At 42.3% G+C, this 72,089-nt stretch overlaps 4 protein-coding genes across 4 annotated transcripts in view; all 4 read right to left on the reverse strand.

Moving 5' to 3' along the window:
• LOC137258225 (cell adhesion molecule 4-like) overlaps positions 1 to 4,759 on the reverse strand; it is an 8,884-nt gene extending 4,125 nt beyond the window's left edge. Inside the window, exons 1-4 of the mRNA XM_067795857.1 lie at positions 4,412 to 4,759; positions 2,790 to 3,089; positions 1,785 to 2,051; positions 676 to 798 (exon numbers count right to left, since the gene is read on the reverse strand). Coding sequence (XP_067651958.1) covers positions 676 to 798; positions 1,785 to 2,051; positions 2,790 to 3,089; positions 4,412 to 4,754 — 1,033 coding nt within the window. The 5' untranslated portion in view covers positions 4,755 to 4,759. The remainder of the gene's footprint in view (positions 1 to 675; positions 799 to 1,784; positions 2,052 to 2,789; positions 3,090 to 4,411) is intronic.
• Positions 4,760 to 40,411: 35,652 nt separating this feature from the next.
• LOC137258680 (cell adhesion molecule 4-like) lies at positions 40,412 to 42,886 on the reverse strand. Its single transcript, XM_067796406.1, has 4 exons — positions 42,586 to 42,886; positions 41,635 to 41,901; positions 40,989 to 41,111; positions 40,412 to 40,458 (listed from the first exon to the last, which is right to left on the reverse strand). The coding sequence occupies exons 1-4, from the start codon at positions 42,884 to 42,886 to the stop codon at positions 40,412 to 40,414; spliced, it is 738 nt and encodes a 245-aa protein (XP_067652507.1).
• A 6,558-nt stretch (positions 42,887 to 49,444) lies between these two features.
• Positions 49,445 to 54,251, reverse strand: LOC137258783 (uncharacterized). Its single transcript, XM_067796508.1, has 7 exons — positions 54,152 to 54,251; positions 53,251 to 53,287; positions 52,790 to 52,845; positions 52,393 to 52,414; positions 51,972 to 52,027; positions 51,111 to 51,227; positions 49,445 to 50,161 (listed from the first exon to the last, which is right to left on the reverse strand). The coding sequence occupies exons 1-7, from the start codon at positions 54,249 to 54,251 to the stop codon at positions 50,154 to 50,156; spliced, it is 396 nt and encodes a 131-aa protein (XP_067652609.1). The 3' UTR covers positions 49,445 to 50,153.
• An 804-nt stretch (positions 54,252 to 55,055) lies between these two features.
• Positions 55,056 to 58,840, reverse strand: LOC137258880 (neural cell adhesion molecule 2-like). The gene is made up of 4 exons (XM_067796608.1): positions 58,492 to 58,840; positions 57,105 to 57,407; positions 56,293 to 56,553; positions 55,056 to 55,192 (listed from the first exon to the last, which is right to left on the reverse strand). Exons 1-4 carry the CDS (start codon positions 58,832 to 58,834, stop codon positions 55,056 to 55,058), a joined length of 1,044 nt encoding a protein of 347 aa, XP_067652709.1. The 5' UTR covers positions 58,835 to 58,840.
• Between the last annotated feature and the right edge of the window lie 13,249 nt (positions 58,841 to 72,089).

A 72,089-nucleotide genomic window follows, 5' to 3' on the forward strand; every position in this document is an offset into this window, starting at 1 on the left:
ATGCGTAGACGTACTGAGAAGAAGAGCCGTTTCTGTGCCCGGCGGCAGATCAACGCCTGCAAATTTTGCAGCAGTATTATGCAAATGATGGACATTTCCGTTACTGACATTGACTGTGTGAAACTTTTGAGCGCGTTTGGAAAAAAGTTTGACCCCCTTCAACGTTATCGTTAATTCATTTTTGCACTAAGTTAAGAATGACTACACTGGCCTTTTTGTGTGTTTCAATCCTGATTGACAGTTTCAGTGTCAAGAGGGACAAGTTGTTTTCTTCGTTTATCACGGAGATTAAATGTTTTATTCCAGTGATGCGTTTCTAAAGTAGTTCAGCAGAATTTCATCGCTTCCTCATACACTCTGTTTACACTCAAATTCTCCCTTAAAGGGCGGTCTCAGATTCCATTTCCTCACAAGAGACTTTGTCTTATGTATTGATGAATTGTCACCATCAAGGACACTTTTACATTTACTCAAGATACACCACAGACACGTCACAAATTACTCGTAGGGAGAATATGTTAAAATAGACACGACAAAACGAGCATTTCGTTGAAAATGTAAGTTAGATGAGTATTATTATTACAGAACCAACGTGGTAAAGAAGTGTTTGTGACAGAGGCCTCTTTACGCCACTCTCGAGTTCTAGTCACTCACTATCACATCACACCGTATTACCTCCACGTCTCTTTTTTCTACAAACAACAACTATGACGACAACGGCGATGGCCAAGATCAGGGCGGAGCAGACAACAGCCTCGGGAACGATGGAAACGACACCAGATACAGGAATCTCACGTGCTGAAACATTTAATATGGACAATATTCAGTTCAGTATAGTGTAATCATGTTTACCTCTCAGAAAAAATCACATCCAAGAAATGTTGTTTTATATAAGGTACATGATCTGATTACAAAATACCAGAGATGTGATTTATACCAGGATTAAAAATATATCCAGGGCTACCCCGTATCTGGGAATTTGAGTGGGTGCGTGGGTATGGGTGAGTGAGTAGATGAGTGACGTTTGATGCCATTTATACCCCAGTAACATCACCCCTCTTCAGAAGATTTTAATTAGGTTCATGACATGTCAGGTGGGCAATACAACATGTTGCGTTCTCGATACAGCACCCATCGATCTATTTTCACAGAGGGAGCCAATAATAATGGTCAAGCCGCCAGTGCTACAGTCACTGGATCCAAGACACTCGCCTCTAGAGTTCCCGACAATAGTTCCATATTTACTGCTGATCCAAAACCATCTTCAGAGGTTTGAATTATATTGAACAGAAGAGCCATTTCCCCATTCTAAGTACTTCATCGTCTTTTCGAACCACCCAGTGAGCCAGTGAGTCGGTCGGTCGGTCGGTCGGTTATGCGACTTTAGGAACAATACTCCAGTAACATCACGCCTCTTCAGGACACTTTAATCTGATTCCAGACATATTAAATGGGTTGACATATGACATATTCATCTGAAATAATCTGTCCGTGGTGCCCTGCACATCCACAACAACAATGTCACTGGCTACGTCAGGAGGTCAAGAAATGTCGGAAACACCTGCCTTCTCATTCGTGAATAATTGCCTGATATTGACATTGGATTCACGTTCTTATCAATATTTATTACAGGTTGGTATAATAATAATTGCAAATGGTTTTAAATAGTTGGGTGCCACTACCGTTCTCGCAGGTGTTTATTAGGTTAAGGAGAATTTAAAGGCAGATGTCATCCAAAAGACAGGTTGTATGTTATAGATTCTATTATAGAAGTGTTGACTTACAGAAGACCTCCAGTGTCAGGTTCCGTGATGCACTCCCATGTCTGTTGTTGACGCGACACGTGTACTGTCCTGACATAGAAACATCTACAGCCGGTATAGACAACACAGCCTTCCTGTGTCCTGTCATCACCACCTGTCTGGATGTGCTCCACCAGGTTACAGTGCAGGAAGGGTTACAGTCAGAAGAACATGTCACTGTTACAGGTTTGCCATCTTCTACCTCCAGCCTGTCCCTTGTGCCTTCAAAGTGTATCTGGTCAGGTCCATCTGGAATGCATGTGATATGCTCAGAAATAATAATTTGAAATTTTTTTCTATCATACTTCTCAAATATAAGTTTGCGTCTGTGACGTAAATGTAAACAATAAAGACAAGCTGCTTGGTTTGCTCTGTGGGATTCACACTAATGACAAACCTCCATGTCTCGTATCAAGTTGTGTTTTCCTCACACAATAAGTACAGGCTGCAACTGGGACACCGTTGTAACTCACTCACCCACTCTGTTGCTATGTGCAACTCTTGACAACATATCCGGGAGACCTTACAGTGACGTCATACCAGGGCCCCGTTCCTCAAAGCGATCTTAGCGCTAAGACGATTGTAACTCATACTTTACCATAGACGACTAATGCTCCCATTGTTTACCATAGACGATTGTTACTCCCATACTTTACCATAGACGATTGTAACCCATACTTTACCATAGACGATTGTTACTCCCATACTTTACCATAGACGATTGTAACTCATACTTTACCATAGACGATTGTAACTCCCATACTTTAACATACACGATTGGAACACCCATACTTTACCACAGACGATTGTTACTCCCATACTTTACCATAGACGATTGTTACTCCCATACTTTAACATGGACTTACGACAGTTTTACAGAGAACTTCAGCAAAAGAAGGTTGTCACATAACTGTCACTCAGAAGCAGAATTTCAAGGATAAGTAACACGAGGTTCTGTTACCTAAGACAAGGTAGGTTCCTACTCACAGAGAACATCCAGTACATGTCCGTGGCTCCAATCAGACTCCAGCCCCTCCTCCACAGCCTGGCAGCTGTAAGTGTCTCCCTGGTTCTCTCTGCTGACGTGGGTTATTGTCAGGTCATCTCCACCTGTAGGAGACTCATCACCAGATTCTAGCAGGGTCCTGTCCCTCCTCCAGATGTAGGTCATGGTCAGTGGGGGGTGGTCCGGGGGTAGACTCCGGGAGGAGGAGGAGCATGTGAGGGCGACATTCTCACCTGGTACAGGTGAGGCAGGTCCGGTGATGGTAGGTGTGGTTGGCTTCTCTGTGAAAAATATAACAGCTTAACATTAACGCTTGTGTCAATGTGCAAGATTCTACTAAATCCTGTACTTGTATTTATATACCGTTCATTATTATTCATTTATCACTCACTCGTAACGCCAAAGACCCTCCCTCACCCTCCTCCCTACCTCCTTCACTCACTCACTCAGTGTCCCACAGTTACAAACGGGAATACGTGTTGATTGGATCTTAATACTTCAAACCGTTTTGTCGATTAAATATGATAGTTACCATACGACTACTGGCTGAATCGACGTAAACGTATTTTCCAGAGAGAGTCGTTAAAAGATGCAAGACTGATCGACTCGTCTACACTTATCCCTGTTAACCTGCGATAAAGCTTCTTTGTCAGCAAATATAGGTTATCGCGAGAGTATATTTTGGGATGGTTAGTATCCTGCAATGGAAATAAACATTGGATTTAGCGAGCCTTGGCGAGCTAAATGCATAGTGTCTATTGTTAATGCAGGATGTTAACCATCCCAAATCACAAGAGTGTGATAACCTATTTATCATGCAATGTCAGATCATGAGATCATGAAAGTAAACTTCCTGAGATATGACGCATATCTATGACATCACAATCTCGGTGACGCAGTTGTCAACTGATCACTCATTTGAGTGCTTTACGTCATGTAGTTCACAGTCAGATTTTATGTTAAAGTGCGTATTGTTGTTAACAAATATTAATTTAGTTTGAAAAATGACTCAAAACACGTGTGGAATTGGTTAAAATTTCAGTTAAACTTTTGGTAAACAAATATAATTTTCATCCCATCGAATCAATACCCCCTCATGAACTCTCCACATGAGGTCATATCTATCATTATGAGACAACAATTGACTCTTATCAAGGCACTCACAGTGCACGGCCGTCGATCTGGACACAATCGCCGATACATGGGCGTAACGCCATGTTTGTTTACAGAGTGAAAGTAGTCCCTAAAATTTGCATATGACCTCTCTAATTTGCATCGGTATTCGTATATGACCCCAACGGATACCGAAAATATCCATTGGCTTTATCCTGCCGAGAACACTACCCTGTGTATGATAAATACAGAAGAACCAGCATTTCTCTGGAACAGTTGACATAAATACCACACACAATACACACATGCATGCTCACACAATACATACATGCACACACGCACACTAACACACACATGTCGCTATAGACCAGTATACTCCCATTTCACCTCACCTAAGCTTTCACTATTGGCAATACAAGGTTGAACAGCTGTTCATTCATGTTGGAGATGCATTAAGACAGTCAAATTGTATTCTTCATGTACTACTCACGTGCTACAACGAGGACCTGTCTACATCCAGTAACATTCTCTCCATTGGTTCCCTGACAGTAGTAAGTACCAGCGTCCTGTACAGTAACATTGTAGATGGTAAATCTCATCTGTCCGGTCTGTGATGGTGAGTCCTCCTCGGTGTATCTGATCCTGGTCGTGTAGCCGGTGTGACTACTGTTGAGTACCACTACACGGTGTGACTTGGGCTGGACCAGTAACAGTATCTTAGATACCGAACCATTCACCCATATGTAATATAGGAAGCTGACATTGTCTGGGTTCATGGTCATGTTAACATCTTCACCGACTCGTGTAACAGTGTATGGGTATTCAGTTGTCATGGAGGCAAGACCTGCACTCAAAACAAGTATTACTCATTAAAACAAGGCTAACAGTTGACATGAATATTCAAGCACATTATTTAGGAACGCTCAATATAATACAAGTTGACAGATACATTCCACGTATACAGGCACGCAAACGAAATGTAAGTCACATTAAAGCGTCAAAATATGAAGCTTCGTTCAATAATATTTTCATAGAAAAAATACCTGGTCGTGTAAAGCTCAGTATAATTCAAATGCTCTTTTCAGCTAGCAGAAACATACCACACACATGTAAGCCCAAAAACAGAATGTGAGTCACAGACATGTCTACTAGCGTGGTACATTCATACTGACACATCACGCACTTTGGCAATTGGTTTTAAGCGTTGAAATATTTAGTTTCGCTGGATAATATTTCCCTAAACAAAACTGGTAACTTCCCGTTGAAATTTAACCTATGTTTGCGTGCGCTTAACGTTTAATTGTCACTAATTAGTTGTTTACATTTATATCAATAGACAAATAACGTTGGTGACAGATTACTCACAAAACTGCTTTTGGTAGGTAATATTGCAGCTATATGGCGGTGGTCTGTATATAATCGAGTCTGGAAAAGAGAATCCAGTGATCAATAGCATGAGCATCAATCTGCTCAACCAAGTCAGCGAGTCACCCGATCCCGTTAGTCAGACAGATTCGTCAGTTTTATTCGTTATGGGGGCATGTTAGCCTGTACTGTTTACAAAGCATCTAAGAATGGTCAAAATATGGGTACACAAAGGTTGATCTAAGTTGAAAGATATTGTGAGGGAATAAAGTGGTTATATTGAACATTCGGCTGGAACAGTTAGTTGTCCATAATAAACATTATGTAACAGTGGAAACTATATCTCGTATATGCTGTTTTGAGTTTGAGCCGACCATCACAATGTGAACAAAATGTTATTGGTGTATCATCGTTATTCCTATATATGCTGACTTTGAAATGGTTGTGGGGTGCTCTATATTTATAAAATGTCTGGATCAAATGATGATATTTCATTTTGTTATGTGTAATTCTAGGTATCACTTTCGGGCGTAATAATGTTCTTTCGTTAACAACAACTTGAAACAGAACTTAATCACTTTTATTTGGGTACGTGAGTTCCTTGGTCTTATAGTCTAAATATAGAGAAGCAGGTTTCATACGCTTGATGAGCCAGTCTCGATGAAAATATAATACCCAGATATTTATAATGTGTCACTAACAGTCACTCAGAGTGATGACGTTATGGAACACAACTATAGCTGATGTGTCGAGATTCAGCTCCAAACCCCTCTGGGGCAAAACGATTCCAGAAAATTCAGTTGTCTTAGGAGAACCTAGACGCAGTTACATGGACTTTCAACTAGTCTCTGAAATCAACATATTTTACTGAAAAAAGTTTCATAGTTGAAAAACAGCATGAAATATAATGAAAAGGCGCCGTGAGACTTCCATCACCTCACAGAAATTAGGTAAACAGCACTTCAGTATACTCTGCTTTTCTCTCCTGCCTCTGTTGTATTTTCTGAAACCGGCCTGGATTGTCTCAATAAAGTCCCCAGTGCTAAAACTGCTACATGCTCAGACATTAACTCGCAAGGTTAACCCGAAGAAGGAAAGAGTTCACTGAGAAATTAAAGGGATTCCACAAGAGGACATAGGGAGACTACAGGGAGAGCCTAGAGGTCAGAGGATGAAAGTAAAGTTTTAGTTGCTCTGTCGCCACAAATGCCGTGGTCCAGGGATGTGATGTCGGGTCTCTGGACGACGCCGTAAAAAATGACAAGTCTGACAAACATTCTACAGTTTATTTCAATGGTGATGAGGTGTTGTGGGGAACTTTTATAAAAGAGAAGGTCTCTGAAAGGAGCAGGCACCCACTGAGCAAACTATTATATTTAAAACAAGAAAGACATATGGGTAATATGGACAAAATATATATAATACAGTCTCGTGGATAAATATCACATGACATTATGTCAATATCACAGACATTTAATTCACCAATTCATTGACTGTCTGTCACTGAAACAAGTAACGGGATTACTGTCATGGCCGACAAAATACGCCCATGGCCATGGTCAGATTCACAACTCAAACAGCCTGTATTTAGAACAAATACCCAGACAGTTGTATTAAGTTAATGTTTTTATATGTTGTAATTAATAATTAATACATTTGAATGTTTAATGTTTACTCTATGTTGCTATTTAATAAATTGAACTGAGGCCTAATCTAATTTAGGATAAATTATTGAAGAAAATTGACTCACCTGTATAAAAGATAAGGTCTCTCAAAGGAGCAGGCACCCACTGAGAGGCAACATACAGGTGAGCAATTATAAAGGACCACCAGGGCCAATGAAAACCAAGAAAACAGCTGTGGGCATAAGGAGTCAGTCAAGGACAAGGTAAATAACAAAAAGGAAGTAAGGCTATGGATAGAAAAGAAGAATTGAAGTGAATTGCGATGATTCCCAATTCAGAGAAAGCTGGTGGGTTGTTTAGAAAATTCAAGATGGAGGCCAGTGTTAGTAAACATAGAAACGACACCACCATGAAATGGATGACATGGGTGTTATTACAGCACGCAACTGATACTTAAGGTAATTTTAACGTTCGTTTTGTTTTGATTTTAATTATATATAACATATGTATGACCAAACATGCCAACTTTATGCCAAATTTATTTACAAAATATGCCACACTGCTACATTAAGACCCTCCGATACGTCGAAAAACTTTGCCGTCGTTTCTGAACAGACTGATTACAGACCGGATTTCGTGAGAGATACTCCACACTGACATGTATTTATTCCCGTGATTTAACGGTTTTTATAAAAAGAAAAGGGACAGTTTATGCTCTATTGGTAGATTTTTCTAAACGCTTGATCAACCTTGAACGGATTTGAGAAGGAGAGGAGTGTCTTCAAAACAATTTAATGGCGTACAAGCTATATTCAATCGAGAACTTTCATGTGTTAAGCCTTGAGTCGACGATAGGGTTATATATCCCTAGTCAATATCTATTGTCTATCTAACTAGCACATGAACGGAATCAACATGTAAACCTAATATCTACTTTCATCCAGAGATGATTGAACTTCTAACGTTATGGTTTGCTGAAAGGGATACGTATTTTAACTGGGATAAGACTAAAGTGGTTGTTTTAAAAAGTGGTGGTATTCTCTCGAGAAGTGAAAATTGGTATAATTGGAGGGGGAAATGTCTCGAGTCCGTTCCATTGGGTATTAATTGCTTGTAATTTATTATCATCGCATATTATTATCAAGCAGATTTGATATGTGTTATTGAAAACTGGAGGTATTAAATTTAACTGACCTTGCTTCTCAACCTTAAACATGTCAATGTTCACTCTGGTAACGACTATCAGGGCCCAGTATCTCCACAGTTAATGGAACCAAGGAGTTGTACGTTTATCTGTATTGAATGTATATGGTCCAGGGTCAAATCCCCTACCACATATGCCTTCGTAGAATAATTGCGACTGGCCATCGATGCTTCGTCTAAACTATATGACATAATCTCCAGTTCACATCAAAACAACGATATCGTAAGTTTTATCTGTAAAAATCACTGATTATCTGCGATAGCTAAAACAGAATAGAATACGGATAACAGTCATAAATCAAGGTGCTAGAAATTTCAGTCAGGTATGTAACGTTGCTTTCTTCTAGTCCGAGAAGTCTTTACTACTACCATTCTATGTTGAGTTTAATCTAATGGACATCTCTTTACTATTTGTTTCCTTGGCACTACCTCCATGATAACACTGCATGACTCAATCATGGGGTTACTCCTGTTCAGGATCAACTACCAGAAGAATGAATAAAGTGAAGCAGCTATTTCCGGTCCATTAACTAGATAAGGATCACTGATGTTACCTAATAATTTTCAACAAAATCTCCCAATAAATTCATGTCGATAATTAAAACTTTCCGATATCCCCTCGTACTGAGGTGTTGTTCTATGGGTTGGTATGGTCAGACATCTTGCCAAGCGAGCTGATTCCCTAACTCTCTCGCCTTATACTAGGACATATATTACATAGAATTATGCCAATTCCGTTTTAACCATTCTTCAATATATCTGACACTAAAATTATTCATATCTTACTGCTTAACAAATATGGGAACCATTCAAATGTTTACATGCAGAAGCTTGGAGTGCAGGCATCGACACCAACCTACACAATGCCAGGAATCCCTTTTATAATTTTACATTTAAATGTTCTATCAAGTTTTGAATTAGAGTATTATATATGCCTAATGAAAGATAGAATACTGAACGCAGGGCATGTGGCAAGGTTAAACTGTTCTCATGGACAGGACTGGCACTCCACTCCCTTCAGCAGTTCTAAAACTAGAAGTTATACTTTCTGAAAGGTCACTTTTGGAATCATACCTCTAGCGATTAGGAAGAGAAGTGTCTGACACTGAATTAAAGACAGGAAATAGTGAGCAGGGGTGGTGCTAGAAGAGCATGTCTTTGATGACTGGACATGTTAATGACAGACTGGTAAATAAGTGGAAACTTGAAGTAGTTGGAATACATATGTTAAGAACCAGTATGTAATGACGTGTTTCACCATGGTCATTAACGATCTATTACGCCCAGATCCACTGAAAACTGTCTCTTGGCTTTGTCCGATCTGAAACCATGTATAGTTAAGATCGTTTTCTGTACCACAGTACAGAAATACACGGCTGTATCATTTGGACAGGTGTTATTTCACATTCCATCTGTAAGTTCAGCATTTCTTTACACGAGAAAGAATAGTTCACTGAAATCAGCTGGAAACGGGTAGTTTAACAGTTGTTCAAATGTCAGCGGGTGTAAGCAGCTACAAATCACGATACGTCAGTCCTAAGACAAATACTTCTTGAGGGATAAATTCTTGGTAGAGTGATACCAACACAGAAGTAGGATAGCAGTACTGTGAATTCTGCGAATTCCTGTACAATATAGGACACGCCTGTCATGGCCGGGTATCTGTATATAGTAAACTGTTTGACCAAGCTTAGAGCATTTGAAACTAAAATGAAGCTTTTAAATAATTTATAGAAGACATAAAAGCAATTCTTTAACTGCATATTGAATCGTAGTGAGCGTGTGCGTCCGTGCGCGTGTGTGTATGTATGTTGATATTAGGTATTATATTTATGGAGAGTTTTTATTTGAGGTGCTGACAATGAAAAGATCACAATCGGAATCTGTTACTGATGGGTTATTGAAACTAGAAGTTGTGGAGCCTTAGCTGACAAGCCCATTCATTCATCTCATGAGCCAATTATCACCCACAATCCTAACATGTGTGTAGAGGTTTCATTTAAGGATTGACTGTGTAGCGGATTGTAGTTTCATGCTTCAATGCAACGAAAGAAATACAAAGTCAATCCTTATAATTAAATTCAGCAACAAATACTATACCCTGTTAACAATATTTTCTTTAAACATAATCAAATTCATCGAAACAGATATCTTTGCTACCACCGATTAACATTTTCGGTGTAAGAATTCGGTAATGGCGTGACATGACTCAGGTGACTCATTTACATAAAATGCCACGCCTACCAAACCAGTAGCCGATCAGCATAGAGCACCCCCAAACAGCTGTCAATCAACCAAGCTAACATCAGTCGGCGAATCAGAGTGGAACAACTCAACGTGACGCGTCCCGGTATCGGCAAAGTTTCAAGTTCAAACGTTTGAATTACTACCTGCGAACTGAAAGAGACAGTTTCAAAAGTGAGAAATGGAAATGAAGCCCGATGATATGAAGTTAGTGGAACTGAGATTGTAGTATTTGCTTAAGTAGAAAGAGGCTGTGATGTGACTGGGATTGCGATGCCATGAACTGATGTTCCAACGTTCGCATGCTCTTGTCGAGGCGTTGCGACGTTATTAACGTTCACGATTAATCTTGAGTTGTTTGTCTATGTTAACCACAATGTATCACTTCAATGTTTATTCAAAGTTCATGGGAATTCCCTCGCTGTGTAAAGGTATTCCCCGACATTCCTCAGGTCCGAAAGTAGTCCGGTTCGGTGGGCGTGGCTTATTTTTTCAGATTCATTGGGAAATGAAATCAAAAGAAATGTTCCCAGTTAACCAATCAAATTGCCAGAATTTTAATGAACACAATAAAAAAATAATTATATAATATTGATCAGTGCGCTGAGAAAGGATAAGAGTTAAATATTTTTGATAAAACAGGTTAAAGCTGCTATATTGATTGAAAAATTGTGTTTTCAAATCATCGCTGTTGGTGAAATAAAACATAAATTTTATGAAAATAGAAGGATACAGATTTATTGATTGAACAAAACTGTTTTTGTTAAATCATTGTTGATAATATACTATGATATACTTCAGTAAAGCTCAAAGCGTTTGGTTACTGAAAGTACTGTTCAGTAACTGCATACATCATGGCGTTGTGAAAACATCAACGTTCGCCGGGTATGTAGAGGACAAGCAGGAACATATCTCATAACTGTCGATATCAGTACAGGTCTCTGTGGAAGAGGCCATCGTGGAAACTATTTCTGTTGTTGGGTGATTAGAGGATGGAGTACTCTTAGTTTGCCAGCTGAAACGGTCGCTAGCTGAGATGATAAACTGTTTAGAATCTGTTGAAGGAAGATGAACCGTGGAGAGACGTGTAGATGTGGATCTGTACCCTCAGTTTAGGCTTCACCTGTACTGTGGTCCTCTGTTGAGGAAGATGAGGGGTGGAGAGACGTGTAGATGTGGAACTGTTCCCCCAGGAGTCTCTCGTAATCATGTAGGGGTAAGACATCGTTGTTGGAAGCACGAGGTACATCGCTGAAGTCATGGGATAATCTCTCTGCCATCACAGTAATGTAGTCACCACATCTGTAATAACAACATTACACGTACATTATACATTGTAGATGAACGTGTTTGTGCTGTGTGGTTGTTTGCTATTTAAGGCCATATTCAGCAATATTCCAGCTATATGGAGGTGGTCTAGACCAGGCATTCCAAAGATCAACAGCATAAAGGTTGATCTTCTCAATTGGCTTTCTTATTTAGATATGACCTTAGTCTTCTGGTGTAAGTCGGGTAAATAGTGTTTAACACAGACATGAGACAGCAACTGGGCAAGTATATACAGGTTTACTCTGATGAGAGGAAGTGAACCAGTATTTTATACCTAGCACACTACTCCAGCATTTAGGAAACAAAAGTAAACATATGTACCTTCTGACCTGGTCTTCTGAAAACGAAACAAAGGGAACACTAATAATCTTCTGCATTACCAACGACTAAGTGAGTGAGTATGGTTTTGCTCTGCGTTTGACAATATTCATGAAATATCACGGATTGAAACACCAGAGTGAGTGAGTGAGTTTTAAGCCGCCTTTAGCAATATTTCTTAGCACGATTACACAATGCCACTTAGAAAGTGGTCAAATGCAGCATATGTCATATTTCATTTTCTTAGTAATTCTAAAAAATTCTATTACTTTTTTTATTGAGTCCCATCAGGATTCGAGCCCACACCCTCAGAGTCAGTACACAAAGTAAGCCGCCTAGCACGCTCAGTCACCAGGACTTCCACAAAATGGAAGTCGGACAACTGGTAGTCTAGACTGCGTACTTTGTGTACCCTCTGATAAGTGTAAGTGACACGGCTTCCACGGCTCCCCAAGCTATGATTACATAATGTCATTTAGAAAGTGTGAGCCGTACCAGTTTACACTTTTCAGAGGGGTACACAAAGTACACAGTCTAGACTACCAGTTTTCCGACTTCCATTTTGTGGAAGTCGCGGTGGCTGAGCGGGCTAGTCGGCTGACTTTATGTGCTGGCGATTATGTGTCTGACTCTGAGGGTGCGGGTTCCAATCCCAGATGGGACTCAACCTAAAAAGTACTAAAATTTGTACTTTACTAAGAAATCCCAAATATGACATATGTTGCATTTCGTAGTGAGTGAGTGAGTATAGTTTTACGTCAAACTCAGCAATATTACAGCTATGAGGCGGCAGTCTGTAAATAATGTGTCAACCAAGTCAGCGAGCCTGACCACCAGGTCCCGTTAGTCGCCTCTTACGACAAGCATAGTAGCCTATATGGCAAGCATGGGTTGCTGAAGACCTATTCTACCCCTGGAACGTCACGGGTATGCATTCCTTAGCACGACCGGGTACACCAGAAATAGACTGCACATATTTTGCCTATGTGGGAATCTAACCCTGGTCTTCAGCGTATGGTGCTTTAACCATAAGGCTACTGCACTGACCTTTACTGAATCCAAACAACGACTAAAAGAGACATTTGCATTTGTACTCATTCAAATAGGTGAGGTTTTGATTTGGGAAGATTTTAGCAAATCGCTGCATATCACAATATTATGATGGTTAGACATAATGGAGACTTGACAGGACAATAAGTTATTGAAATCCTGTGCATCGATCTACGCAAATGGCATACGGAGATATGTGTCAATCAGGCCAGAGATCTTGACCAACCGATCCTGTTGATCTCCTCTTGCGACAAGCATGGGTTCCTGAGGATCAGTTCTAATCCCATCTTGTACCCTTCACTGATTCGTAATTTATACTGATATCGCTGAAGGAATCGGCTAGCGTTACTCGCCTGTGAACATACCAGTGGGTTGTTGAAGACCAGTTCACCTTCGGGTAAGGGCGTGCTGCCTGTGGTGTGTTGGAGTGTTCAGGGGAGTGAACTGATGATTCAGTGCTTTTGATTCATTTGAGGGAAAGGGATTCACTGTACCTTTCACGTCCTTGCAGACAAGAACAGTGACTGCCACCACAACAACTGCCACAGCAGTGAGCATAACGGAGTAGACAGCTACGATGGGGACGATGTCGTCTACGTTGACACCACCTCCTGATATAACACAATGTTAAGACATATGAATTTACCATTTGAAACATAAGTTAATATTTCTTATTATTTTCAACGCACAGCATTCGTTTTAGGGAATCAGGAAGAAATACTATTTATGTCTATGTAACTACAATCGGTTTATAAGTCAAGAGTGCCCTGGACATCAATAGTGGCCAACTATCTTTCTCGGACAACCTTTCAGAGAACATACAATTCAATACGCTAGCAGAATACCGCCTAGATGGCAAAAACGCACTAAAGGAAGCAAGCAATGAAGAAGAAAGAATACAGCTACCCAGAACAGTAGATCTGTTTCTCCAACATGGCGTATTACTGAACCCTGGTCCTGTTTTATGAACATTGGAAAGCGTCAAAAGTATTGTGATGTTTTGACGTCTAGGATGTAAAGACTTTGAAATAGACATAGGAATGACATTTCTTTCTACTTATATCCAAAGTGTCTGGGTTTGAGACCCGACTGTTGTACCAGGGTTCTGTGCTTCAGACGGGAGTAAGTGAGTGAATTTAGGTTTACGCAGTACTCAGCAATATTCCAGCTATATGGCGATTGTCTGTAAATAATCGAGATTGGACTAGACAATCCTGTGATCAACAGCATGACCATAGATCTGTGCAAATGGGAACCGATGACATGTGTCAACCAAGTCAGCGATCACCACCACCCGATCCCGTTAGTCGCCTCTTACGACAAGCATAGTCGCCTTTTTATGGCAAGTTTTGTCGGCTTTACACCTTTACGCCTTTATGTGTGCTCGACATATGAATACCCTATCCGTCAGTTCGAGTTTCACAGTGGTTACACATCATGCTACTTGTTAACCTTTAGACACCAACCTTCTATTTCCTGGTAGCTCCCATCATTTTCGTCTTCCCTGTGATACGATAATGTGAACATTGAACGGCAGTAAACTGAGAGAAAATTATAAAGCTTTGACACAGTCTCAATTTACATCGCGCTCCGAATCGAGCAATATTTTTAGTTAACAAATATGTTGGGTGGTTTGGTGTTTAACGACGCTCTCAGCAATATCCCAGCTATATGACAGTGGTCTGTAAATAAATGGTTCGGAACCAGACAATCAGCTGCTCAACAACTTAAGCGTCGATCCCGTTCGTCACCTTTTACGACAAGCATGGGTTGCCGAAGATTCAATTCACGGTTACTTACAACTGTGTGGTGATTGATGAACATACTCACCAATGACGTGCGCATCCTCTCTCTGAAAGCTTAAAGTGTGTGTAGTTAATTATGCATACAAACTTAATGTTTAATCAAGGATAACTGTTTCATTGTGCGCATGTGGATATACCACAACCGTAGATATTTACATCTTGCACACTGATGTCCAAGGCTGCTTTTCAGATATTGTACATAACACTAACCCTTTAGCAATTCGTATGATCTGTTATTTAATGTCATCTGATTGTACTGACGTTGCGTGCTAGAATGATGTCCAGCACCAACCTACTATCTCCTCGTAGTCTCCGTCTGTGTCTGCGTCACGGGTGTATGTGACAACGCTGGGGGAAGGAAATGTAGAAAGTGGTTGGAATCAAGGGTATTTACAAAAACAATCCGCTTTCCTCAGACACAGAATGATGCAAAGGACAAACTAGCTGTTACAGTTATATATATGCATGGAGGCGTTAACAGAAAGAGTAAGCACGTTCTGCCTTATCGATAGTTCACGCTCTTCTAACATTTGTTTTAAAGAACAAGAACTCATTAGCGATGTGCCATTAATTCAGACTAGGCTTAATATTCCATATATACTGCTGCTGTCTAGTGAAGTATAGCCAATCAAATCACTGTGTTTGCCATTAAGTGTTTCCACAATATCTTTGAAAAATAGCAGATACTACAAAGTTTTAAGTCAGCCGTTTACGCATTTTGCCTTACTCATTCGATACAGCTACTCACCGATTATCAGGGTATCCTCTGTCTGAAATAAATAATTCTGAGTAAATAGTTACATATGCACAATGTCAGATGAAAGAAATGTAAGATAAACGAATTTCTCGTATAATTATGAATCTTTGAAGTGGAAATAAATATCTTGCTATTTGTAAAACGACATGTTTGTAGAACAAATGTCAGCTGAGGAACACCACTGTCCTGAAGCCAGTGCAAATATAAACTTGGAAACTGAAGGCCATTAAAGATGTAAATTTGTGCACACTGTTGGTGTATATCCTCTTCAAGATTTATATTCTTCTGATCTTGACGGTTAATGAAATGATTCCATACTGAACTATTTCTGAAAACCCAGAATCTCCGTATTAATCATGTAAGATCCAAAGGAAATTTTGAACAGAAACTGTGCTTGAGGTAATCTGACTTTGACATATAAACCTGATGCACACCAAGAAATACGTGCATTCCTGTATGGTCACGTGACCCATCATTTGCTGATAATCACCTTTGTACCTGCAAATCGCGTGAAAACGCATAAAGGATGGCGTTTCCACAACACATTGTCAGATCAACCAGCTGTGTACTAAAATTACACCGAAATTTTGAACTACACCAAATTGTTCACTTTGGCACAACACGTGATCGAGCACACCCTTGACAACTATATGTGTCTAGCTCGAGATCGCCACATTGTCTTCACTCATTTAAGGAACAGGTTCAAGTCAGTCTCCAGAAGAGACATTACCATTTATGGAAGAAGAGAAATCGTCAGCCCATAGACGGTACGATAGCGATTACGTCAGCTAGTTTTGCGTGCGCATAGGTATTCTCTTTACTGACGAGTCCTGATTTCATCTCAGTCATGCGTATACAAGGATCAGAGTGACGTGGACAGCGTAACGCTGATTGTTGAGTTCAGCAGGCTTGAAGGAAGCCTAATGATTTGTAGTGAGATTGGTAGTGATGGCAGGACACATATACACGTTTGTCGTGGTCGAGTTACAGCCCAGGTGTACACGTACTGAGAATAGCAGTCGCTCCTGTTCCCGGCGGCAGATCAACGCCATCACATTGTGCAACAGGACGGCCCCATACTGCTAGACGGAGCATGAACTATCTACAGGAAAACATCATTCCTGTCCTGTCGTGGCGTAACGCAAATGATGGCCCTACCCATTACTGCCATTGACTCTGTGAAACTTTTGAACGCGTTTGGAAATACGTTTGACCCCCTTGAACGTTACCGTTAATTCATTTGTGCACTAAATTGAGACTGACTACTTTTGCTTTTACTTGTGTTTCAATCCTGATTGACAATTTCAGTGTCAACATGGACAAGTTCTTTTCTTCGTTTACCACGGAAATTAAACATTTATCACAGTGATGCTTTTCCAAAGTAGTTCAGTATACTTTCACCGCCTACTCTCACACTCCATACTATCTCAAACTCTTCCTTAAAGGCCGCTTTCAGCTGTAGATGTCTCCCTGGCTCACAGACACGTTACAAATCAGACCTAGGGAGAATCAGTTAATAGAGATAGGACAAAATCAACACTTCCTCGACAATGCATCACACGTCAATATGAAGTGAAATACTTACCAAGTAGCTTTCTACTAAGTATGGGTTGAAATTGGCATCAGAAGCTACGTGCGAAAGTGCAGAGGGGTAATTTAGTGACGATGCACTGAACACATGCACACACGCACGTACACTCGCACACACACGTACACGCTCACTCAACACGCTATTAAGTGACATGAGTATGTGGTAAAGAATTGTTTGTGAGAGAGGCCACTTTACGCCACTCTCGAGTTCTAGTCATTCACTGTCACGTCACACCGTATTACCTCCACGTCTCTGTTTTCTACAAACGACAACTATGACGACAGCGACGATGACCACAATCAGGACCGAACAGACAGCAGCCACGAGGACGATGGAAACGACTCCAGATTCACTAAGCGTACGTGCTGAAACATTTAATATGGACAACATTCAGTTTAGCATTGTATAATCCTGTTTACTTTTCAGAAACAAACAACATCCAAGATATGTTGCTTTATTTAAGGTACATGATGTGATTACAAAATACCAGAGATATAATGTATACCAGGATTACAAATATAACCAGGGCTGCCCCGTGTGGGTGGGTGGGTGAGCGGGCAAGTTGGTGGATAGGTACGGGTAAGTGAGTAAATTAGTGGCGTTTTCTGCCACTTGTACCCCAGTAACATTACGCGTGTCAGTCATTCAGTCAGCCATTCAGTCAGTCAGTCAGTCAGTCAGTCAGCCAATCAGTCAGCCGGCCAGTCAGTCGGTCAGTCAGTCAGAGAGTCAGCCAGACAGCCAGTCCGTCAGTTATGCAACTTTAGCAACAATACTCCAGTGACATCACGCCTCTTCAGGACACTTTAATCTGATTCCAGACATATTAAATGGGTTGACACATGACATATTCACTGCACATCCACAACAACAATGTCACTGACTACGTCAGGAGGTCATGAAACGTCGGAAACACCAGTGTTTCATTCGTGAATTTGTAAAACACGGACAAACGTGTCGAATGTTATGTCACATATAAAGGGAAGATTATGAGTCATCTGTGTCGTTTGTTGTCTTTTTGACTTTTCGAATTAGCAGAAACCTTTGGAGAAACTTGTTTGGAGGATCTGAACTCACAAAACATCTGCGTGATATTGACCTTGGAATCACATTCTTTCAATATTACGGGTTGATATTGCAAATGGTTTTATATCGTTGGGTGCCACTAGCGTTGGTGCTCGCAGCTGTTCCATCAGGTTAAGGTGAATGGAAAGGCACATGTCATCCAAAAGACAGACTGTATCTTATAGATTCTATTATCCTCCAGATGTAGGTCATGGTCAGTGGGGGTGGGTGGTCCGGGGGTAGACTCCGGGAGGGGGAGGAGCATGTGAGGGTGACATTCTCACCTGATACAGGTGAGGCATGCCCGATGATGGTAGGTGTGGTTGGCCTCTATGAAAAATATAACAGCTGCGTCGTGACCTTAACATTAACGCTTGTGTCAATGTGCAAGATTTGACTAAACCCTGTATACTTGTATGTATATACAGTTTATTATTTTTCATTTATCAAATGTTAAAAACTTGAGTGTTCACTCGTCACGCCAAAGACCCTCCCTCCCCTTCTCCCTCCCTCCTTCACTCTCTCACTCGGTGCTCCACAGTTACAACCGGGAATATGTGCTGACTCGATCTTAATACTTCAAACCGTTTTGCTGATTAAATATGATAGTTAGCACATGACTACTGGCTGAATCGAGTTGAACGTATTTTCCAGAGAAAGTCGTTAAAAGATGCAAGACTGATCGACTCGGATACACTTATCCCTGTTCACCTGCGATAAAGCTTCTTTGTCGGCAAATATAGGTTATCACGCGAGTGTGTTTGGGGATGGTTAAAATCCTTCAATGGGAATAAGCCTTGTATTTAATAGTGGGTCTTGAGGAGCTAAATACATAGTGTATGACCTCTCTAATTTGCATCGCTATCCGCATATGACCCCAAGGGATACCGAAAATATCTTGCCGAGAACACTACCCAGTGTATGATAAATACAGAAGAAACAGCATTTCTCTGGATTAGTTGACATAAACACCATACACACAATACACACATGCACACATACAATACACACATGCACACACACAATACGCACATGCATACACGCACGTACACACGCACACACGCACACTAACACACACACATTCGGTTCCATGTCGCCATATACCAGTAATTTCACCTCACCTAAGCTGTCACTGTTGGCAATACAAGGTTGAACAGCTGTTCATTCCTGCTGAGATGCATAAAGACAGTCAAGCTTTATTCTTCATGTACGACTTACGTGCTACAACGAGGACTTGTCTACACCCAGTAACTTCCTGTCCATTGTTTCTTTGACAGTAGTAAGTACCAACGTCCTGTACAGTAACATTGTAGATGGTAAACGTCAGCTGTCCGGTCTGCGATGGTGAGTCCTCCCCGATGTATTTGATCCTAGTCCTGTAGCCTGTGTGACTGCTGTTGAGTACCACTACACGGTGTGACAGGGGTACGACCACAAGCAGTTTCTTAAATACCGAGCCATTCAACCACACGGAGTATAAGAATTCGACATTCTCTGGGTTCATGGTCATGGTAACATCTTCACCAACACGTGTAACAGTGTGTGGGTATCCAGTTGTCATGGAGGCAAGACCTGCACTCAAAACAAATATTACTCATTAAAACAAGGCTAACAGTTGACATGAATATTCAAGCACATTATTTAGGAACGCTCAATATAATATAAGTTGACAGATACATGCCACATATACAGGCAAGCAAACGAAATGTAAGTCACAAATTAAAGCGACAAAATATGAAGCTTCGTTCAATAATATTTTCATAGAAAAGAAACCTGGTCATGTAAAGATCAGTATAATTCAAATGCTATTTTCAGCTAGCAGAAACATGCCACACACGTGTAAGCCCCAAAACAGAATGTGAGTCACAGACATGTCTACTAGCGTGGTAAATTCATACTGACACATCACGCACTTTGACACTTGTTTTTATGCGTGGAAATATTTAGTTTCGCTGGATATTATTCCCTAAAAAAGCGGGAAACTTCCCGTAGAATTTTAACCTCTGTTTACGAGTTTGTAATTTTTAATAGTCAGTAATGAGTTGTTTACATTCATATCCACAGACAAATAATGTTGATGACAAATTACTCACAAAACGGCTTTTGGTAGGTAATGTTGAAGGTATATGGCGCCGGTCTGTATATAATCGAGTCTGGAATAGAGAATCCAGTGATCAATAGCATGAACATCAACTGCTCAACCAAGTCAACTAGTCACCCGATCCCGTTAGTCAGACAGATTGTTGTATTGGTTATGGGGGCATGTTTGCCTGGACAGTTTACAAATCATCTGAAAATGGTCAAAATATCGGTATACAAAGGTTGATCTAAGTTTGAAAGATATTGTGAGGGAATAAAGCGGTTATATTGAACATTCGGCTTTAACAGTTAGTTGTCTATCTAATTAGCACATGAACTGAATCCACATGTAAACCTAATATCTACTTTCTTCCAGAGATGATTCAACCGTTTTCATTATGGTTTGCCTAAAGGGACACGCATTTTAAGTGAAATGTCTCGAGTGCGTGCCATTGTATACGTATTTGGATATTATTTGCTTCTCCGACCAATGAAGGTTCCGGGGTAGAATAGACCTTCAGCAACCCATGCTTGCCATAAAAGGCGACTATGCTTGTAGTAAGGCTAATGGGATCGGATGGTCAGGCTTGCTGACTTGGTTGACATATGTCATCGGTTCCTAACTGCGCAGATCGATGCTCATGTTCTTGGTCACTGGATTGTCTGATCCAGACTCGACTATTTACAGACCGCCACCATATAGCTGGAATATTGCTGAGTGCGACGTAAAACTAAACTCACTCACTCGCTTGCTTCTCCTAATATGTTTTCGTTGTATAAGCATATTTGATATGTGTTATTGAAAACTGGAAAACTGATATTAAAACTAACTAACCATGCTTCTCAATCTTAAACATGTCAAAGTTCACACTGGTAACGAGTATCAGGGCCCAGTATCTCCAAAGTTAATAGAACCAAGGCGCTGTGCGTTTATCTGTATTGAATGTATATGACCCAGGGTCAAATCCCATACCACATATGCCTTCGTGGAATAATTGCGACTGGCCATCGATGCTTCGTCTAAACTATATCACGTAATCTCCAATCAAAACAATGTTATCATAAGTTTTATCTGTTAAAATCACTGATTATCTGCGATCGATAGAACAGATTAGAATACGGAAAATTCAGTCAGGTATGTAACGTTACTTTCTTCTAGTCCGAGAAGTCTTTACTACTACAATTCTATGTTGAGTTTAGTCTAATGGATATCTCTCTACTATTTGTTTCCTTGGCACTACCTCCACGATAACACTGCATGACTCAATCATGGGGTTACTCGTGTTCAGGATCAACTACCAGAAGAATGAATAAAGTGAAGCAGGTATTTCCGGTCCAGTAACTAGATAAGTATCACTGATGTTACCTAATAATTTTCAACAAAATTTCCCAATAAATTCATGTCGATAATTAAAACTTTTTGATATCCCCTCGTACTGAGCTTGCCAAGCGAGCTGATTCCCTAACTCTCTCGCCTTATACTAGGACATATATTACATAGAATTATGGCAATTCCGTTTTAACCATTCTTCAATATATCTGACACTAAAACTATTCATATCTTACTGCTTAACAAATATAGGAACCATTCAAATCTTTGCATGTAGAAGCTTTCTTGGAGTGGAGACATCGACACCAACCTACACAGTATTGGGTAAATGTGCCAGGAATCCCTTTTATAATTTTACATTTAAATGTTCTATGAAGTTTTGAATTAGAGTATTGTATATGCCTAATGAAAGATTGAATGCTGAACGATTGTTGTGGCAAGGTTAAAATGTTCGCTTCGACAGGTCTGGCACTGCCCTCTCGTCTGCAGTTCTAAAACTAGACGTTATACTTTCTGAAAGGTCACTTTAGGAATCATACCTCAAGCGATTAGGAAGAGAAGTGTCTGACACTGAAATAAAGACAGGAAATAGTGAGCAGGGGTGGTGCTAGAAGAGCATTCCTTGATGACTGGACATGTTAATGACAGACTGGTAAATAAGTGGAAACATGAAGTACTTGGAATTCATATTGTCAGAATCAGTATGTAATGACATGTTTCACCCTGGTCATTCTATTACGCCCAGCTCAACTGAAAACTGTCTCTTGGCTTTGTCCGATCTGAAGCCATGTATAGTTAAAATCGTTTTCTGTACCACAGTACAGAAATACACGGCTGTATCATTTTCGACAGGTGTTATTTCACATTCCATCTGTAAGTTCAGTATTTCTTTACACGAGAAAGAATAGTTCACTGAAATCAGCTGGAAACGGGTTGTTTAACAGTTGTTCAAATGTCAGCTGGTGTAAGTGGCTACAGATCACGATACGTCAGTCCTAAGACAAATACTTCTTGAGGGATAAATTCCTGGTAGAGTGATACCAACACAGAAGTAGGATAGCAGTACTGTGAATTCTGCGCATTTCTATACAATATAGGACATGCCTGCCATGGTATCTGTATAAAGTAAACTGTTTGACCAAACTTAGAGCATTTGAAACGAAAATATAACTTTTAAATAATTTATAGAAGACATAACAGTTCTTTAACTGAATCGTGTGTGAGCGTGTGCGTCCGTGCGCGTGTGTGTATGTATGTTGAAATTGGGTATTATATTTGAGAGTTTTTATTTGAGGTGCTGTCAATTAAAAGATCACAATCGTTATCTTTTACTGATGGGTTATTTAAACTACAAGTCGTGGAGCCTTAGCTGACAAGCCCATTCATTCATCTCATGTGCCAATTATCACCCACAATCCTAACATGTGTGTAGAGGTTTCATATGATATTGATCGTTGCGCTGAGAAAGCATAAGAGTTAAATATTTTCGGTAAAACAGGTTAAAGCTGCAATACTGATTGAAAAAGTGTATTTTCACATTATCGCTGTTGGTGAAATAAAACATAAGTTTTATGAAAATAGAAGGTTACAGCTTTATTGATTGAACAAAACTGTTTTTGTTTAATCATTGTTGCTAATAATATACTATGATATACTTCAGTAGAGCTCAAAGCTTTTGGTTACAAGCGTCCGCTTCCTGAAAGGACATACTGTTTGGTAACTGCATACGCCATGGCGTTGTACAGACATCAACGTTCGCCGGGTATGTAGAGGACAAGCAGGAACATCTCTCATAACTGTCGATGTCACTACAGTCCTCTGTGAAAGAGGACATCGTGAAAAATATTTCTGTTGTTGGGTGATTAGAGAATGGAGTACTCTTAGTTTGCCAGCTGAAACGGTAGCTAGCTGAGATGATAAACTGTTTAGGATCTTTTGAGGGGTGATGAACCTTGGAGAGACGTGTAGATGTGGATCTGTACCCTCAGTGTAGGCTTCATGTAGTACTGTGGTCCTCTGTTGAGGAAGGTGAAGGGTAGAGAGACGTGTAGATGTGGATCTGTACCCTCAGTGTAGGCTTCATGTGGTACTGTGGTTCTCTGCTGAGGAAGGTGAAGGGTGGAGAGACGTGTAGATGTGGAACTGTTCCCTCAGTTTAGGCTTCATGTGGTACTGTGGTCCTCTGTTGAGGAAGGTGAAGGGTGGAGAGACGTGTAGATGTGGATCTGTACCCTCAGTGTAGGCTTCATGTGGTACTGTGGTCCTCTGTTGAGGAAGGTGAAGGGTGGAGAGACGTGTAGATGTGGATCTGTACCCTCAGTGTAGGCTTCATGTGGTACTGTGGTCCTCTGTTGAGGAAGATGAGGGGTGGAGAGACGTGTAGATGTGGATCTGTACCCTCAGTGTAGGCTTCATGTGGTACTGTGGTCCTCTGTTGAGGAAGGTGAAGGGTAGAGAGACGTGTAGATGTGGATCTGTACCCTCAGTGTAGGCTTCATGTGGTACTGTGGTCCTCTGTTGAGGAAGATGAGGGGTGGAGAGACGTGTAGATGTGGATCTGTACCCTCAGTGTAGGCTTCATGTGGTACTGTGGTCCTCTGTTGAGGAAGGTGAAGGGTGGAGAGACGTGTAGATGTGGATCTGTACCCTCAGTGTAGGCTTCATGTGGTACTGTGGTCCTCTGTTGAGGAAGATGAGGGGTGGAGAGACGTGTAGATGTGGATCTGTACCCTCAGTGTAGGCTTCATGTGGTACTGTGGTCCTCTGTTGAGGAAGGTGAAGGGTGGAGAGACGTGTAGATGTGGATCTGTACCCTCAGTGTAGGCTTCATGTGGTACTGTGGTCCTCTGTTGAGGAAGATGAGGGGTGGAGAGACGTGTAGATGTGGATCTGTACCCTCAGTGTAGGCTTCATGTGGTACTGTGGTCCTCTGTTGAGGAAGGTGAAGGGTGGAGAGACGTGTAGATGTGGATCTGTACCCTCAGTGTAGGCTTCATGTGGTACTGTGGTCCTCTGTTGAGGAAGGTGAAGGGTGGAGAGACGTGTAGATGTGGATCTGTACCCTCAGTGTAGGCTTCATGTGGTACTGTGGTCCTCTGTTGAGGAAGATGAGGGGTGGAGCGATGTGTAGATGTGGATCTGTACCCTCAGTGTAGGCTTCATGTGGTACTGTGGTCCTCTGTTGAGGAAGGTGAAGGGTGGAGAGACGTGTAGATGTGGATCTGTACCCTCAGTGTAGGCTTCATGTGGTACTGTGGTCCTCTGTTGAGGAAGGTGAAGGGTGGAGAGACGTGTAGATGTGGATCTGTACCCTCAGTGTAGGCTTCATGTGGTACTGTGGTCCTCTGTTGAGGAAGGTGAAGGGTGGAGAGACGTGTAGATGTGGATCTGTACCCTCAGTGTAGGCTTCATGTGGTACTGTGGTCCTCTGTTGAGGAAGGTGAAGGGTGGAGAGACGTGTAGATGTGGATCTGTACCCTCAGTGTAGGCTTCATGTGGTACTGTGGTCCTCTGTTGAGGAAGGTGAAGGGTGGAGAGACGTGTAGATGTGGATCTGAACCCTCAGTGTAGGCTTCATGTGGTACTGTGGTCCTCTGTTGAGGAAGGTGAAGGGTGGAGAGACGTGTAGATGTGGATCTGTACCCTCAGTGTAGGCTTCATGTGGTACTGTGGTCCTCTGTTGAGGAAGGTGAAGGGTGGAGAGACGTGTAGATGTGGATCTGAACCCTCAGTGTAGGCTTCATGTGGTACTGTGGTCCTCTGTTGAGGAAGATGAGGGGTGGAGAGACGTGTAGATGTGGAACTCTTCCCTCAGTGTAGGCTTCATGTGGTACTGTGGTCCTCTGTTGAGGAAGATGAAGGGTGGAGAGACGTGTAGATGTGGAACTGTACCCTCAGTGTAGGCTTCATGTGGTACTGTGGTCCTCTGTTGAGGAAGGTGAAGGGTGGAGAGACGTGTAGATGTGGATCTGTACCCTCAGTGTAGGCTTCATGTGGTACTGTGGTCCTCTGTTGAGGAAGGTGAAGGGTGGAGAGACGTGTAGATGTGGATCTGTACCCTCAGTGTAGGCTTCATGTGGTACTGTGGTCCTCTGTTGAGGAAGATGAGGGGTGGAGAGACGTGTAGATGTGGATCTGTACCCTCAGTGTAGGCTTCATGTGGTACTGTGGTCCTCTGTTGAGGAAGGTGAAGGGTGGAGAGACGTGTAGATGTGGATCTGTACCCTCAGTGTAGGCTTCATGTGGTACTGTGGTCCTCTGTTGAGGAAGGTGAAGGGTGGAGAGACGTGTAGATGTGGATCTGTACCCTCAGTGTAGGCTTCATGTGGTACTGTGGTCCTCTGTTGAGGAAGATGAGGGGTGGAGAGACGTGTAGATGTGGAACTGTTCCCTCAGTGTAGGCTTCATGTGGTACTGTGGTCCTCTGTTGAGGAAGGTGAAGGGTGGAGAGACGTGTAGATGTGGATCTGTACCCTCAGTGTAGGCTTCATGTGGTACTGTGGTCCTCTGTTGAGGAAGATGAAGGGTGGAGAGACGTGTAGATGTGGATCTGTACCCTCAGTTTAGGCTTCATTTGGTACTGTGGTCCTCTGTTGAGGAAGGTGAAGGGTGGAGAGACGTGTAGATGTGGATCTGTACCCTCAGTGTAGGCTTCATGTGGTACTGTGGTCCTCTGTTGAGGAAGGTGAAGGGTGGAGAGACGTGTAGATGTGGATCTGTACCCTCAGTGTAGGCTTCATGTGGTACTGTGGTCCTCTGTTGAGGAAGATGAGGGGTGGAGAGACGTGTAGATGTGGATCTGTACCCTCAGTGTAGGCTTCATGTGGTACTGTGGTCCTCTGTTGAGGAAGATGAGGGGTGGAGAGACGTGTAGATGTGGATCTGTACCCTCAGTGTAGGCTTCATGTGGTACTGTGGTCCTCTGTTGAGGAAGGTGAAGGGTGGAGAGACGTGTAGATGTGGATCTGTACCCTCAGTGTAGGCTTCATGTGGTACTGTGGTCCTCTGTTGAGGAAGGTGAGGGGTGGAGAGACGTGTAGATGTGGATCTGTACCCTTAGTGTAGGCTTCATGTGGTACTGTGGTCCTCTGTTGAGGAAGGTGAAGGGTGGAGAGACGTGTAGATGTGGATCTGTACCCTCAGTGTAGGCTTCATGTGGTACTGTGGTCCTCTGTTGAGGAAGATGAGGGGTGGAGAGACGTGTAGATGTGGATCTGTACCCTCAGTGTAGGCTTCATGTGGTACTGTGGTCCTCTGTTGAGGAAGGTGAAGGGTGGAGAGACGTGTAGATGTGGATCTGTACCCTCAGTGTAGGCTTCATGTGGTACTGTGGTCCTCTGTTGAGGAAGATGAGGGGTGGAGAGACGTGTAGATGTGGATCTGTACCCTCAGTGTAGGCTTCATGTGGTACTGTGGTCCTCTGTTGAGGAAGGTGAAGGGTAGAGAGACGTGTAGATGTGGATCTGTACCCTCAGTGTAGGCTTCATGTGGTACTGTGGTCCTCTGTTGAGGAAGATGAGGGGTGGAGAGACGTGTAGATGTGGATCTGTACCCTCAGTGTAGGCTTCATGTGGTACTGTGGTCCTCTGTTGAGGAAGGTGAAGGGTGGAGAGACGTGTAGATGTGGATCTGTACCCTCAGTGTAGGCTTCATGTGGTACTGTGGTCCTCTGTTGAGGAAGGTGAAGGGTGGAGAGACGTGTAGATGTGGATCTGTACCCTCAGTGTAGGCTTCATGTGGTACTGTGGTCCTCTGTTGAGGAAGATGAGGGGTGGAGAGACGTGTAGATGTGGATCTGTACCCTCAGTGTAGGCTTCATGTGGTACTGTGGTCCTCTGTTGAGGAAGGTGAAGGGTGGAGAGACGTGTAGATGTGGATCTGTACCCTCAGTGTAGGCTTCATGTGGTACTGTGGTCCTCTGTTGAGGAAGATGAGGGGTGGAGAGACGTGTAGATGTGGATCTGTACCCTCAGTGTAGGCTTCATGTGGTACTGTGGTCCTCTGTTGAGGAAGGTGAAGGGTGGAGAGACGTGTAGATGTGGATCTGTACCCTCAGTGTAGGCTTCATGTGGTACTGTGGTCCTCTGTTGAGGAAGGTGAAGGGTGGAGAGACGTGTAGATGTGGATCTGTACCCTCAGTGTAGGCTTCATGTGGTACTGTGGTCCTCTGTTGAGGAAGATGAGGGGTGGAGCGACGTGTAGATGTGGATCTGTACCCTCAGTGTAGGCTTCATGTGGTACTGTGGTCCTCTGTTGAGGAAGGTGAAGGGTGGAGAGACGTGTAGATGTGGATCTGTACCCTCAGTGTAGGCTTCATGTGGTACTGTGGTCCTCTGTTGAGGAAGGTGAAGGGTGGAGAGACGTGTAGATGTGGATCTGTACCTTCAGTGTAGGCTTCATGTGGTACTGTGGTCCTCTGTTGAGGAAGGTGAAGGGTGGAGAGACGTGTAGATGTGGATCTGTACCCTCAGTGTAGGCTTCATGTGGTACTGTGGTCCTCTGTTGAGGAAGGTGAAGGGTGGAGAGACGTGTAGATGTGGATCTGTACCCTCAGTGTAGGCTTCATGTGGTACTGTGGTCCTCTGTTGAGGAAGGTGAAGGGTGGAGAGACGTGTAGATGTGGATCTGAACCCTCAGTGTAGGCTTCATGTGGTACTGTGGTCCTCTGTTGAGGAAGGTGAAGGGTGGAGAGACGTGTAGATGTGGATCTGTACCCTCAGTGTAGGCTTCATGTGGTACTGTGGTCCTCTGTTGAGGAAGGTGAAGGGTGGAGAGACGTGTAGATGTGGATCTGTACCCTCAGTGTAGGCTTCATGTGGTACTGTGGTCCTCTGTTGAGGAAGGTGAAGGGTGGAGAGACGTGTAGATGTGGATCTGTACCCTCAGTGTAGGCTTCATGTGGTACTGTGGTCCTCTGTTGAGGAAGGTGAAGGGTGGAGAGACGTGTAGATGTGGATCTGTACCCTCAGTGTAGGCTTCATGTGGTACTGTGGTCCTCTGTTGAGGAAGATGAGGGGTGGAGAGATGTGTAGATGTGGATCTGTACCCTCAGTGTAGGCTTCATGTGGTACTGTGGTCCTCTGTTGAGGAAGGTGAAGGGTGGAGAGACGTGTAGATGTGGATCTGTACCCTCAGTGTAGGCTTCATGTGGTACTGTGGTCCTCTGTTGAGGAAGGTGAAGGGTGGAGAGACGTGTAGATGTGGATCTGTACCCTCAGTGTAGGTTTCATGTGGTACTGTGGTCCTCTGTTGAGGAAGATGAGGGGTGGAGAGACGTGTAGATGTGGATCTGTACCCTCAGTGTAGGCTTCATGTGGTACTGTGGTCCTCTGTTGAGGAAGGTGAAGGGTGGAGAGACGTGTAGATGTGGATCTGTACCCTCAGTGTAGGCTTCATGTGGTACTGTGGTCCTCTGTTGAGGAAGGTGAAGGATGGAGAGACGTGTAGATGTGGATCTGTACCCTCAGTGTAGGCTTCATGTGGTACTGTGGTCCTCTGTTGAGGAAGGTGAAGGGTGGAGAGACGTGTAGATGTGGATCTGTACCCTCAGTGTAGGCTTCATGTGGTACTGTGGTCCTCTGTTGAGGAAGGTGAAGGGTGGAGAGACGTGTAGATGTGGATCTGTACCCTCAGTGTAGGCTTCATGTGGTACTGTGGTCCTCTGTTGAGGAAGGTGAAGGGTGGAGAGACGTGTAGATGTGGATCTGTACCCTCAGTGTAGGCTTCATGTGGTACTGTGGTCCTCTGTTGAGGAAGGTGAAGGGTGGAGAGACGTGTAGATGTGGATCTGTACCCTCAGTGTAGGCTTCATGTGGTACTGTGGTCCTCTGTTGAGGAAGGTGAAGGGTGGAGAGACGTGTAGATGTGGATCTGAACCCTCAGTGTAGGCTTCATGTGGTACTGTGGTCCTCTGTTGAGGAAGATGAGGGGTGGAGAGACGTGTAGATGTGGAACTCTTCCCTCAGTGTAGGCTTCATGTGGTACTGTGGTCCTCTGTTGAGGAAGATGAAGGTTGGAGAGACGTGTAGATGTGGAACTGTACCCTCAGTGTAGGCTTCATGTGGTACTGTGGTCCTCTGTTGAGGAAGGTGAAGGGTGGAGAGACGTGTAGATGTGGATCTGTACCCTCAGTGTAGGCTTCATGTGGTACTGTGGTCCTCTGTTGAGGAAGGTGAAGGGTGGAGAGACGTGTAGATGTGGATCTGTACCCTCAGTGTAGGCTTCATGTGGTACTGTGGTCCTCTGTTGAGGAAGGTGAAGGATGGAGAGACGTGTAGATGTGGATCTGTACCCTCAGTGTAGGCTTCATGTGGTACTGTGGTCCTCTGTTGAGGAAGGTGAAGGGTGGAGAGACGTGTAGATGTGGATCTGTACCCTCAGTGTAGGCTTCATGTGGTACTGTGGTCCTCTGTTGAGGAAGGTGAAGGGTGGAGAGACGTGTAGATGTGGATCTGTACCCTCAGTGTAGGCTTCATGTGGTACTGTGGTCCTCTGTTGAGGAAGGTGAAGGGTGGAGAGACGTGTAGATGTGGATCTGTACCCTCAGTGTAGGCTTCATGTGGTACTGTGGTCCTCTGTTGAGGAAGGTGAAGGGTGGAGAGACGTGTAGATGTGGATCTGTACCCTCAGTGTAGGCTTCATGTGGTACTGTGGTCCTCTGTTGAGGAAGGTGAAGGGTGGAGAGACGTGTAGATGTGGATCTGTACCCTCAGTGTAGGCTTCATGTGGTACTGTGGTCCTCTGTTGAGGAAGGTGAAGGGTGGAGAGACGTGTAGATGTGGATCTGTACCCTCAGTGTAGGCTTCATGTGGTACTGTGGTCCTCTGTTGAGGAAGGATGAGGGTGGAGAGACGTGTAGATGTGGATCTGTACCCTCAGTGTAGGCTTCATGTGGTACTGTGGTCCTCTGTTGAGGAAGGTGAAGGGTGGAGAGACGTGTAGATGTGGATCTGTACCCTCAGTGTAGGCTTCATGTGGTACTGTGGTCCTCTGTTGAGGAAGGTGAAGGGTGGAGAGACGTGTAGATGTGGATCTGTACCCTCAGTGTAGGCTTCATGTGGTACTGTGGTCCTCTGTTGAGGAAGGTGAAGGGTGGAGAGACGTGTAGATGTGGATCTGTACCCTCAGTGTAGGCTTCATGTGGTACTGTGGTCCTCTGTTGAGGAAGGTGAAGGGTGGAGAGACGTGTAGATGTGGATCTGTACCCTCAGTGTAGGCTTCATGTGGTACTGTGGTCCTCTGTTGAGGAAGGTGAAGGGTGGAGAGACGTGTAGATGTGGATCTGTACCCTCAGTGTAGGCTTCATGTGGTACTGTGGTCCTCTGTTGAGGAAGGTGAAGGGTGGAGAGACGTGTAGATGTGGATCTGTACCCTCAGTGTAGGCTTCATGTGGTACTGTGGTCCTCTGTTGAGGAAGGTGAAGGGTGGAGAGACGTGTAGATGTGGATCTGTACCCTCAGTGTAGGCTTCATGTGGTACTGTGGTCCTCTGTTGAGGAAGGTGAAGGGTGGAGAGACGTGTAGATGTGGATCTGTACCCTCAGTGTAGGCTTCATGTGGTACTGTGGTCCTCTGTTGAGGAAGGTGAAGGGTGGAGAGACGTGTAGATGTGGATCTGTACCCTCAGTGTAGGCTTCATGTGGTACTGTGGTCCTCTGTTGAGGAAGGTGAAGGGTGGAGAGACGTGTAGATGTGGATCTGTACCCTCAGTGTAGGCTTCATGTGGTACTGTGGTCCTCTGTTGAGGAAGGTGAAGGGTGGAGAGACGTGTAGATGTGGATCTGTACCCTCAGTGTAGGCTTCATGTGGTACTGTGGTCCTCTGTTGAGGAAGGTGAAGGGTGGAGAGACGTGTAGATGTGGATCTGTACCCTCAGTGTAGGCTTCATGTGGTACTGTGGTCCTCTGTTGAGGAAGGTGAAGGGTGGAGAGACGTGTAGATGTGGATCTGTACCCTCAGTGTAGGTTTCATGTGGTACTGTGGTCCTCTGTTGAGGAAGGTGAAGGGTGGAGAGACGTGTAGATGTGGATCTGTACCCTCAGTGTAGGCTTCATGTGGTACTGTGGTCCTCTGTTGAGGAAGGTGAGGGGTGGAGAGACGTGTAGATGTGGATCTGTACCCTTAGTGTAGGCTTCATGTGGTACTGTGGTCCTCTGTTGAGGAAGGTGAAGGGTGGAGAGACGTGTAGATGTGGATCTGTACCCTCAGTGTAGGCTTCATGTGGTACTGTGGTCCTCTGTTGAGGAAGGTGAAGGGTGGAGAGACGTGTAGATGTGGATCTGTACCCTCAGTGTAGGCTTCATGTGGTACTGTGGTCCTGTGTTGAGGAAGGTTAAGGGTGGAGAGACGTGTAGATGTGGATCTGTACCCTCAGTGTAGGCTTCATGTGGTACTGTGGTCCTCTGTTGAGGAAGATGAGGGGTGGAGAGACGTGTAGATGTGGATCTGTACCCTCAGTGTAGGCTTCATGTGGTACTGTGGTCCTCTGTTGAGGAAGGTGAAGGGTTGAGAGACGTGTAGATGTGGATCTGTACCCTCAGTGTAGGCTTCATGTGGTACTGTGGTCCTCTGTTGAGGAAGATGAGGGGTGGAGAGACGTGTAGATGTGGATCTGTACCCTCAGTGTAGGCTTCATGTGGTACTGTGGTCCTCTGTTGAGGAAGGTGAAGGGTGGAGAGACGTGTAGATGTGGATCTGTACCCTCAGTGTAGGCTTCATGTGGTACTGTGGTCCTCTGTTGAGGAAGGTGAAGGGTGGAGAGACGTGTAGATGTGGATCTGTACCCTCAGTGTAGGCTTCATGTGGTACTGTGGTCCTCTGTTGAGGAAGATGAGGGGTGGAGAGACGTGTAGATGTGGATCTGTACCCTCAGTGTAGGCTTCATGTGGTACTGTGGTCCTCTGTTGAGGAAGGTGAAGGGTGGAGAGACGTGTAGATGTGGATCTGTACCCTCAGTGTAGGCTTCATGTGGTACTGTGGTCCTCTGTTGAGGAAGGTGAAGGGTGGAGAGACGTGTAGATGTGGATCTGTACCCTCAGTGTAGGCTTCATGTGGTACTGTGGTCCTCTGTTGAGGAAGGTGAAGGGTGGAGAGACGTGTAGATGTGGATCTGTACCCTCAGTGTAGGCTTCATGTGGTACTGTGGTCCTCTGTTGAGGAAGGTGAAGGGTGGAGAGACGTGTAGATGTGGATCTGTACCCTCAGTGTAGGCTTCATGTGGTACTGTGGTCCTCTGTTGAGGAAGGTGAAGGGTGGAGAGACGTGTAGATGTGGATCTGTACCCTCAGTGTAGGCTTCATGTGGTACTGTGGTCCTCTGTTGAGGAAGGTGAAGGGTGGAGAGACGTGTAGATGTCGATCTGTACCCTCAGTGTAGGCTTCATGTGGTACTGTGGTCCTCTGTTGAGGAAGGTGAAGGGTGGAGAGACGTGTAGATGTGGATCTGTACCCTCAGTGTAGGCTTCATGTGGTACTGTGGTCCTCTGTTGAGGAAGATGAGGGGTGGAGAGACGTGTAGATGTGGATCTGTACCCTCAGTGTAGGCTTCATGTGGTACTGTGGTCCTCTGTTGAGGAAGGTGAAGGGTGGAGAGACGTGTAGATGTGGATCTGTACCCTCAGTGTAGGCTTCATGTGGTACTGTGGTCCTCTGTTGAGGAAGGTGAGGGGTGGAGAGACGTGTAGATGTGGATCTGTACCCTCAGTGTAGGCTTCATGTGGTACTGTGGTCCTCTGTTGAGGAAGGTGAAGGGTGGAGAGACGTGTAGATGTGGATCTGTACCCTCAGTGTAGGCTTCATGTGGTACTGTGGTCCTCTGTTGAGGAAGGTGAAGGGTGGAGAGACGTGTAGATGTGGATCTGTACCCTCAGTGTAGGCTTCATGTGGTACTGTGGTCCTCTGTTGAGGAAGATGAGGGGTGGAGAGACGTGTAGATGTGGATCTGTACCCTCAGTGTAGGCTTCATGTGGTACTGTGGTCCTCTGTTGAGGAAGGTGAAGGGTGGAGAGACGTGTAGATGTGGATCTGTACCCTCAGTGTAGGCTTCATGTGGTACTGTGGTCCTCTGTTGAGGAAGGTGAAGGATGGAGAGACGTGTAGATGTGGATCTGTACCCTCAGTGTAGGCTTCATGTGGTACTGTGGTCCTCTGTTGAGGAAGGTGAAGGGTGGAGAGACGTGTAGATGTGGATCTGTACCCTCAGTGTAGGCTTCATGTGGTACTGTGGTCCTCTGTTGAGGAAGGTGAAGGGTGGAGAGACGTGTAGATGTGGATCTGTACCCTCAGTGTAGGCTTCATGTGGTACTGTGGTCCTCTGTTGAGGAAGGTGAAGGGTGGAGAGACGTGTAGATGTGGATCTGTACCCTCAGTGTAGGCTTCATGTGGTACTGTGGTCCTCTGTTGAGGAAGGTGAAGGGTGGAGAGACGTGTAGATGTGGATCTGTACCCTCAGTGTAGGCTTCATGTGGTACTGTGGTCCTCTGTTGAGGAAGGTGAAGGGTGGAGAGACGTGTAGATGTGGATCTGAACCCTCAGTGTAGGCTTCATGTGGTACTGTGGTCCTCTTTTGAGGAAGATGAGGGGTGGAGAGACGTGTAGATGTGGAACTCTTCCCTCAGTTTAGGCTTCATGTGGTACTGTGGTCCTCTGTTGAGGAAGATGAAGGGTGGAGAGACGTGTAGATGTGGATCTGTACCCTCAGTGTAGGCTTCATGTGGTACTGTGGTCCTCTGTTGAGGAAGGTGAAGGGTGGAGAGACGTGTAGATGTGGATCTGTACCCTCAGTGTAGGCTTCATGTGGTACTGTGGTCCTCTGTTGAGGAAGGTGAAGGGTGGAGAGACGTGTAGATGTGGATCTGTACCCTCAGTGTAGGCTTCATGTGGTACTGTGGTCCTCTGTTGAGGAAGATGAGGGGTGGAGAGACGTGTAGATGTGGATCTGTACCCTCAGTGTAGGCTTCATGTGGTACTGTGGTCCTCTGTTGAGGAAGGTGAAGGGTGGAGAGACGTGTAGATGTGGAACTGTTCCCTCAGTTTAGGCTTCATGTGGTACTGTGGTCCTCTGTTGAGGAAGGTGAAGGGTGGAGAGACGTGTAGATGTGGATCTGTACCCTCAGTTTAGGCTTCATTTGGTACTGTGGTCCTCTGTTGAGGAAGGTGAAGGGTGGAGAGACGTGTAGATGTGGAACTGTTCCCTCAGTTTAGGCTTCATGTGGTACTGTGGTCCTCTGTTGAGGAAGGTGAAGGGTGGAGAGACGTGTAGATGTGGATCTGTACCCTCAGTGTAGGCTTCATGTGGTACTGTGGTCCTCTGTTGAGGAAGGTGAAGGGTGGAGAGACGTGTAGATGTGGATCTGAACCCTCAGTGTAGGCTTCATGTGGTACTGTGGTCCTCTGTTGAGGAAGGTGAAGGGTGGAGAGACGTGTAGATGTGGATCTGTACCCTCAGTGTAGGCTTCATGTGGTACTGTGGTCCTCTGTTGAGGAGGGTGAAGGGTGGAGAGACGTGTAGATGTGGATCTGTACCCTCAGTTTAGGCTTCATGTGGTACTGTGGTCCTCTGTTGAGGAGGGTGAAGGGTGGAGAGACGTGTAGATGTGGAACTGTTCCCCCAGGAGTCTCTCGTAATCATGTAGAGGTAAGACATCGTTGTTGGAAGCACGAGGTACATCACTGAGGTCATGGGATAATCTCTCTGCCATCACAGTAAGGTATTCATTACATCTGTAATAACAACATTACACGTACATTATACATTGTAATGAACTTGTTAGTGCTGTGCGGTTGTTTGTTATTTAAGGCCATATTCAGCAATATTCCAGCTATATGGCTGTGGTCTAGGCCAGGCATTCCAAAGATCAACAGCGTATAGGTTGATCTTCTCAATTGGCTTTCTTATTTAGATATGGCCTTAGTGTTCTGGTGTAAGTCGGGTAAATAGTGTTTAACACAGACATGAGACAGCAACTGGGCAAGTATATACAGGTTTACTCTGATGAGAGGAAGTTGACCAGTATTTTATACCTTGCACACTACTCCAGCATTTAGGAAACAAAAGTAAACATATGTACCTTCTGTCCTGGTCCTCTGAAAACGAAACAAAGGGAACACTAATAATCTTCTGCATTACCACCGAGTAAGTGAGTGAGTATGGTTTTGCTCTGCGTTTGACAATATTCATGAAACACCAGAGTGAGTGAGTGAGTTTTAAGCCGCCTTTAGCAATATTTCTTAGCACGATTACACAATGCCATTTAGAAAGTGATCAAATGCAGCATATGTCATATTTGGGATTTCACTTTCTTAGTATTTCTAAAAAAATCTATAATTACTTTTTCATGGAGTCCCATCAGTATTCGAGCCCACACCCTCAGAGTCAGTACACAAAGTAAGCCGCCTAGCACGCTCAGTCACCAGGACTTCCACAAAATGGAAGTCGGACACCTGGTAGTCTAGACTGTGTACTCTGTGTACCCTCTGATAAGTGTAAGTGGCACGGCTCCCACGGCTCCCCAAAGCTATGATAAAATAATGCCATTTAAAAAGTGGGAGCCGTACCAGTTTACACTCTTCAGAGGGGTACACAAAGTACACAGTCTAGACTACCAGTTTTCCGACTACTCCATTTTGTGGAAGTCGCGGTGGCTGAGCGGGCTAGTCGGCTGACTTTATGTGCTGGCGATTGTTTGCCTGACTTTGAGGGTGCGGGTTCCAATCCCAGATGGGACTCAACCTAAAAAGTACTAAAATTTGTACTTTACTAAGAAATCCCAAATATGACATATGTTGCATTTCGTAGTGAGTGAGTGAGTGAGTGAGTATAGTTTTACGTCAAACTCAGCAATATTACAGCTATGAGGCGGCAGTCTGTAAATAATGTGTCAACCAAGTCAGCGAGTCTGACCACCAGATCCCGTTAGTCGCCTCTTACGACAAGCATAATCGCCTTTATGGCAAGCATGGGTTGCTGAAGACCTATTCTACGCCTGGACCTTCACGGGTCTGCATTTCTTAGCACGACTGGGTACACCAGAAATAGACTGCACATATTTTGCCTATGTGGGAATGCTTTAACCATAAGGCTACTGCACTGACCTTTACTGAATCCAAACAATTTGCATTTGTACTCATTCAAATAGGTGAGGTTTTTTTAATTTGGGAAGATTTTAGCTAATCGCTCCATACAACAATATTATGATGGTCAGATGGAGACGTGACAGGACAATAAGTTATTGAAATCCTGTGCATCGGTCTACGCAAATGGCATACGGGGATATGTGTCAATCAGGCCAGAGATCTTGACCAACCGATCCTGTTGATCTCCTCTTGCGACAAGCATGGGTTCCTGAGGATCAGTTCTAATCCCATCTTGTACCCTTCACTGATTCGTAATTTATACTGATATCGCTGAAGGAATCGGCTAGCGTTACTCGCCTGTGAACATACCAGTGGGTTGTTGAAGACCAGTTCACCTTCGGGTAAGGACATGCTGCCTGTGGTGTGTTGGAGTGTTCAGGGGAGTGAACTGATGATTCAGTGCATTTGATTCATTTGAAGGAAAGGATTCATACCTTTCACGTCCTTGCAGACAAGAACAGTGACCACCACAACAACAACTGCCACAGCAGTCAGCATAACGGAGTAGGCAGCTACGATGGGGACGATGCCGTCTATGTTGGCACCACCTCCTGATATAACACAATGTTAACACATATGAATTTACCATTTGAAACATAAGTTAATATTCCTTATTATGTTCAACGCACAGCATTCGTTTTAGGAAATTAGGAAGAAATACTATTTACGTCTATGTAACTACAATCGGTTTATAAGTCAAGAGTGCCCTGGACATCAATAGTGGCCAACTATGATCTTTCTCGGACAACCTTCCAGAGAACATACAATTCTTTATACGCTAGCAGAATACCGCCTAGATGGCAAAAACGCACTAAAGGAAGCAAGCAATGAAGAAGAAAGAATACAGCTACCCAGAACAGTAGATCTGTTTCTCCAACATGGCGTATTACTGAACCCTGGTCCTGTTTTATGAACATTGGAAAGCGTCAAAAGTATTGTGATGTTTTGACGTCTAGGATGTAAAGACTTTAAAATAGACATAGGAATGACATTTCTTTCTACTTATATCCAAAGTGTCTGGGTTTGAGACCCGACTGTTGTACCAGGGTTCTGTGCTTCAGACGGGAGTAAGTGAGTGAATTTAGGTTTACGCAGTACTCAGCAATATTCCAGCTATATGGCGATTGTCTGCAAATAATCGAGATTGGACTAGACAATCCTGTGATCAACAGCATGACCATAGATCTGTGCAATTGGGAACCGATGACATGTGTCAACCAAGTCAGCGAGCCTGACCACCCGATCCCGTTAGTCGCCTCTTACGACAAGCATAGTCGCCTTTTTATGGCAAGTATAGTCGCCTTTACGCCTTTACGCCTTTATGTTTGCTCGACATATGAATACCCTATACGTCAGTTCGAGTTTCACACATCATGCTACTTGTTAACCTTAAGACACCAATCTTCTATTTCCTGGTAGCTCCCATCATTTTCGTCTTCCCTGTGATACGACATCAGGCTGATGAAAGTGAACATTGAACGGCAGTAAACTGAGAGGAAATTATAAAGTTGTGACACACTCCCAATTTACATCGTGCTCCGAATCGAGCAATATTTTTAGTTAACAAATATGTTGGTTGGTTTGGTGTTTAACGACGCTCTCAGCAATATCCCAGCTATATGACAGTGGTCTGTAAATAAATGGTTCGGAACCAGACAATCAGCTGCTCAACAACTTAAGCGTCGATCCCGTTCGTCACATTTTACGACAAGCATGGGTTGCTGAAGATTCAATTCACGGTTACTTACAACTGTGTGGTGATTGATGAACATACACACCTATGACGAGCGCATCCTCTCTCTGAAAGTTTAAAGTGTGTGTAGTTTGCATACAAACTTCATGTTTAATCAAGGATAACTGTTTCATTGTGCGCATGTGGATATAACCGTACATATTTAAATTTTCCACACTGATGTCCAAGACTGCTTTTCAGATATTGTACATAACACTAACTCTTTAGTAATTCGTATGATCTGTTATTTTATGTCATCTGATTTTACTAGAATGACGTCCAGCACCAACCTACTATCTCCTCGTAGTCTCCGTCTGTGTCTGCGTCACGGGTGTATGTGATAACGCTGGGGGAAGGAAATGTAGAAAGTGGTTGGAATCAAGGCTATATACAAAAACAATCCGCTTTCCTCAGATCCAGAATGATGCTAAGGACAAACTAGCTGTTACAGTTATATATATGCATGAATGTGTTAACAGAAAGGGTAAGCACGTTCTGCCTTATCGGTAGTTCACGCTCTTCTAACATTTGTTTAAAAGGACAAAAACTCATAAGCGATGTGTCATTAATTCAGACTGGGCTTAATATTCCATATATACTGCTACTGTCTAGTGAAGTATAGCCAATCAAATCACTGTGTTTGCCATTAAGTGTTTCCACAATATCTTTGAAAAATAGCAGATACTACAAAGTTTTAAGTCAGCTGTTTACGCATTTTGCCTTACTCATTCGATACAGCTACTCACCGATTATCAGGGTATCCTCTATCTGAAATAAATAATTCTGAGTAAATAGTTACATATGCACAATGTCAGATGAAAGAAATGTAAGACAAACGAATTTTTCGTATAATTACGCATCTTTGAAGTGGAAATAAATATCTTGCTATTTGTAAAACGACATGTTTGTAGAACAAATGTCAGCTGAGGAACACCACTGTCCTGAAGCCAGTGCAAATATAAACTTGGAAACTGAAGGCCATTAAAGATGTAAATTTGTGCACACTGTTGGTGTATATCCTCTTCAAGATTTATACTCCTCTGATCCTGACGGTTAATGAAATGATTCCATACTGAACTATTTCTGAAAACCCAGAATCTCCGTATTATCATTAATCATGGAAGATCCAAAGCAAATTTTGAACAGAAACTGTGCTTGAAGTAATGTGACTTTGACATATAAACCTGATGCACACCAAGAAATACGTGCATTCCTGTATGGTCACGTGACTCATCATTTGCTGAAAATCACCTTTGCACCTGCAAATCGCGTGAAAACGCATAAAGGGAGATCGCCACATTGTCACATTGTCTTCACTCATTTAAGGAACAGGTTCAAGTCAGTCTCCAGAAGAGACATTACCATTCATGGAAGAAGCGACGGTACGATAGCGATTACGTCAGCTGGGACTGCATGCGCATAAGTATTCTATTTACTGGCGAGTCCTAATTTCATCTCAGTCATGCGTATACAAGGATCAGAGTGACGTGGACAGAGTAACGCTGACGGTTGAGTTCAGCAGGATTGAAGGAAGCCTAATGATTTGTAGAGAGATTGGTAGTGATGGCAGGACACATGTGCACGTCTGTCATGGTCGAGTTACAGCTCAAACGTATACGTACTGAGAACAGCAGTCGCTCCTGTTCCCGGCGGCAGATCAACGCCATCACATTGTGCAACAGGACAGCCCCATACTGCTAGACGGAGCATAAACTATTTACAGGAAAACATCATTCCTGTCCTGTCGTGGCGTAACGCAAATAATTAAACATTTATCACAGTGATGCTTTTCCAAAGTAGTTCAGTATACTTTCACCGCCTCCTCTCACACTCTATACTATCTCAAACTCTTCCTTAAAGGCCGCTTTCAGCTGTAGATGTCTCCCTGGCTCACAGACACGTTACAAACTAGACCTAGGGAGAATAAGTTAGTATAGATAGGACAAAATCATCACTTCCTTAACAATGTATCACATGTCAATATGAAGTGAAATACTTACCAAGTAGCTTTCTTCTAAATTGGCATCAGAAGCTACGTGCAAAAACATTGTTTTATGTTTTGCAGGCAAAGAAGTGGCATCAAATCAGTGCTTATTTGTATTGCTTAACATTGCTATAGGTGTATATACAAAGTTGTGAAAGGTATGTATATCAGTTGTTGGGGTGAAACGGAATAAGGTACTCCTCTGGTAACTATCTCGGCCTCCCTCACCACCTTCCTCACCAGCGTGTCGTTCTCCCACAGTGACATTCAGTATTCAATACATATAAGAAAGTACAGAGGGGTAACGATGCACTGAACTCATGCACACACGCACGTACACTCACACGCACACGTACACGCTCACTCAACATGAGTATGTGGTAAAGAAGTGTTTGTGAGAGAGGCCACTTCACATCACTCTCGAGTTCTAGTCATTTACTGTCACGTCACACTGTATTACCTCCACGTCTCTGTTTTCTACAAACAACAACTATGACGACAACGGCGATGATCACAATCAGGACCGAACAGACAGCAGCCACGAGGACGATGGAAACGACTCCAGATTCATTAAGCGAACGTGCTGAAACATTTAATATGGACAATATTCAGTTCAGTGTTGTATAATCATGTTTACTTTTTCCCAGAAACAACATCCAAGACATGTTGCTATATTTAAGGTAATGATGTAATTACAAAATACCAGACATATAATGTATACCCGGATTACAAATATAACCGGGGCTGCCCCGTATGGGTGGGTGGGTCAGCGGGTAAGTGGGTGGATGGATACGGGTGAGTGAGTAAATGAGTGACGTTTTCTGGCACTTATATCCCAGTAACATCACGCCTGTCAGTCAGCCAGTCAGTCAGCCAGTCAGTCAGTCAGTCAGTCAGTCAGTCAGCCAATCAGTCAGCCAGTCAGTCAGTCAGTCAGTCAGTCAGTCAGTCAGTCAGTCAGTCAGTCAGTCAGTCAGTCAGTACACTGCAAATCCACAAGAACAACGTCACTGTTTACGTCAACTCAGCAGTAGGCCATGCAACGTCGGAAACATCGGCGTTCCCATTGGTGCAGGCGAAGTTGAAGAAACGGAAATATGACTTACAGACGACCTCCAGTGTCAGGTTCCGTGATGAACTCCCATGTGTGTTGTTGACGTGACACGTGTACTGTCCAGACACAGACACATCTACAGCTTGCATAGACAAGACAGCCTCCCTGTGCCCTGTAATCACCACCTGTCTGGATGTGTTCCACCAGGTTACAGTGCAGGCAGGGTTACAGTCAGCAGAACATCTCATCGTTACAGACTTCCAATCTTCTACTTCCAGTTTGTCCCTTGTGCCGCCAACGTGTATCTGGTCAGGTCCATCTGTAATGCATGTGAGATGGTCAGCTAAGAACGGAAATCTATTTCTGAGATATAAATCTAGTTTGCGTCTGTGACGTAAATGACTGAATAAAGACAAGCTGCTTGGCTTGGCATGTGTTCTTGGGATTCATACTAATGGCAAACCTCTCTGACTCAAGTTCTGTTTTCCTCTCACAATAAGTACAAGCTACAGCTGGGACACCGTTGTAACTCACTCACCCACTTTGTTGCTATGTGCAACTCTTGACAACATATTCGGGTGACCTTACAGTGACGTCATACCAGTGCCCCGTTCCTCAAAGCGATCTTAGCACTAAGACGATTGTAACTCCCAAACTTTACCATAGACGATTGTTACTCTAATGCTTTACCATAGACGATTGTTACTCTAATACTTTACCATAGACGATTGTTACTCTAATACTTTACCATAGACGATTGTTACTCTAATACTTTACCATAGACTTACGACAGGAACGGGACCCAGCTGCAGTTTTGACAACTTTGAAAGGATCATTGAAGCAGACCTGCCTCTAATTCCTATCCGAACTTTCACAATAATGATTTCTGTTCTGTTTACACAGCAGATGAAAGTTGTCACAAAACGGTCACTCAGAAGCAGTGTTTCAAAGATAAGTAATAGGAGGAGTTTCTGTTAACTAAAACAAGGTAATTATTACTCACAGAGGACATCCAACACATGACGGTGACTCCAGTCAGACTCCAGCCCCTCCTCCACATCCTGGCACCTGTAGGTGTCTCCGTGGTTCTCTCCGCTGACGTGGGTTATTGTCAGGTCATCTCCACTTGTAGGAGACTCATCACCAGATTCCAGCAGGGTCTTGTCCCTCCTCCAGATGTAGGTCATGGCCAGTGGGGGGTGGTCCGGGGGTAGACTCCGGGAGGAGGAGGAGGAGCATGTGAGGGTGACATTCTCACCTGATACAGGTGAGGCAGGTCCGGTGATGGTAGGTGCGGTTGGCATCTTTGTGAAAAAATATAACAAAGACCTTAACCTTAACGCTTGTGTCATTGTACAAGTTTTTTACTAAATCCTCTATACTTGTATTTATATACTGTTCATTATTATCCATCTATCAAATGTTAAACAGTTTAAGTGTTCACTCGTCACGCCAAAGATCCCCACTCACTCACTCTGTCAGTGTTCCACAGTTACAACAGGGAATACGTGTTGACTGGATCTTAATGCTTCAACCCGTTTTGTTGATTAAATATGATAATTACCACACAACTACTTACTGAATCGAGTTAATAGTATTTTCCATAGAGAGGCGGTAAAAGATGCAAGACTGATGCACTCGGATACACTTACTCATGTTAACGTGCGATAAGGCTTCTTTGTTGGCAGATATAAGTTATCACACGAGTGTGTTTTGGGATGGTTAACATCCTGTATTGGGAAACATTATATTAAGCGAGCCTTGGTGAGCTAAATACATAGTGTTTATTCCTAATAAAGGATACTAACCATCCCAAAACATACGAATGTGTTAACCTATTTATCATACAATGTCATTCTTATTTTAAAACTTTCTTACTACAAAAATGTGATTTCATTTGCCACAGATCATAAAACTAAACTTCCTGATATGCCCGCATATCTATGACGTCACAAATATGTGTGTAGTAATACGTGACGTCACAAGCTCGGTGACGCAGTTTTCTAATGATCACTTATTTGACTGCGTTACGTCATGTAGTTCCCAGTTAACTTTTATGTTAAAGAACATATTGTTGTCAACAAATATTAACTTAGTTCGAAAAATGACAAGAAACACATGTGGAATTTGTGAAACTTTCATTTAAACTTTTGGTAAACAAATATAATTTTCATCCCATCGAAACAATACCCCACTATGAACTCTCCTGTCTCTTGTGTAAATTTCTCATCGGTGCCCTGACAAAAGAACGGATCAGAACCCGAACCACTAACTCTCAGATGCAAACTAGAGAGGTCATATCTATCATTACGAGACAACAATTTTCTCTCATCAAGGCACTCACAGTGCACGGATATGTGGGCGTGTTTGTTTACAGTGTGAAAGTAGTCCTTAAAATTTGCATATGACCTCTCTAATTTGCATCGGTATTCCGTATATGACCCCAAGGGATACCGAAAATATCCGTTGGCTTTATCCCGCCGAGAACGCTACCCTGTGTATGATAAATACAGAAGAACCAGCATATCTCTGGAATAGTTGGCATAAACACCACACACACAATACACACATGCACACACACAATACACACATGCACACACACAATACACACATGCACACACACAATACACACATGCACACACACACGCACGGACATATGCACACTAACATACGCACATTTGGACCCATGTCGCTATATACCAGCATACGATAATTTCACCTCACCTAAGCTTTCACTATTGGCAATACAAGGGTGAACAACTATTCATTCATGTTGGAGATGCATTAAGACAGTCAATGTTTATTCTTCATGTACTACTCACGTGCTACAACGAGGACCTGTCTACATCCAGTAACATTCTCTCCATTGGTTCCCTGACAGTAGTAAGTACCAGCGTCCTGTACAGTAACATTGTAGATGGTAAACCTCAGCTGTCCGGTCTGTGATGGTGAGTCCTCCCCGGTGTATCTGATCCAGGTCCTGTAGCCGGTGTGACTACTGTTGAGTACCACTACACGGTGTGCCTTGGGCTGGACCAGTAACGGTCTCTCAGCTACCGAACCATTCACCCATACATAATATATAAAGCTGACATTGTCTGGGTTCATGGTCATGGTAACATCTTCACCAACATGTGTAACAATGTATCGGTATCCAGTTGTCATGGAGGCAAGACCTGCACTCAAAACAAATATTGCTCATGAAAACAAGGCTAACAGTTGACACAAACACTGAAGCACATTAATTAAGCCTGCTCAATATAATACAAGCTAACAGATTCATAATATATATACAGGCATGCAAACGAAATGTAAGTCACAAATTAAAGCGTCGAAATTTGAGGCTTCGTTCAATAATATATTCGTACAAAAAAACTGGTCACTTATAAAAAGTCACGTAAAGCTCAGGATAATTCAAATGCTCTTTTCAGCTAGCACATACATACCACACACATGTAAGCCCAAAAACAGAATGTGAGTCAGAGACATGTCAACTAGTGTGGTAAATTCATACTGACACACCACGCACTTTGACACTTGTTTTTGAGCGTTGAAATATTTAGTTTCGCTGGATAATATTTCCCTTTTTAAAAGCGGGTAACTTCCCGTTGGATTTTAACCTATGTTTACGTGCGCTTAACGTTACATAGTCAGTAATGAGTTGTTTACATTCATATCCACAGACAAATAATGTTGGTGACAGATTACTCACAAAACTGCTTTTGTTAAGTATTATTGCAGCTATATGGCGGCGGTTTGTATATAATCGAGTCTGGAATAGAGAATCCAGTGATCAATAGCATGAACATCGACTGCTCAACCAAGTCAGCGAGTCACCCGATCCCGTTAGTCAGACAGATTGTTTTATTCTTTGTCGGGGCATGTTTGCCTGTACAGTTTACAAATCATATAAGAATGGTCAAAATCTGGGTACACAAAGGTTGATCTAAGTTGAAAGATATTGTGAAGGAATAAAGTGGTTATATTGGATATCGGCTGGAACAGTTAGTTGTCCATAATAAACATTTTGTAGCAGTGAAAACTATTCATCTCGTATATACTTTTTTCTGACAAATGCAAAAAATAGGGTTGTCTGTTTGAGTTTGAGCCGACCATCATAATATGAACGGTAAAATTCTGTTTTTGGTGTATCATCGTCATTCCTATATATGCTGACTTTGAAATGGTTGTGGGGTGCTCTATATTTATAAAATGTCTGGATCAAATGATGATGTTTCATTTTGTTATGTATAATTCTAGGTATCCCTTTCGGGCGTAATAATGTTCTTTCGTTAACAACAACTTGAAACAGAACTTAATCACTTTTATTTGGGTACGCGAGTTCCTTGGTCTTATAGTCTAAATATAGAGAAGCAGGTTTCATACGCTTGATGAGCCAGTCTCGATGAAAATATAATACTCAGATATTTATAATGTGTCACTAACAGTCACTCAGAGTGATGACGTTATGGAGCACAATAATAGCTGATGTGTCGAGATTCAGTTCCAAACCCCACGTAGGCAAAACGATTCCAGAAAATTCAGTTGTCTTTTCCAGACTTACAACTGGTCTCTGAAATGAACATATTTTACTTAAAAAGGTAAAGGTAAACAGCACTTCAGTACACTCTGCTTTTCTCTGCTGCCTTAATTTTCTGAAACCGGCCTGGATTGCCTCAACAAAGTTCTAAGTGCTAAATCTGCTACATGTTCAGACATTAACTCGCAACGTTCACCCGAAGAAGGAAAGAGTTCACTGAGAAATTAAAGGGATTCCACAAGAGGACATAGGGAGACTACACGGAGAGCACAGGGGTCAGACGATGAAAGTAAAGTTTTAGTTGCTCTGTCGCCACAAATGCCGTGGTCCAGGGGTGTGATGTCGGGTCTCTGGACGACGCCGTAAAAGGTGAAAAGTCTGACAAACATTCTACAGTTTATTTCAATGGTGATGAGGTGTTGTGGGGAACTTTTATAAAAGAGCAGGCACCCACTGAGCAAAATATTACATTTAAAACAAGAAAGACATATGGACAATATGGCCAAAATATATATACTACAATCTCATGGTTAAATATCACATGACAATTTGTCAATATCAAAGACATTTAATTCACCAATTCATTGACTGTCTGTCACTGTGCCAAGTAATGGGGTTACTGTCATGGGGGACAAAATAAGCACATGTCCATGGTCAGATTCACAACTGAAACAGACTGTATTTAGAACAAATACCCAGACAGTTGTATTAAGTTAATGTTTTCATACGTTGTAATTAATAATTAATATATTTGAATGTTTAATGTTTACTCTATGTTGCTATTTAATAAATTGAGGCCTAACCTAATTTAGGATAAATTATTGAAGAAGATTGTCTCACCTGTATAAAAGAGAAGGTCTCTCAAAGGAGCAGGCACCCACTGAGAGGCAACATACAGGTGAGCAATTATAAAGAACCACCAGGGCCAATGAAAACCAAGAAAACAGTTGTGGACATAAGGAGCCAAACAAGGACAGGTAAATACTAAAAAGGAAGTAAGGCTATGGATAGAAAAGAAGAATTGAAGAGAACTGGGATGATTCCCAATTCAGAAAAAGCTGGTGGGTATTTTTAGAAAATTCAAGATGGAGGCCAGTGTTAGTAAACATAGAAAAGACACCACAATGAAATGGATGACATGGGTGTTATTACAGCACCCAACTGACACTTAAGGTAATTTTAACATTCTTTTTGTTTTGATTTATATGTATATATATGCAATATATATGACCAATGATGCCAACCTTATGCCAAATTTATTTACAAAATATGCCACACTGCTACAGTAACAAGTCGCCTCTTCCTTTGAAGACGCTCCCATACGTCGTAAAACTTTGCCGTCGTTTCTGAACAGACTGATCCAACATTCATCTGTAGACAGCACTCTCTACCAATCACGTCGCTGCCACCGACGTACAGTTGTAGTAGGCGTCAGCGGTGTAAACGGGTCAAAGCCTATGCACGGAAGGGGCGGTAGGCTTACCAGCCATACCAAGTCGTGGAAAGACTCCTCGTGTCCCGATGGCGTGTCCTAGTTTTGTCGCTGCCGTCCATATCGCCGTCACGAATCTGTTCCTATTGTAGATCATCAAGTCCGGGTCGTGACTGTATGTATCTATTTTGAAAAAGAAACGTTTTGGGCTATTGCCTACGATAAACATGTGGAATTACAGGCCGTATTTTGTGAGAGACAAACCACACTGACATGTATTCATTCCCGTTATTTCACGGTTTTCATAAAAAGAAAAGAGGAGAGTTTATGCTCTAATTGTAGATTTTTCTAAACGCGTGAGATCGGTTTTGAGAAGGAGAGGAGTTTCTTCAAAAATATTAATGGTGTACAAGCTATATTCAATCGAGAACTTTCATTTGTTAAGCCTTGATTCAACGATAGTGGTTATATATCCTTAGCCAATATCTACTGTCTATCTAATTAGCACATGAACGGAATGCACGTGTAAGTCTAACTACTTTCTTCCAGAGATGACTCAACTGTTTTCATTGTGGTTTGCTGAAAGGGATACGTATTTTAACTGGGATGGGACCAAAGTGGTGGTATTCTCGCGAGAAGCGGTAATTGGTATAACTGGAGGGAAACGTCTCGAGTGCGTACCATTGTATTATGTATTTGGGCATTACTTGCTTCACCCAATATATTATCGTGGAATAAGCATATTTTATACGGGTTATTGAAAACTGGAGATATTAAAACTAACTGACCATGCTCCTCAATCTTAAACATGTCACATGGTAACGGGTATCCGGGCCCAGTATCTCTAAAGCTAACAGAACCAAGGCGTTGTACATTTATCTGTATTGAATGTATATATCCCAGGGTCAAATCCCCTGCCACATGTTCCATCGTTGAATACTTGCAACTGGCCATCGATGCTTCGTCCAAACCCCATGGCATAATCTCAAGTTCACAACAAAACAACTTTATCGTATGTTTTATCTGTAAACGCGATTAGCTAGAATAGAACAGAATCGAATACGGACAGTGACAGTCACAAATCAAGAAAAATCTAGTAAATTCAGTCAGGTATGTAACCTGTCCTCTTTCTAGTCCGAGAAGTCTTTACTTGTGCTATTCTATGTTAACTTTAATCTAATGGACATCTCTTTACTATTTGTTTCCCTTGGCACTACCTTCGTGTTGATATGGATCGGTGCAAACTTTATGATATGGCTCACATATTCTGAATTACTCTTTAATTTTGTTTATTTAACACTACGCCGTTTTTTGAAAATGTAGGTTGTGTGAACGTTGGTGATGTGTAGAGTATTAACTAAACAATTGCGTTGTATACTTTTGAATGTTGTTGTGACCAATATAGTACCTATAACAAATCTACATATGATGTTTATGTTCTATGATAACTGATTGCTTTGTGAACATTCTGTAATAACTAATTGTGAACCATTCTATTAATTCCAGACAACGTAGCACATCATTTAGTTGCTGGTCGTTTATTTCCGAGGGGATATCAAAAAGGTTCTAATTATTACCAAGACGTATTCAGGGTAGAAACCTTATTTTGATTCTTGGTCCTTAAGACTTCTTTACATTGACACCACATTTCTCTCAACATTTCTTAACCTTGTGCAGACCGCTTAAATAGACCCCCTAACTTCATGGAAAACCAATACTTCGCCTCTTCAAAGACCTCACTGGTAGTGTTTCATGTAATATAGGTCAGTGTGTTGAGAAAGCATAAGAGTTAAGTCTTTTTTTGACAAAACAGTTTAAAGCTGCTATATTGATTGAAACATTGTGTTTTCACATTGTCGCTGTTGATGAAATAAAACATAAGTGCACATGAAAATAAAAGGTACAGCTTTATTGCTTGAACAAAACAGTTTTTGCTAAATCAGTGTTGTTGATATACTGTTAGTAAAGCTTAAAGCTTTTGGTTACAAGTGCCCGCTTGCTGAAAGGACACACTGTTCGGTAACTGTATACATCATTGCGCTTTGCAAACATCAACGTTCGCCGGGTATGTAGAGGACAAGCAGAAACAACTCTCATAACTGTCGATATCAGAACAGTCCTCTTTAAGAGTACCTCTGTGAAAGAGGAAAAAAAATCGTGGAAAACATTTTCTCTTATTGGGTGTGTAGTAAATAGAGTACTCTTGTTTTCCCGACTGAAACGTTAGCTGCCTGAGATATTAAACTGTATAGGATTTGTGGAAGAAGTTGAAGGGTGGAGAGACGTGTAGATGTGGAACTGTACCGTCAGTTTAGGCTTCACCTGGTACTGTGGTCCTCTGTTGAGGAAGATGAAGGATGGAAAGGCGTGTAGATGTGGAACTGAAATGTCAGTTTAGGTTTCACCTGGTACTGTGGTCCTGGGCTGAGGAAGATGAAGGATGGAGAGACGTGTAGATGTGGAACTGTTCCCTCAGGAATCGCTCGTAATCATGTAGAGGTAAAACATCGTTGTTGGAAGCACGAGGTACATCACTGAGGTCATGGGATAATCTCGCTGCCATCACAGTAAGATAGTCACCACATCTGTAATTACAACATTACACTTCTATTGCAGTTACAGTTGACTTGTCCATAGGTGCCTGCATTTTTCTTTCAAGTAGTGTGCAGTGGAAATCACCTCCCAAAAAGCACTTCAGTCATAATAATACATTTCCTACCCTTTTTAACAAATTGTGCATAAGTTACATAGATACAATTGTTACTTTTTCAGTCACTTCCACAGTTAACCTGTGAAGGCTTATAGTCTAAGATTTCTGAAGTAAGTTGAGTAAGTGGTGTTTGACACCAAAGACAACAACCGTTTATTGGAAGACTTGTTCTCTGGTTATTACGATGTCTGACATACGAGTCCAGCACTTAAGATGAAAACGTAAAAACATGTACCTGTTGTCCTGGTTCTCTGCAAGTAAAACAAAAGACAAACATGTACATTTCTGAATGGATCGATTCGTCCACAATGAGTAACAGTAAAAAATAAGTCGCTTTTAGAATAGTCCATCAACATCACCAAAACCAGAACACCACGATGGCGCCTCATTATAACCATGTGGGGAATCGAACCTGGGTCTTTGGCGTGAACACCTTATCCAGTGTCCTACCGATCACTTTCGTACTGAATCAAAAAATCAAAACAGCCTTTATAAACTAAAATGAGGACAAAATATTGCAGCACATGAAGGTGAACCACTGATATGCCCGTATACTGTTCGACGCTGCTTTCAGCAATATCCCACCAATTGTCTGAAATATGCCAGACTTTACGATTACACCCACTGGTTGATATAATGAGCATCGATTTACGCAATTGGGATACGGGGGATAAACAAGCATGAGCATAATCAGACTGTAACCTGTTGTAACATGCATGGTTGTTGAAGATAGGTTGTGACCAGATCCTACACGTTGTGGTTGTATTGTGTTGGCTGTGGTGTGTTGGGAATTGGAGCGGGTTGACACTTACATTGCATGCAAAAATATTCATGCATTCTTTGTACCTTTTATGTCCTTGCAGACAAGAACAGTGACTGCTGCCACCACAACTGCCACAGCAGTCAGCATAACGGAGTAGACAGCTACGATGGGGACGATGTCGTCTACGTTTCCATCACTCTCTGATATCAGACACATATAAGATGACACATATCTGTGTTAAGTATGACATTTCAAGTGACGATACAGCGACGTATTCCCCAGGGAGTATTTTCTTGTTCCTATTAAAGCATTAATCAACTTTATGACATAAATAATGTTTTTAAACTGAGAAAATAGTATTTTTCTCTACAAGAACGGTAAAGCAACAAAGTAAGCAAGCCATGAATAAGGAATGATCATTTGCGATGACCGTTACAGCTGTCCAGACTAGCTGTCCCAGCACGACCCATCACCAATTTCTGCTTGAACACTGAAAAATGTCCTAAGTATTCGGACATCTAGAATATCAACGAATTTGACTCTATTTACAATGTTGTAGCTATTCTATTATGGCTATTTCAAACTAAATAATCGGGGGTCTCTTTCCTTGGTTTGAGACACGACTTCAGACATTAGACAGTTCGAGCTACGTTTCATTATACGATACACGGCAGTTCGTGTTTCACAGCCCATGCACTGTCTGTAACTAATCGAGTCTCTACCAGACAATCCAGTGATCAACAGCATGACCACCGATCTGCTCAAATGGGAACCGATGACATGTGGGTATTGCAAGCATGGGTTGCTGAAGGCTATCTACCACAGATCTTCTAGTGTCCTTCAGATGGTAGATAGTTCGAGCTGCGTTCATTCGACATATTAGTACCCTATACGGCAGCTCGAATTTCACAGTCGTTACAAATCATGCTAGTTCAGACACCAACCTTCTATTTCCTGGTAGCTCCCATCGTTTTCGTCTTCCCTGTGATACGACACCAGACTGATAAAAGTGAAAATTGAACGTGAGCATAATGAGAGGAAATTATTATTAAGCTGTAACACACTCTCAGTTCATATCGCGCTCCAAGTCGTGTATATTCTTGCCAGGGTGGTTTGTTGTTTAACGCCACACTCGGCAATATCACAGATGTATGACGACTTTCTGTGAATAAATGGTTCTGGACCAGATAATCCTAGTCAATTTTTTGCGACCAGCATGGGTTGCTGTAAATGGTTCTGGACCAGATAATCCTAGTCAGTTTTTTTCGACAAGCATGGGTTGCTGACAGTTCTAAACCGCATCTTCACGGGTACTTACACCCATGTGTTGATGAAATATTTATTCATCTTCATGAACATACTCACCGATGACGAGCACATCCTCTGTCTGAAAGTTTAAAGTGTGTGCAGTTAATTATGCGTACAAACTTTAAGTTTAACCACGGATGTTTTATTGTGCACATCTGTATATACCACACCCGTACATTGTACACTGATATTACTGTTTTTTTCTACTTAGAAGTTTAAGAGTTTAAGAGATACTTTACATCATACGGCACGGGTTTCAGTAGGTCAATCACTGCTCATAGTTGTCAGAATTTTAAAATGCTTAAACACCTTTAGTTTTGTATGTTGACAGCTTACGTCCAAGACTGCTTTTCAGACATTGTACATAACACTACCCTTTTAATAATTCGTATGACCTGTTTAACGTCATCTGAATCAACTGACATGGCGTACTAGAATGACGTCCTGCACCAACCTGCTATCTCCTCGTAGCCTCCGTCTATGCCTGCGTCACGGGTGTATGTGACATCGCTGGGGAGGAAATGTAGAAAGTGGTTGGAATCAAGGATATTAAAAAAAAACAATCTGCTTTCCTCAGACACAGAATCTTGCAAAGGACAAAACAGCTGGAACAGTTAAATGCATGAATGTGTTTACAAAAAACGGTAAGCACGTTCTGCGTTATGGGTAGTTAAGGATCTTCTAACATTTGCCTGAAATGACAAAAACTCTGTGATACCAGCAGCTTATATGTGCTATTAATTCAGACTGGGTTCAATATTCCATATATACTGCTACTGATTAGTGTAACATAACCAATCAAATCACTGTGTTTGTGATTAAGTGTTTCTACAGTAACTTGGAAAAACAGCAGATACTACTAAGTTTTAAGTCAGTTGTTTAGTCATTTGTCTTACTTGTACTGGATTAACTCACCTATTAAATGTGTATCCTTTACCTGAAACAAATAAGTCTGTGCAAATAGTTACATATGCGCAATGTTAGATAAAAATATAAGATAAACAAATTTCCCGTATAGTTCCCGCATATATATATCTTGAAGTGGAAATAAATAGCTTGAAATCTGTAGACAGACATGTTTTTTGAACAAATGTTGATTAAAACTAGTGTCCTGGAGCCAGTGTAAACATAAACTTGGAGACTGAAGGTCATTAAATATGTAAATTTGTGCACACTGTTGATTCATATCCTCTTCAAGCATCTTGGCTGTTAATGAAATGATTCCATACTGAACTACTTCTGAAACCCCAGCATACCATTATTATCATTAATCATGGAAGATGTAAAACGAATTTTGAACCCAAACTGTGCTTGACGTAATCTGACTTTGACAGATAAACATGATGCACACTAAGAAGTGCGTGCATTCCTGTCTGGTGACGTGACCCACCATTTGCTGAAAATGACCTTTTTACTTGCAAATCACGTAGAAATACAGAAAACGTGGCGTTTCCACAACACATTGTCAGATCAGTCAACTGTGCATCAAAATGACACCGAAATTTGCAACAGCACCAAATTGTTGTCTTTGGCACAACACGTGATCGAACACACCCTTGACAACCATTTGTCCAGAGATCACCACATTGTCTTCACTCAATGAAGGAAAAGGGCTGAGTGTATTCTCTTTACTGACAAGTCCTGATTTCATCTCACTCAGGGGTATACAAGGCTCAGAGTGACGTGGACAGTGTAACGCTGACTGTTGAGTTCAGCAGGGTTGATGGAATCGTACTGATCTGTAGAGAGACTGGTAGTCATGACAGGACACAGACACACGTCTGTCGTGGTCGAGCTACAGCTTACGCATACATACTGAGAGCCACTGTCGTTTCTGTTCCCAACATGGCGGAGATGAACGCCTTCACATTTTGCAGCAGGATTATGCAAGTGATGGCCACACCCGTTACTGACATTGACTGGGTGAAACATTTGACCACGGTTGGAAAGTAGTTTGACTCCCTTCAACGTTATCGTTAATTCATTTTTGCACTATTGAGATTTTTGAGAATGATTACTTTAGCTTTTACTTGTGTTTCAATCTTCATTGACAATTTCAGTGTCAACAGGGACACGTTCTTTTCTTCGTTTACCACGGACATCAAACATTTTATCCCAGTGATGCGTTTCTAAATTAGTTCAGTATACTTTCACCGCCTTCTCTTACAATCTATCCTCTCTCTCAAACTCTTCTTTAAAGGCCGGTCTCAGATTCCATCTCCCCATAAGAGACTTGATGGCACCATTTAATCAAGATACACCACAGGCACGTTGCAAATCAGACCTAGGCAGGATCAGTCACTATAGGTAGGACAAAATGATCATATCGTCAAAAATGTCAGTATGAATGGAAATACGTATCAGCTAGCTTTCTACTGAGTATGAGTTGAAATAGACATCTAGACATCAGGTGCTACATACACAAGTATTGTTATATGCTTTGCTCTGGACACCTCATCCTCACCACCCACACACCCACCCCTCCCCTAATCTCTCGCCAAAACCCCACCCACCCAACCACAACCCCCACCATCCCTCCTCGCCACCCACCACCTTCACCCTTCACCCTTCCTCACCCCACCCCCTTCACCCTTCACCCTTCCTCACCACCTCGCCCTTATCCCTGACTGTCATACATTATTCACCACATATAAGAATGTGCAGTGGGATAACTTAGTGACGATGCATACGTGCACACACTCAGGCAAGACGCTATCACATCACACCGTATTACCTTCACGTCTGTGTTTTCTACAAACAACAACTATGACGACAACGGCGATGACAACGATGAGGACCGAACAGACAGCAGTCACGGGGACGGTGGAAACGACACCAGATTCATTAAGCTCACGTGCTGAAACATTTAATATGGACAATATTCAGTTCAGTATAGAATAATCATGTTTACTTTTCTGAAAAAAATAACATCCAAGACACGTTGCTTTATTTAAGGTACATGATGTGCTTACGAAATACCAGACATATAATGTACACCATGATTAGAAATATAACCAGGGCTGCCCCGTATCTGCGAAATTGAGTGGGTGGGTGAGTGAGTAAATGACTGAAGTTTTTTGCCACTTATACCCCAACATCAAGCCTCTTCAGAAGTTCATCTGAAATAACACTTTCCAACTGCATTACAGCCTGTTGCGTTCTCGCTACAACGCCCATCGATCTATTTTCACAGACGGATTCAACAGTAATGGTCAAATTGCCAGTGCTACAGCCATTGGATCCAGAAGCATTCTTCTAACTTGATCGATTTTACAGTCAACCTGCCAGTAAGTCAATCAGGCAGTTAGTCAACGAGTCAGTCAGTCAGTCAGTCAGTCAGTCAGAGAGTCAGTCAACTTGACACAACTTCACGATCCAAAACCATTTGAGAACTTCATCGGTTTTACATTCAAACAGCCAGTCAGTCAATCAGCCAGTTAGTCAGGGAGTCAGTCAGGGAGTCAGTCAGGGAGTCTTAATGGGTTGACACATGGGATGTTCATCTCAAATAATCTTTCTCACTGGACATCCCCAACAACCTCACTGTCTACGCCAGTTCAACAGGAGGCCATGCAACGTTGGAAACATCAGCGATCTCATTAGTGCAGGCGAAGTTCTAAAGAGACGGAAAGGTGTCGAGTTGTATGTCAAATATAAAGGGAAGATTAGGAGTCATCTGTGCCGCTTGGCTGCTTTTTGACTTTTAAATCAACAGAAATATTTGGAGAAACATTTGTGGAGAATCTGATTTTACAAAAACACTGTCGTGATATTGACATTAGATTGACGTTCTTATCAATACTACGTGTTGATATGGCTAATGATTTTGAATCTATGGGTACCACTGCCGTTGGTGTTCTCGCTGCTGTTCCATCAGGTTAAGGTGAATGGAAAGGCAGATGTCATCAAAAAGACAGGTTGTATCTTATAGATTCTATTGTAGAAGTGCTGACTTACAGAAGATCTCCAGTGTCAGGTTCCGTGATGCACTCCCATGTGTGTTGTTGACATGACACATGTACTGTCTAGACATAGACACATCTACAGCTGGTATAGACAACACAGTCTCCATGTGTCCTGTCATCACCACCTGTCTGGATGTGTTCCACCAGGTTACAGTGCAGGCAGGGTTACAGTCAGCAGAACACCCCATCGTTACAGGTTTCCCTTCCTCCAGTTTGCCCCTTGTGCCGTTAAAGTGTATCTGGTCAGGTCCATCTGCAATGCATGTGAGATGGTCAGCTAGGAAGGAAGTCTTTTTCTGAGATATAAGTCTAGTTTCCGTCTATGACGTAAATGTCTGAATAAAGACCAGCTGCTTGGTTTGGCCTCTGTACTTGGGATTCACACTAATGGCAAACCTCTCATCTCAACTTGTGTTTTCTTCCCACAATACGTACATGTTACAGCTGGGGAACCGTTGTAACTCACTCACCCACTCTGTTGCTAAGTGCAATTCTTGACAAAATATCCGGGTGATCATACCAGCGCCCCGTAACTCCCATACTTTACCATAGACTTTGACATAGACAGTTCGCTTTGAGGAACGGGGCCCAGCTTTCAGTTTTGATAAGTTCTGAAACTTTCAACTGATCATTGAAGCAAACCTGCCGCTATTTCATTGCCGAACTTTCACGATAATGATTTCTGTTCTGTTTACACAGAACTTCAGCATAAGAAAGTTGCCACACAAACGTCACTGAGAAGCAGAGTTTCAAGATAAGTAATACGAGGTTCTGTTACCTAAAACAAGGTAGGTTCCTACTCACAGAGGACATCCAGTACATGTCCGTAACTCCAATCAGACTCCAGCCCCTCCTCCACAGCCTGGCACCTGTAGATGTCTCCGTGGTTCTCTCTGCTGACGTGGGTTATTGTCAGGTCATCTCTACCTGTTGGAGACTCATCACCAGATTCTAGCAGGGTCATGTTCCTCCTCCAGATGTAGGTCATGGTCGGTGGGGGGTAGATCGGGGGTAGACTCCGGGAGGAGGAGGAGGAGCATGTGAGGGTGACATTCTCACCTGATACAGGTGAGGCAGGTCCGGTGATGGTAGGTGTGGCTGGCTTCTCTGTGAGAAATATAACAGCTGTGCCGAGCCCTTAACACGAGTGTCATTGTACAAGATTTTACTAAATCCTGTATACCTGTATTTATATACTGTTCGTTATTATCCATTTATCAAATGTTAAACAGTTTAAGTGTTCACTCGTCACGCCAAAGATCCACCCTCACTCATTCACACACTCAGTGTTCCACAGTTACAACAGGGAATACGTGTTGACTGGATCTTAATACTCCAAACCGTTTTGTTGATTAAATATGATAGTTTCCACACAACTACTGGCTGAATCGAGTTAAACGTATTTTCCACAGACAGGAGGTAAAAGATGCAAGACGGATCGACTCGCACAAACCAAAAATTCAGTTAAACATTTGAACAAATATTATGTTCGTACCATCGAAACAATGCCCGTTATGAACTCTCAAGTCTCATGAGTAAATTACTCATCGGTGTCATGAAAAAGAACGGATCAGAACCCGAACCACTAACTCTCAGATGTAAATTAGAGGGGTCACATCTCTTATTACGAGACAACAATTTTCTCTCATCAAGGCACTCACAGTGCACGGCCGTCAATCTGGACAGAATCACCGATAGATGGGCGTGTTTGTTTACAGTGTGAAAGTAGTCCCTAAAATTTGCATATGACCTCTCTAATTTGCATCAGTATCCGTATACGACCCCAAGGGATACCGAAAATATCCGCTGGCTTTATCCTGCCGAGAACACTAACCACTGTATGATAAATACAGAAGAACCAGCATATCTCCGGAATAGTTGACATAAACACCATACACACAGTACACACATGTACACACAGAGTACACACATGCACACACACAATACACACATGCACACACAGTACACACATGCGCACACACAGTGCACATATGCACACACACAATACACACATGCACACACGCACTGCACACTAACACACACACATTCGGAGCCATGTCGCTATATACCAGTATACGATAATTTCACCTCACCTAAGCTTTCACTATTGGCAGCACAAGTTTGAACAGCTTTTCATTCATGTTGGAGATGCATTAAGACAGTCAATGTTTATTCTTCATGTACTACTCACGTTCCACAGCGAGGACCTGTCTACATCCAGTAACTTCCTGTCCATTGCTTCCCTGACAGTAGTAAGTACCAGCGTCCTGTACAGTAACATTGTAGATGGTAAACCTCAGTTGTCCGGTCTGTGATGGTGAGTCCTCCCCGGTGTATCTGATCCTGGTTGTGTACCCTGTGTGGCTACTGTTGAGTACCACTACACGGTGTGACTTGGGCTGGACCAGTAACAGTCTCTCAGATACCGACCCACTCACCCATACATAATATACAAAGCTGACATTGTCTGGGTTCATGGTCATGGTAAAATTTTCACCAACACGTGTATCAGTGTATAGGTATCCAGTTAACATGGAGGCTACAGCTGCACTCAAAACAAATATTACTCATTAAAACAAGGCTAACAGTTGACATAAATATTCAAGCACATTATTTAAGAACGCTCAATATAATACAAGTTGACAGATACATACCACATATACAGGCACGCAAACGAAATGTAAGTCACAAATTAAAGCGTCAAAATATGAAGCTTCGTTCAATAATATTTTCAAAGAAGTCATGCAAAGATCAGTATAATTCCAATGCTCTTTTCAGCTAGCACATACATATCACACACAAGTAAGCACCAAAACAGAATGTGAGTCAGAGTCAGAGACATGTCAACTAGCGTGGTACATTCAAACTGACACACCACGCACTTTGACACTTGTTTTTAAGCGTTGAAATATTTAGTTTCGCTGGATAATATTTCCCTAGGAAAAGCGGATAACTTCCCGTTGAATTTCAACCTATGTTTACGAGTATTTAACTTTTAATAGTCAGTAATGAGTTGTTTACATTCATATCGACAGACAAATAATGTTGGTGACAGATTACTCACAAAACTGCTTTTGTTAAGTATTATTGCAGCTATATGGCGGCGGTTTGTATATAATCGAGTCTGGAATAGAGAATCCAGTGATCAATAGCATGAACATCAACTGCTCAACCAAGTCAGCGAGTCACCCGATCCCGTTAATCAGACAGATTGTTTTATTGGTTATGGGGGCATGCTTACCTGTACAGTTTACAAATCATCTAAGAATGGTCAAAATATCGGTGTACAAAGGTTGATCTAAGATTGAAAATATTGTGTGGAAATAAAGCGGTTACACTGAACATTCGGCTGGATCAGCTAGTTGTCCATAATAAACATTTTGTAGCAGTGAAAACTATTCATCTCGTATATCCTGTTTTTATTTCTGACAAATGCAAAAAATAGGGTTGTCTGTTTGAGTTTGAGCCGACCATCACAGTGTGAACTGTAAAATTCTGTTATTGATGTATCATCGTCATTCCTATATATGTTGACTTTGAAATCGTTGTGGGATGCTCTATATTTATAAAATGCCTGGATCAAATGATGATGTTTCATTTTGTTATGTATAATTCTAGGTATCACTTTCGGGCATAATAATGTTCGTTCATTAACAACAACTTGAAACAGAACTTACTCACTTTTATTTCGGTACGTGAGTTCCTAATTCTTATTGAAAATTCTAAATACAGACAAACAGACTTTATACGCTTGTTGAACCAGTCTCGATGAAAATATTATACTGAATTATTAAATTAATGTGCCACTAACGGTCACTGACAATGATGAAACACAATAAAAGCTGATGTGTCGAGATTCAGTTCCAAACCCCACTGGCGCAAAACGATTCCAGAAAATTCAATTGTCTTTGGAGACCATAGATGCTTTTACATAGACTTACAACTAGGAGATGAGTTTCTTCAAAAACATTTAATGGCGTACAAGCTATATTTAATCGAGAACCTTCATGTGTTAAGCCTTGAGTCGACGACAGGGTTATATATCCTTAACCAATATCTATTGTCTATCTAATTAGCACATGAACTGAATCCGCATGTAAACCTAATATCTACTTTTGTCCAGAGATGATTCAACCGTTTTCATTATGGTTTGCCTAAAGGGACACGCATTTTAATTGGGGTAAGACTGAAGTGGAAATTGGTATAACTGGAGGGAAATGTCTCGAGTGCGTGCCATTGTATACGTATTTGGGTATTACTTGCTTCTCCGACCCGTGCAGGTTCCGGGGTAGAATAGGCCTTCAGCAACCCATGTTTGCCATGTATGCCTGTCGTAAGAGGCGACTAACGGGATCAGGTGGTTAGGCTCGCTGACTTGGTTGACATATGTCATCGGTTCCCAATTGCGCAGATCGATGCTCATGTTCTTGGTCACTGGATTGTTTGATCCAGGCTCGATTATTTACAGACCGCCATCATATCGCTGGAATATTGCTGAGTGCGGCGTAAAACTCACTCACTAACTCAGTAAGACTTCTTTACATTGTCACCATCCACAGTAACATACTTCTCCCAACATTTCTTGACCTTGTGCAGACCTCTTAAATAGACCCCCTAATTTCATGTAAAACCAACGCTCCGCCTCTTCAATGACCTCAAAGCTATCATCAAAATTACAAGGGTGTCCACATGTTGGCTCATTTGTCAGGTATGGTCAGACCTCTTGCCAAAGAACTGATTCCCCAACTCTCTCGCGTTATACTATGGCAGATATTACACATATTTATGCCACTTCCTTTTGAATTACTCTTCAAGATATTTGACACAAAAATTATTTATGTTTCACTGCATGAGTCTGAGGACTGCTGGGCCAGATAGAGTACAAAAATACACACTATTCACATCTTCGCATGTAAACGCTCCCTTCGAGTGGAGACATCGACACCAACCTATACAGTATAGGGTAAATGTGATAGAAATCCTTAGTATATCTTTACATTTAATTGTTCCATGAAATATTGAATTAGAGTGTTATATATGACTTATTTAAGATAGCATACCGAACGCAGGGCATGCGGCAAGATTAAAATGTTTGCTTGATCAGGACTGGCACTCCCCTCTCTTCAACAGTTTTAAAACTAGAAATTCGACTTTCTGAAAGGGTACTTCTGGCCGCATACCTCAAGCGATTAACAACTACAAAGTCAAGTAGGAAGAGAAGTGTCAGACAGGAATTAAAGACAGGAAATAGTAAGTTGTGGTGATGCGAGAACGACATGTCTTTGATGACTTAAAATGTTAATGACAGACTGATAAATAAGTGGAAACATGAAGCGGTTGGAATACATATTTTAAGAACCAGTATATAATGACGTGTTTCCCCGTGGTTATTAACGATCTATTACGCCCAGCTCCACTGAAAACTGTCTCGTGGCTTTGTCCGATCTGAAGCTCGTATAAACTTAAACTCGTTTTCAGTGGCACAGTGCAAAAGTACACGGCTGTATCGTTTTCGACCGGTGTTTTTTCACATTCCATCTGTAGGTTCAGCATATATCATCCAAAACTGTATTCCACAGGAGATATCGCTTGTGTGAAATTTTCTCCTCGGAGATATCGTTTTCACAGTAGATTTTACACAATGCCCTGGCAATACTATGACGTCATGAACTCGATGACGTCACAATGTTACGACATCGATGCACTGAAAGTGTGATGGTAATGCTGTGTTCAGACATGTACACTGAAAACTAAGGAAACATGACTTTGGATGATAAATAGAATCTCACCCTAGTGTCTACTGATATGAGTTATATCAACACCGCTTTATAAAGGTAAAAGCATCCTTGGCAAGCCTCAGATATTTGTTACTTGATCAACGTGCATTGATATATTTGATGTCAGTAGACACTTGGGTGAGATTCTCCATTTCTTTACACGTGTGGTTGACTGATATCTGCAGGAAAAGGACTGTTAACAGTTGTTCAAATGTCAGCTGGTGTTCAGCTACAGATCACGATACGTCAGTCCTAAGACAAATACGTCATGAGGGACAAATTCTTGGCATAGTGATACTCATACAAAAGTAGGATAGCAGTGCTGTGTATTCTGCGCATTCCAGCACAATATGGGACATCTGTATGAAGTAACATGGTTGAACAAATTTACAGCACGTAAAACTAAAGTGAAGCTTTAAAAACATTTAGAGAAGACATTAAAAACAATTCTTTAACAAATTCATGATTCTTATTAAATCGTGTATGAGCATGTTGAACATGGGTAATATATTTATATAGCGTTTTATTTGAGGTGCTGACAATCAAATGATCACAGACGGAAACCAGTCTGGTACTGATGGGTCATGGAAACAAGGAGTCTTAGCCGACAAGCCCATCCATTTAGCTCATGTGCAAATTACCACGTGCAATCCTATTATAATATATAGAGAAACTAAACTATGTCCCTTGAAAAACCATATTAGATGACACGAGTGAATGGTTTTATTATTAACTGGCGAAAGCGAGAGTTTCATAAATATTGTGTTACACGGGACATAGTTTCGTATTTTATGTATGCCTCACTCAGCATTAGCGAAATAATATCGAGCAAAGTACTTCTTTACTAAGAATTCAACGAGTGGGATGACACTCAGCTTTCCGCGAGTCAAGCAAGGTCTAATGCTACTGTGACCGAGGCATTAGCATTTTCACGTCATAACTGTAAAACGCTTTGACGTCATAAGTACGGCATCACGCGATGTTATTTCACAATGTGTAATAACTTTCTAACAGTGATATCTACAACGGATGAGTAATAAAATATTGATCGGTGTGCTGAGAAAGCATAAGATTTAAATCTTTCTGATAAAACAGGTTAAAGCTATATTGATTGAAAAATTGTGTTTTCACATTATCTCTGTTGATGAAATGTAACATAAGTTTCATGTTACGAAAACAAAAGATTACAGCTTTAGTGACTGAACAAATATGTTTTCGCTACATCATTGTTGATATACTATGATATACTTCAGTTAAGCTTAACGATTCATGGTTAAAAGCGTCCGCTTGCTGAAAGGACATACTGTTTGGCATCTGCATTCATCACTGCAATGTGCAAACATCAACGTTCACCGGATATGTAGAGGACAAGCAGGAGCAGACGTGTAGATGTGGAACTGTACCGTCAGTTTAGGCCTCACCTAGAACTATGATCCTCTATTCTGGGGTATGAAGGGTGGAGAGAAGTGTAGATGTGGAACTGTTCCGTCCGTTATGATACTGTGATCTTATGTTGAGGTGTTTGTAGAGTGGAGAAACGTGTAGATGTGGAACTGTTCCGTCAGTTTAGACTTCACCTGATACAGTGATTTTTTGTAGAGGAGTATGAAGGGTGGAGAGACGTGTAGATGTGGAACTGTTCCCTCAGGATTCGTTCGTAATCATATAGAGGGGAGACATCGTTGTTGGAAGCACGAGGTACATCACTGAAGTCATGGGATAATCTCTCTGCCATCGCAGTGAGGCATTCACCACATCTGTAATCACAACATTACACTTATATTGCGGTCAAAGTTGATTTGCCCAAAAGTGCATACATTTTTCTTTCAAGCAATATGCAGTGGAAATCATCTCCTATAAACGCCCTCAAAAATGATCATAGATTTCCAACACTTTTTGTCACAGATTGTACATGGATACATTTACTACTAAACGATGAAGGCTTATAGTCTAAGACTTCTGAGATAAGTTGAGTAAATGGTGTTTGATACAGAAGAAAGCAACCGTTTATATGAAGATTTGTTTACTGGCTATTACGCGATGGGAGGCTCCAGCACTTAAGATAAAAGCATAAAAACATGTACCCTTTGTCCTGGTTCTCTGCAAATAAAACAAAAGACAGACGTGTACATTTCTAAACGGATCGATTCGTTCACAATGAGTAACAGTAAACAATTAGTCGCTTTTAGAATAGTCCATCACCAAAACCAGTACACTATAATATTGTGTTGGTTGTTCAGTGTTGAGGATTGGAGGGGAATTGAAACTTACATTGCATGGAAAAATATTCATGCATTCTTTATACCTTTCACGTCCTTGCAGACAAGAACAGTGACTGCTGCCACCACAACTGCCAAAGCAGTCAGCATAACGAAGTAGACAGCTACGATGGGAACGATGTCGTCTACGTTTGCATTACCTTCTGATACAAGATGAGACATATCTGTATTAAGTGAGCGAGTGAGTGAGTTAATATTTAACGTCACATCAGCAATATTACAGCCATATCGTGACTAGAACATACGTGACATAAAACGAAACATATATACATGTTATAAAGAACACATATTATATGTTATAAAAACACTAGACTATCACAGTTAGTATTTAGAACTAGCGTGGAAACTTAAAAAATAATAGTATCACTATTTGGACGGTACAATATAAACACAGGCCACAGATCGCCAACAACTGAAGTTAGATCACCATACTAGGGGCCATAGGGACTTGCCGTGCTTGCTTTCAACAGGTAGAGGTGCTGCTTGCAGTCTTCTGCCAACACACAAGATGCCCGCTGTACTAGTGAGTGAGTTCGTAGTTAACGTCACATCGGCAATATTCTAGCCATATCGTGACGAGAACATGTTTGATATTGAAATGAAATATGCATATACTATAAAAACCTGTCGTGAAAGGACAGTAAAATAACTAGAATATCACAGTTAGCATTTAAAACTAGTGTAGAAAGTTAAGACTAATATCACTATTTGGACAATACAACATAAAATACGGGCTATATATCACCAACAACTGAAGGTAGATCACCATACTAGGGGCCATAGGGACTTACAATACTTCTGCTACCTGCATGGTCCCTGGCTGGATTTACACCATCCCCTCAGCTGCTGGCGACTGTATGCAGGATCACCCACAAATTACAATGACAGAAATACTACGGCTGAAAAGAAGGAAGATTAATATTGACCTCAAATGTTTTGGGACTTACGTACCCTCTCGGGAGGACAATAATTTTACGGCACTTCAACCCGAGGATATAGCCACTAACAATCTCAGTTATTAATTTAACTTCCAATCATAAAATACTTATTTACTTACAAGTCACTCGACAAATCCAATTCTTTTACAAATGAAATAATTAAATGAGAACTTACGTTACTAAAAAGGTCCTTCATAGTTCTTGATTTGAACTAATTATCCCTTGTGATGGAATATTGGACACAGTCAAGCAAGACATGCTTGACCGTGATTATGTCATCACAAGGGATGCAGAGCGGAGGATCCTCACCCTTCAATAAGTATTCATCAATATATCTTGTATGGCCAATACGACATCGCTGCATGATGACCTCTTCAAATGTGGACTGACAGCCCAAGTAGGTGTAACCAATATACGGTTTTATTTAATTTAATTTATTTATACCTACTTGTGTGTCCCACTTCTCCTGCATCGGATCACGGATGTAAGTTCTAATGCTAGTTTTGTAATCAGAGTATGGAATAGGAAGTGGTGTCACAGATTTGTTGAGTGCTGCCTTAGCAGCAAGATCAGCCATTGTGTTACCAGAAATGCCTACGTGGCCTACGTAACCAACAGAAGACGATGTCGTTTTGGCAAGATCGTTATACAATTCAATAATTTCAGTTAAAACTGGATGTTTACAAGACAAATTTTTAATAGCCTGAAGACACGAAAGAGATTCGGAATATGTTATATACTGTTTATGTTTAAGATGTCTTTGAATATATTTTAGAGCCGTTAATATGGCGTTAGCTGCAGCTGTGAAAATAGAACTGTTGTCGGGCAATCTAGAAGATACTGTTCTGGATCCAATGACGGTGGCACAACCTACTGCGCCACCGCCCTTGGACCCATCTGTGAATAAGGATTTATAATTGCTATTGTAAATGACAGGAAGTCACTTTTCTTTATTTAGCGGTAGGCTGTTGAATGGCTTAGAAAAGCGTGCAGTGGGGCCCTGGGAACGAACATGTGCATCGCTGGAGGAGAAAACGATGATGAACGGTTTCGTTGTTTGGGGTGCATTGATTCTGCCACGAAATTTGTAAGTAATATATTTATTGGCATATGCATGCATGGTATATGTACTTAAGAAATATTATTTATAAAAGTACACTTAATAGCCAAAATGTTGATAGCTACCACCATTATGATGTGACACGTGCATGTTTTTACCGCATCTTGAATGACATGTAATAATAAGGTAATAACTGAGTTAGTAAGGTAAAAAGGCATTATTTTGTACATAAGGGTATCATCCAAATAAGCCTCTATTTTGAATGGTTTCAGCTTGAACCTGCTACATGTGGTTTACTGTACAACGCAAATCTACTAATGTGCACTACGTAACTGTCACAGAATAAAGCAGTGTTTATGAGCCTGGCAGAATCGACTATTGTTGACTTTTAAAACTGACATTAAGTTCAAGAAATTTCTTGAACTGTGATTTGAGTTCTTAATAATGGCATTAAGATGACACAGATAGTGATATTGTTGAAGCAATAAAGCATTATCGTCAGGAAAGAGGAGGCATGGATCAAGAATAATGAGTTGCTGGAAGCTGTTGTAAATAATCCAGATGAGATTGTTGATGCTAAAAGATACATGGCCGGGGTTCAGGGTAATTATGATGAACTGAAAAAAGACGTGAAGGTTTGGCTGGATACACTAGAAAGCTTGATGACATTCAACCAAGTGATTGAATAAGCCAAACAGGTAGAAGTTCTGTGTTAACTTCAAGTTTCAAAGTGAAACGAAAAGCGAAAAAGGCTGCCTTGCTAGCGAAGGCTGGTATGTTAGAGAAACACCATTCACTAAAGAGACAGCAAGCTGAGATACAGTTAGCACAAGAGAAACTAGACTTAGAATGTGAAATGCAGGTAACAGAGGCTGAAGAGAAGATATATGAAGAGTTTGAAACTGAACTAACTCAAGGGCTGTATGCTCACAAAGGGGACGGGTCATTGAGGAACACTGATGGGAGGAGATTACAAAATCAGACTTACGAACAACGACCACAGCATACATATCTAAACCAATCAGCTGGATCATGTGTTGGCAGAGCTCATACAGATAAACATGATGGCTCAGGTAAATCAGGACATGTGCATAACGTAAACCCTACCACTGGTGAATTGGTATCAATCAAATCAGTCCGAATCAAATGCAGTGCTTGTGCAACAGAAGATGTTGGAAGTAGTGCAACTACCCAAAAGCGAGCTCGTCAAATTTGATGGCGACCCATTGAGATACTGGATGTTTATCAGGTCATTTGAGACTAACGTTGCACAAACTTCAGTTAGCAGTGGTGCAAAGTTGAATCGATTTCTGAACTATTGTACGGGCAAGGCTTTGTCTGTAATAGAATGCTGTTCAGTCATGGATCCTGATGAAGGATATTTAGAAGCCCTGAGACTTCTCAAAACAAGATTCGGAAGTCAACATGTCATAGCAAATGCCTGGATTGAGAAGATCAGTGAAGGCACATGGTTGCGGCCTACGGATGTTGAAGGATTGTGTAACTATGCCTATGATCTTAGAAGTGGTATGTTGACACTAAAGGCTATGGGCAAGGTTAATGAAGTGGATAACCAGATGCGCATGGTAAAGATTGCATCACGGTTACCAACCTATCTTCAAGGAAGATGGAGGAAGAAGGCAGTTGAACATCTCGAAGCAACAGGAGATTACCCTGGTATAGAACAGCTGGTAGATTTTGTTCTACGGGCTGCTGAAGAAGCCAATGATCCAGTATTTGGTGTTGTGACTGGAAACAGACCGAAGGGTGAAACTACATTGATTAGAATAAGATCCTTTGAGAAGAAAGGTGTCAACTACAGTGTTCAAACTAATACGAACAATAATCACCTATCTAGCCCTGGTTCAGGTTTACCAGTGCCCAGGGTGCCCACTAGGTAATGGAGAACATGTACTTTTCATGTGTGTAAAGTTCAGGGACATGACACCTGAGAATAGATATGCATTTGTTTTTCAAATAATCACAGGTCAAGGGACTGTCGTAAGCCAAGCAAATGTCAGGTGCAGGGTTGTATGAGAAAGCACTCAAGATTAATACATCTTCTGGTGAAACCTGAAATTGATTCTCAACCATACCTTAAGCAGACACGCCAGAGGTCGACTGATCTTAAACAAGACAAACCATTGGAGGCTGGAAGTTCCGCTTGCAATATTGCATCTGCTCTAGGACCAAGGGTTGCTCTACCTGTGGTAAGAGTTCAAGTCTCTGCGAAGTCTGGTACTAGAAAGATATGGACATATGCCTTACTCGACAGTGGAAGTACTAACAGTACTGCAGTAATGACCTCTTTGATGAACTTGGAGTGGATGCTTCTGAAACAGCTCTCTTACTGACGACATTGGAGAAAGTGAACAGCAAAACAAATACTAGGATGGGCTGTTTATTGATAACAGACGCAGGTAACGGAACAACCATAGAACTGTCACATGTATTTGGAACCTCAAATCTGTCCATTTGTAAATATGATTCTGTACATCAACAGAATGTCGATGAATGGCAGCATTTACAGGGTATGGTCTTTCCTACCATGGACAGAAAGAATGTAGGTTTAATCATTGGTCAAGATGTTCCAGTGGCACTTGGACCAATTGATGTGCGAAAAGGAAAGCACAATGAACCTTATGCTGTGAAAACCGCCCTGGGCTGGGTTCTGAATGGTCCACTAAGAGATATCAGAAAAGATGAAGTCATCTCACATTTAGTGCAGGTTGATCAAAGAAGTTGAGAAATTCTGGAAATTAGAAATATGTGAATCATTGAGAAACAATACATGTGAAATGTCTCAGGAAGACAGGCGGGCGATCAAGATATGGGATGAGTCTGCAGAGGTTGTGGATGGTCACTATGAAATGGAAATACCATTCAAGAGCAGGCCACCTAATGTAAAGAATAACTACATTGTTGCTGAGAGTTGTCTTGAGTCACTTGGCAAACGGTTGTTAAAAGATGAGACTTGTTTGCAAAATATCAGTTGGGAATCAAGCAATTGATCAACAGAGGGTATGCAGAAAAAGTGAAGAAGGAAGATATCAACAAACCAGGTAAAGGCGCATGGTATATTCCCCATCACGCATAAATGAGCATAAACCATACAAATTAGGAATTGTTTTTGATTGTGCAGCTACGTATTGTGGAACCAGTTTGAATGATCAAGTTTATCAGGGCCCAGATCTCACGAACAAGTTGATAGGCGTGTTACTGCGATTTCGTGAAGACCCCATAGGTGTTATGGGGGACATAGAACAGATGTTCCATCAGGTGAGGGTACCAGAGAGTGATCGAGATTATCTAAGGTTTCTGTGGTTCTCAGATAGTGGAAACATTCAGCCAGATGTTTACCGCATGACTGTGCACTTGTTTGGAGGGGTGTGGAGCCCATGTTGTGCGAGTGATGCACTTAGGCGCACTGCAGAGGATAATAGTGCAACCTATGACCCTAAGGTTGTGCAGACTGTCCTTGAAAACTTCTACGTAGATGATTGTCTCAAGTCATTAATGACAGATACTGAAACAATTAAACACGTTCAAGATTTGTGTGCTCTTGTGTCACATGGTGGATTCAACTTGAACAAGTGGGTCAGCAATAGCAGAGAAGTGCTTCAGTCCATTCCCGAAGAACAGAGAGCAAAAGGGGTTAAAGAAGTTCACCTAGTTGGAGGCAGATTACCTAAGGAAAGAGCACTAGGGGTTCTTTGGGACACTGAGAATGATGAGTTTAGTTTCAGGTTGAGGATTAATGAGTATGATTGCGTCAGTGTGACCCACTGGGGTTCCATACATCCTGAAAGCACAGAAGGTATTCCAAAGTGAATCAAGACTGCGTAAAGGTTGGGATGAAATCCTGAATCCAACAAACATTGACAAATGGAGAAAGTGGATAGAAGACTTGCACAAAGCTGGAGAACTTTAAGTTGTCACAAAATGTGATCACTCAGGCATCACAAGATGTTGACTATGAATTGCATCATTTCCCAGATGCTTCCTCTGAGGGATGTGGCGCTGTATCCTACCTGAGAGTACTGAAATGTGATGGACCATTTCAATGTTTTTTGTTAATAAGCAAGTCCAGGTTAGCACCATAGAAGAAAATGACCATACCACGTCTGGAATTGTCAGCGGCAGTCATTGCAGTAAAGTTGGATGTGATGCTTCGTCACGAGCTCAGGATGAAGATTAGCAGATCAGTGTTTTGGACGGACAGTACAATTGTGATACAATACATTAGGAATGAAAATAAACGTTTCCATGTGTTCGGAGCCAACAGGGTCGCTCTTATCCACGAGACTTCAGAGCCACATAAATGGAGACATGTGAGCAGTGCAGAGAATCCTGCTGATGATGTGTCACGAGGTTTGGATGCAGAACAAATGGTGTCTTCTGAGAGGTGGAAACATGGTCCTGAATTTCTACTTCAGTCAGAGTCTGAATGGCCGACAAATGTAAGTCTCAATCTAGACATCCCTGAGGGTGACAGGGAAGTTAAAAAGACTGCAACGAGTTACACATCTGGGATGAGTAACTGTAGTAATCTCCTGGTTAACTTATTTGAGAAATACTCCTCAGGGCATAGCTTGAAACGGGCTGTAGCATGGATTTTGAGATTAAGAACAATTCTCTTTAATAAGACTCAAAGGAAACATATGAACATATGAACCAGAGCTTAAGGCACTTGAAGCAGGGAAGTCAGTTGCAAGAAGTAGTTCCCTTTATCGACTTGAACCAATGCGTAGTACAGCGGGGGGCACCCGTGGCGAGCCACCTCCTCGTGGTGGGTGCTGGGTAACGCTATGTGCTCGCCAACCCCCCGTTGTGGACCCGGGGGCATATTTGGTTCACCAATCCGTTAGCCATGGGTTGCGGCCCTGTGTCGGTGGAGGAGGGGATCCTGGTGGTTGAGGGTAACAGGGGCCTGCAACCGTGTCCCTGTTGCTCAACACGCCACTTTGGCCCTAACTTCACCTAGACGGGAGGTTGAATAGGCCCAATTCAATCAATCGGCTGGTCACGCCAAGCCCTGTGCATGGTGAATACTTTTGCACGTAGTACTTTGATTATATGATCTTGGCTTTTTTTGGCTTTCAATGTACACTTTTTTTGTGTACTAATTTGCCTAGAGTCCCATGCCAGAAGGCGGTGGCTCATGGGCCAATCTGGCAATATTAACCTCTGAATTCTGAGTTTCTTCAGAAATGAGTCGAGGGCGAACCAGCCTGGCATTTGTTCCGTTTGATTCAACAGCTTTTCAAGTTTTTATTGGCTGGAGTATAACATCCCTGTAGCCCTGGTGGAACAGACTGGTTTCCGCTGTAACACCGTCCTTGTTGACACTCCATGGTGGGTGGGGAGCAGGGTTGTCGAACACTTTTCCTACATAATGGCTACCTCCATTCCTTCTGCTTCATCGAAGAATAAACGCCGGTATGTTGATGATGAAGGCTCATCTGACTTAGTTGACTCGTGGCCGAGATTTATTGTCATCTCATCTGCTGATGAAAACCCTCTCAAGTTGAACTCCTTTGCTATTTCCAAGGGCATTCACGGTGTCTGTGGAGAAGTTAAGGATGTAACGCGACTTCGAAATGGCTCTCTGTTGGTGGAATGTGCGCGTAAGCAACAATCAGACAATCTGTTGAAATTAAAACAGTTTGTGAATACACCCGTTGTTGCCTCTGTACACAGAACTCTGAATTCATGTAGAGGCATTGTCAGAGATA

This window comes from Haliotis asinina, chromosome 1, assembly GCF_037392515.1.
Source record: "Haliotis asinina isolate JCU_RB_2024 chromosome 1, JCU_Hal_asi_v2, whole genome shotgun sequence".
NCBI classification, from domain to species: Eukaryota; Metazoa; Mollusca; class Gastropoda; order Lepetellida; family Haliotidae; genus Haliotis; species Haliotis asinina.

Excerpts from the sequence above, each read along its gene's own strand:
- LOC137258783 (XM_067796508.1), bottom strand. The coding sequence starts at position 54,251 with ATGTCAGTAACGGGTGTGGCCATCACTTGCATAATCCTGCTGCAAAAT. Across the intron at positions 52,846-53,250 it reads AAAGGATACACATTTAATAG|CGATGTCACATACACCCGTG; the intron begins GTGAGTTAATCC and ends TTTCCTCCCCAG. Across the intron at positions 52,028-52,392 it reads AGAGGATGTGCTCGTCATCG|TCTGGTGTCGTATCACAGGG; the intron begins GTGAGTATGTTC and ends CACTTTTATCAG.
- LOC137258880 (XM_067796608.1), bottom strand. The coding sequence starts at position 58,834 with ATGTTAACTGGATACCTATACACTGATACACGTGTTGGTGAAAATTTT. Across the intron at positions 57,408-58,491 it reads ACAGGTCCTCGCTGTGGAAC|AGAAGCCAGCCACACCTACC; the intron begins GTGAGTAGTACA and ends TATTTCTCACAG. Across the intron at positions 56,554-57,104 it reads ACATGTACTGGATGTCCTCT|ATGGACCTGACCAGATACAC; the intron begins GTGAGTAGGAAC and ends CATGCATTGCAG.
- LOC137258680 (XM_067796406.1), bottom strand. The coding sequence starts at position 42,886 with ATGCCAACCGCACCTACCATCACCGGACCTGCCTCACCTGTATCAGGT. Across the intron at positions 41,902-42,585 it reads TCATGTGTTGGATGTCCTCT|ATGGACCTGACCAGATACAC; the intron begins GTGAGTAATAAT and ends CATGCATTACAG. Across the intron at positions 41,112-41,634 it reads CCTGACACTGGAGGTCGTCT|CACGTTCGCTTAATGAATCT; the intron begins GTAAGTCATATT and ends TAAATGTTTCAG.